This window comes from Lactuca sativa, chromosome 9 (assembly GCF_002870075.4).
Source record: "Lactuca sativa cultivar Salinas chromosome 9, Lsat_Salinas_v11, whole genome shotgun sequence".
NCBI lineage: Eukaryota > Viridiplantae > Streptophyta > Magnoliopsida > Asterales > Asteraceae > Lactuca > Lactuca sativa.
Window position 1 is genome coordinate 76,905,747 of NC_056631.2, and position 72,089 is coordinate 76,977,835.

At 37.8% G+C, this 72,089-nt stretch overlaps 2 protein-coding genes across 2 annotated transcripts; both read right to left on the minus strand.

The window, feature by feature from the left end:
* Nucleotides 1-34,911: 34,911 nt before the first annotated feature.
* On the minus strand, nucleotides 34,912-35,634 carry LOC111918032 (uncharacterized protein PAM68-like). The gene has a single exon (XM_023913689.2). The coding sequence runs from the start codon at nucleotides 35,617-35,619 to the stop codon at nucleotides 35,044-35,046; it is 576 nt and encodes a 191-aa protein (XP_023769457.1). The 5' UTR covers nucleotides 35,620-35,634; the 3' UTR covers nucleotides 34,912-35,043.
* A 144-nt stretch (nucleotides 35,635-35,778) lies between these two features.
* LOC111918031 (DUF21 domain-containing protein At5g52790) lies at nucleotides 35,779-48,095 on the minus strand. Its single transcript, XM_023913688.3, has 12 exons — nucleotides 47,783-48,095; nucleotides 47,613-47,689; nucleotides 45,360-45,443; nucleotides 45,110-45,223; nucleotides 44,770-44,856; nucleotides 44,532-44,671; nucleotides 44,283-44,444; nucleotides 38,806-38,957; nucleotides 38,555-38,718; nucleotides 38,410-38,456; nucleotides 36,041-36,296; nucleotides 35,779-35,944 (listed from the first exon to the last, which is right to left on the minus strand). Exons 1-12 carry the CDS (start codon nucleotides 47,961-47,963, stop codon nucleotides 35,897-35,899), a joined length of 1,512 nt encoding a protein of 503 aa, XP_023769456.1. The 5' UTR covers nucleotides 47,964-48,095; the 3' UTR covers nucleotides 35,779-35,896.
* Between the last annotated feature and the right edge of the window lie 23,994 nt (nucleotides 48,096-72,089).

Below are 72,089 nucleotides of genomic sequence, written 5' to 3' on the forward strand. Positions count from 1 at the left end.
TGAAATGTAGAAAAACAATGAGTTCTGAAAACATTCCGGTCACTGAAGTTACATGTACTCCAGCTTGTGAAACTACGATCAAATTTCTTCGGGAACAAATTGATTTATTAAAAAGAGAAATTGAGGACCTGAGATATGAAGGATATCAACTCAGGAAAGTACAGAAACCCCTGAAGGTTGAATTAGAAGCAAAAACCAAGGACTTTAGGAAACTTTAGGAAGAGTATAGCAACAAGTGTGAAAATTATGACTATATTAAGAGACAACTTGCTACTTTAACTGAAGAACTTGACACATTGAAAATTAAGTGTGGAAAAACAGATGTCAGTTTCAAAAATTATACTGCGTCAAGTCAGACAGTCGAGTCCTTATTTGAAACCCAATTAAAATTTAAAGATAATCAAAACAAGGGTCTAGGGTATGATAGTGTTCCTCCACCTTTCAATGATAACTACACATCCATCCCTATGAATCAGGAAGAAATTGCCAGGGAGGAACATCTTCAATATGGCAAACGAGCTGGATTTGTGTTAGGAGGAGTTATTAATGTTGAAAATACTAATGTTTCTACTTCACGTGCAGGTAAAGTAGCAGAAGATAAGAACAAGGAGAGTACTACTGAACAAACCAATGACTCTTTGAACTCAGAATATGTTGCTTCGAATTCTGTTACTCCTAACAAACCTGTCGTTGAGAAATATAGGCCTCTAATTCCAGCGCAACAGAGTGCCTATTGCAAGTGTGCATCTGGGATCAATAAGAGACAAGGCAAGGATACGCCACCAGGGGCAGGAAGAAACAACTTCACAGTGAAGAAAAAGACATGTTTTCACTGTGGAACACCTGGACATATTGCCAGAAATTGTCCTAATCGCGCATACGTTCCCTACAACGCACAAGGATGGCAAAACGCGCCAAGGGGGAAATACTTCAAAAGAAATCCTTCCAGGTCACATTCAGACCATGATGACAGGAATGCGCAGAAGGCCAAGCATCTAACTCCCAAGAACAAGACAGAAATGTCGGCCAAGAAGCCCAATCCAAGAGATGCTCCAGTGAAACCAAGACCGGTTATGTCAAAGTCATCTCGGCAGCCGACATCAAGTTCCAAAGCAAGTACTAAGCCACCCATCATATCGAAAAAGAAATGGGTTAAACCCAACTACAATGGGTTCCAAAGGCTCACTCTCCCAAATCTTCTAACGATTCTAATATTTCAACATCTTCTGTTTGTGATAAGCAGGACATGTCATGGGAGAGAGTATCGTGCAAGAATAAACAGGGTCGACCCAGTTTCAAAATGGACTGGGTTCGAAAGACCAACTAATCTCACTCTGTGTCGGAGCAGCTATGGAGGCATATCATCAGACTTCGGTTTGATGGTAGTGGCTGTTCCAGGCACATGATAGGGGACATCTCTCAACCGTACAACACTCAGAACATTGTTTGAGAGTATGTGTCCTTTGCGGGAAAGGAAGAAAGGAAGAGATCACTCATGGGGTTAGTGCTTAATGACATGAAGAATTTTCGGATCTGTTTTGAGATTACGCGTGCTGTTCTCAGACCTTCTAGATGCAAATTCAATCGGTGACTTACGGTTTGAATTTTCTTCTCTGTACTCCTGAGTTTTTCTTAAGATGATTCGCTTTAAAGACTAATTTTTGTTTTATGATAGTTTAAATTTGCGCATTTACTTTTGTTTCTCTCCTATGCACAAATTTAGGGGGAGAAATAAAAACAAAACAAAAATTAGAAAAGTTTCAAAAATCCAAAAACATTAGAAAATCAAAAAATTAAAAAATATATATGTTGGTTATGAAATGTGCTTGAGGGTGATGTTTTGGGAAATGAAATTAGCAAGTGATAACGGGAAATTTGAATCGGTGTAACGTACCTACGCTTTGTGTTCGATTAATCCGCACACTAGGGAGAGTTGAACCTAATGAATTTAAGGACTTGACAAACTTTGACCTAGTTAAATCCGTTTAACCTGATTTCACGACGCTCGGATAGGTTGAGCAGAGAGATATACATGGGAATCTACTGGTCACATTAAATAACCCGTATCTAGAACTGTGGATTCACTTTTCCTCGATGTGCGGATTCTGTCCATAATTCCGGTTGGATGGGGCGACTGGTAAATTCCGATAAATTAGGTTTGTAGAAAATCGCTTTCTTTCTTTCTGTCTGTTAGTCATATGTTGTCTCCTTTGCGTGACTTCCTATCTGACCTGGTACACAACATATGCAACTCTATTTCTCTGCAGGTTATATATATGAAATTCCTCTATCCGACCTGGTACACAGCATATGCAATCTTCTACTTCTCAACCCCTCTGAAACAATAAGTAATAGAATTCTGAATCTATCCTCTCTCTGAATGATTGTCTGCTCACACAGTGTAATGAGTACTCTAGAAGTTCTTGATGGATGGGGCATATCAGGAAGTGGGAAACACGTTCTAGTACACTTAAAATTGAACACATACAAATTGTATGTAGATCTCGCTGCTTGATTTAGGTGGACAACAATATCCCTGGTTGTAGTCAGTTAAATGGTCATAAGAAAAATCTATTTAAGAATTAGGGCCAATCATGATAATAAAGTTATAATTAGATATATGCATGTATCATGTCATTGGTAAATTGTCCAAAATTGTCACAAATTCTTCGTGTTTAAGTGGACCACAATACTGGTGATCGACCAGACAAAGACGTGAAGATAGAAGGTACCGACAAGCGGATAAAGGTTGTCTAAAAAAATACTTTGATCCCAAATCACTCTTAAAGTTAGATATCATTTTATTTTTGTCAAATTTGTTCATCGTTTCTTCTAATTTAAAAATTAGGGGGAGAATTAAAAAAAAATAATAAAAATAAAAAAAATTCAAAAATCAAAGAAAAATCAGAAAATTAAAAATCCAATAATAGTGTTATTTCTGTTTTGTTTCTTTTTTAAGTTTTCTTTTAGTTTTGTTTTGTCTCGAAAAGTGATTTCAAGTATAGATAAGACTCATGGAGTTTGTGTTGAAGATTTCTAAGCCAATGCTTCGTCCGTGAGCATCGAAGAATTCTCATTCGAAGGAGCAAGAAATGAAGATTATTCTTCCAAGATTTAATCCTTCAACACCAGAAGCAAGGTGAAGCTGAAATTGAAGATTATGTGACGGATTGCATTAAAGCCTCCTCAATCAGTCTGCTGTTATATTGTATCTGCTAAAGTGATTCAGAAAATTTGTTGTCTCTGAAGATTCTCAAGCTGAAAGCGTCATCTTTCAAGAATTAGTACAAAAAGCCTCCTCACCTAATGGGCGTTCAATGTCAAATTCTGCAGAAAAGCTCAAGTGCTCAAGATGAAGTCATTCATTGAAGATTCATCTTGAAGTCGTGAAGAATTTGAAGATTAAAGCTGAAGCCAAGCTCTCATTGAAGATTGACAAGAAGAGCCAGCTACTTTTTAGGGGGAGCTTGTTGGGTTAGTTAAGAAAAGAAGGCTATAAACCAAGGGGGAGATTGTTGGGTCAAAATATGGTTTATACTTTGCTTTTCTAGGCAAATGTATTTTTCTTAAAGTTAGATATCATTTTATTTTTGTTAAATTTGTTCATCGTTTCTTCTAATTTAAAAATTAGGGGGAGAATTAAAAAAAATAATAAAAATATAAAAATAAAAAAAATTCAAAAATCAAAGAAAAATCAGAAAATTAAAAATCCAAAAATAGTGTTATTTCTGTTTTGTTTATTTTTTAAGTTTTCTTTTAGTTTTGTTTTGTCTTGAAAAGTGATTTCATGTATAGATAAGACTCATGGAGTTTGTGTTGAAGATTTCTAAGCCAATGCTTCGTCCGTGAGCATCGAAGAATTCTCATTCGAAGGAGCAAGAAATAAAGATTATTCTTCCAACATTCAATCCTTCAACCCCAGAATCAAGGTGAAGCTGAAATTGAAGATTATGTGACGGATTGCATTGAAGCCTCCTCAATCAGTCTGCTGCTATATTGTATCTGCTAAAGTGATCCAGAAGATTTGCTCTCTCTGAAGTTCTCTCTGGAAATTCTCAAGCTGAAAGCGTCATCTTTCAAGAATCAGTACAAGAAGCCTCCTCACCCAGTGGGCGTTCAATGTCAAATTCTGCAGAAAAGCTCAAGTGCTCAAGATGAAGTCATTCATTGAAGATTCATCAAGTTCATCTTGAAGTCGTGAAGAATTTGAAGATTAAAGCTAAAGCCAAGCTCTCATTGAAGATTGATAAGAAGTGCCAGCTACTTTTTAGGGGGAGCTTGTTGGGTTAGTTAAGAAAAGAAAGCTATAAACCAAGGGGGAGATTGTTGGGTCAAAATATGGTTTATATTTTGCTTTTCTAGGCATATGTATTTTTCTGTAATATTTTTAGAGTTTACGATCATGTTTACGGTTGAGTTTACGGCCGTAAACACCTTACGGCCGTAAACCCATTTACGGCCCATGTTATCTGGCACATATTCTCCAAGTATAAATATAGGTGTTAGGGTGAGGAGTAAGATTCATGAACAGAAGAGAGTTTACGGCCTACAGAGAGAGAAACGTGTGTGTGTGAATCTTTTGTATCTGGAACTTTAATTCTAATCAATTCATAAAGAGATTCATATTATTTTTCTTCTTCTTCTCTTCTATTTGATCTGACATCATCCGTTTGATTGAGATTCCGCACCATCAAACGGATCTGATTGATACACAGGCAAATTAGGGACTTACTTTTTTTCCTTCAACATTTTCAATTTATTTTTTGGGTATGTCGTGAAATCGTAATGGAAAACCACAAGAGGAAGTAAGCAGGAAAACAGATTAAATAGCTCTGGCCAAATAAACCACCAGAAGACCTAAATTGAAAACAGACGAGACGACGATGAGGGATGTGCGATGTGCTCTGATTTTGTAGTCAATAATGCCATGGAACAGCAAACCCGATAAAAAGCCCATATTGGCACCAATGTCCTTGAACACGGAGATGATGTATAGAGCAGATTGATTGTAAACTCGACCAGATGAAATGCCAATATGCTGGTCACTATAGATATCTGCCTATTTATTTGTTGTTTTCCATTACTAATTTGTTTCCCTTTAAAGCAATATACCATATCTATGGAACATGCGTGCAATGATTCTGGATTATACTTCTTTGGCATCGGATGATTGGCGTGGTAAGGTTGCTCTCTTTTAAGTAAATAAGGGCATAATTGTAAATTTCTATTTTTTTCAATGGAAGCTCAAAAAAATTTCGTGGCAATATCACCTCTTTATTTTGAATGGATAAATCACCAGCTAAAGCCAAAGATACATTCAATTTTTATTAAGTAAAGAATATTAAATATGTAACCATTTTAGATATTCGATCTACAATATGTTTATGTATTCACGTATTACGTTCTTTACCTACAAAATGAATTTTTGATTAAAAACACTGTATCAAATTCACAAAGATATATTGTATCCATTAGCAATATAAGGAATTTAACATTTTTTCTTTTGAATTTTACTACAAATATAAAATTTACTTGGGAGGTTTAGATTTTTTTTTGATGGTTTAAATATAAACATATTAAAAAAAAGTCAATACATATCAACAGAAGGTAAACGGGCAATAAATTACGCCGCTAGCAGCATGTCCAAGTAAATGGTATAAACACATGTTGATTTTCTATGTACAATTTATTATCTTTTGTGACTTTGCATGTAACAGCTTTTAAAACAGCATGTCCCGCGTTGAAACCCCCAACACTCAAGCCTACAAGAGGAGATACCCATGTAAAGTCCATACAAGCGTGTTTCCCTCTAACCCATCAAAAAATCGAAATGTTAACCGATCTAAGGGTTGACATTCATTCTGTCGGGTCAGTCAAGAAATTCACAGGTGTCTCTTTCTTGGCGGAAACTATGATACACTTAAATATGTCAAACAAAACATCTCTAACCATATTGTGCCTATATTTAATACCCGAGAGTTCTTTACAATGAACTATATGCTCTCCAAAAGAGTCCAAACATGCCTTGCAGCACACCGGACAAAAGCATATGAGGTAGCCTCTGTTGCCGAGTACAAAAACAAACCACCAAACCGAATGGGTAGGGAAGCATTTTATCACTATATGTCGCCAAAGAAAGAGCCACTACAAAAATGTCCTCAATCGCCTTGCACAACCCTTTATCAAAGAACAACGTCACCTCCTCCATGTGAATGGGTTGATACATCCTCAACCCAAAGAAAAGTTTAGCAATACCCATATAAGATCGAAGCAAAAGGAGCTCACTCTGGGGGTCAGATAATTATGGAAGAAGGCATATCAAATTCACAACATTTTCAACTCTCTTTATGGCTAAGCTACTAATGAAATTAACATCTCTACTAACTGCTCCCCAAGAAGTTTCACCATCAATGGCGGCCTCCCGATGCCAACCGGGAATTGCCTCTTATGAAGCTTCTTACCATCACACGAGGGACAAAAGAGCTCTTTTTCTTGATATTCAATTGAAAGCCCAATTTTGGACCAATTACCTTAATGATGTCCAACGCTTCGGCTACCTCCTCAGAATCTCCAATAAGTGTGACATCATCAAGGTACCATACATGGAGAAGAATCTTGCAATAGTCTCTAATATTATACAAGAGCGGTGTAGTACAAGGGCAAAGAGAAGTGGTCCTAATGGGTCTCATTGACGAACCTCAGTAGTGGACCAAATGTGTGTGTCTCCTAGATACAACCTTACTACTTAATCATATAGGAATTCTACCTACAAGGATATAAAAGAGCACCTCAATTTGACCTCACGAAGTAATGCAAATTTGTACACATGGTTAAAGGAATTGGAGAAGTCCACGGTAAGCATGGAAAGATACTTGTCACCGTGACGCTCACTCAACACCCTGTTGGCGCTATCTAATATGACCTCAGCGCCATCCGACACCCCGACCCCGAACTAAAAATCATTGAGATACTTCGTCATGTCTTTACCAACACCTTTCACAGCCAACTTAGAAACCAAACGTCTCCATATAGTGCCTATTGCAATAGGTTGTATTCTTTTTCAGGTTTTAAGAGTAGTGTAAAAGGAGCAGAGACAACAAATTCTACCAAACTCGAAGGGAATCTTTCCCCTGGGAATAGATTAACCACATATGAAATATTACGTAGGAGGTCTTTGGCTATAGTTGGACCTTATCCACAAAGAGCATCAAAAATGTGTTGAGCTTTCAACCTGTCTCTCCCACACAAGGTTCCTTTAGGGAATGATTTAATGCCCCCAAGGACATTGCCAATATCCACTACAGGGGGAGGTTCTAAAAATATGGTATTCGACATGGATGGTGGTGAATTGTATGGATACTTATCCTCCAATGCCTTCGTAGTATCACCCCCATATTGAGCAACCCCCTAGGAACATAATACTTTAACTGATGTTGTGAAGTTCCCATCTGCAACCTTACAGAGACATTGTTTAACGTTGGTGTTACCCACTATTCTTTCCTCCTGAATGTAGTCTTCTTTTTTGCCTTGTTGTTCCATCATTGCGTTGTCAACCAAGTTTAAAAAAGCTTGGCTATACCATCTTATGTACCCCAAGTAGCCAATGCACTTAGGATATTATGATGTTGCAAGGACTTCCTGTTCCTACACCTACCTTATTGCCTATTCTTGGGCCTGAACAACCGAAGAGTGCACCTAAGAATAATTAACAATGTATCCCACGCTTCAATGGACCCGAGATGAGCAAAGACCTTGGAAAATGATTGCTTTCAAATCTGAGAGAAAGCCATACGACAGTTATGAGGGATGCTTTTGACTGTGGTGATAGGTAGCTTAAACATATGATCAAGGATATGAGCATCCAACACCAACACTTCATTAAGGTCGGCCTCCAGTTCGTTGGGTGATAGATTTTAAATACCAACAATATGTATGATCATGTCATCAACCCTGTCATTAAATTTAACAAGACCATCTGAGTGGTGACACATGTGACTCAGGGCATGTAGACTCATGCAATCCCCACATATTCATTGACCAAATGCCTTCAATGATGTTGTCACTGACATAAACAATCTATGGTCTACAGAAATAGTCTCTCGCAACACAGCTCTACGCTCATCCGTACGGAGGTGCAAGCTTTTTAGATGAGAAATCACACAAGAAATCCCATTACCTCCTACTTCACCGTTCGGACAATAATGAAACCTTCGAAAAAGACATGGCCATGTTCCCCTCGTAAATGTATGAGAAGAAGTCATAAACACACTAACAAAAGCCATTAAAGCCTCAAGGTGAGGCTCGAAATTAGAATGAGAAACTCAAAGTAAAATGTAAGCACAACTGGAGATTTGTAAGAAGCTTTCATGGTTCATGAAAAAAAAAGACTTTCTTTTTATTTTCTCTTTTTGAATGGTAGTCGACAAGAAAATGAAAGATAAAACAACTTTATTTTAATGCTTTTAAATATTCTACCATACAAGTAAACCTCACACCCGAATTGTCGGAACTAGACTTCGCCTAATAACAAAACAATTAGCCCTAATTAATAATCATGGTCCTCAAATCAACTCACAATTCCAAATCCCACACTAAGCCCTTTAAGGGGGAAAATTACCATTTTGCCCCTCCCATAGTCCAAAACCCTAATTCTTGACCAAAGGTCAAAAGTCAGCAAAAGTCAACTACCCAACCTGTACGTTGGGTGTACTCTTTCTTACGCAGGGTGTACAACTCAATCATCGACCAGTCAGGAACGGGCATGGCTAAGCAGCCAGGAGTACGCCCGGCGTACTCTGCCTGATCCCCATTGATCAACTTTTATGACTTAATTCGTTAAGACACCTATCCCAACTTCAGATCTGACCATTATAACATGTCTTAACCCATAAAGTCATAGAATTTAAGCCTTTGCATGGATAAAAAGAACCCAATACACAACTCTAACTTTCATCCCACTCTAAGTCACTTAACTCATGCATGGGCCAAAGGAAATGATCAAGCAACCATTTTTATGAATCTACAAGACCTAGAACACATGAAAGGACTGCTACAATGCTCTAGAGTGCACCATACTTAAAAAGGTCCAAGCTTTGGGACAGAAAGCTCATAAAAAACTCATATATGGAGATCTAAAAGGAAACACATCAAGGTATAAACATTATACCGTCAGAAGATGCACAAGGTGAAGTAGTTTCTGGATCTACAAGCCTGCAAGCAACACCACCTTCTTCATCAACAAATGAGCACCAAAATCACTAATAAGCTCCAAACTCTCACACATAAAGCTTAGACTCAAAATTAGGGTTTATGAGGGAAGGGTGGCTGATAAGAAATCTCCAAGGGAGGCATAAGGTGGATTAAATAGGGAGAAAACCCTTAAAGTTAGGGTTTATAGGTTGAGCTAATACACCCGACGCACCACATGTACGCCCAGCGTACTAGCATGGCTTCCGCGATCCGGGTTCTCACAAGTACACTGCGCGTACCACACGTACACCCAACGTACTGGCTGAATTGAAATTCTTTAAAGAACAAGGGACCAAATGCGCAAACTTTAAATAGGCTAAGGGCTAAAATGAAAATACATGAAAATCGGTGTTACAATTCTCCCCCACTAGAATAAGACTTCGCCCTCGAAGTCATCCTAGGGAAACAGATCACGATAGTGCTCGTGCATCTCAGACTCGATCTCCCACGTCCACTTCGAGCCTTTCCGGTGTTGCCAATGAACTTTTACCAAGTTCAATACCTTGTTCCTCAAGGTCTTCACTCTTCTATGTAGAATTGCCACAGGCTTCTCGATGTAATTCAGACGATCATTGACTTGAATATCCTCTAAAGTAACCACAACCGTCTCATTATATATACACTTCCTTAACTAGGAAACATGGAAGGTATCATGAATTTGTCTCAACTCCTCCGGTAACTCCAACCAGTAAGCCACTTTCCCCACAAGGGCCAATACACTGAACGGGCCAATAAACCTGGGGCCCAGCTTGCCCCGCTTCCTGAAGCGGATAACGCCCTTCTAGGGTGACACCTTTAGAAGTACTAAATCCCCCACCTGGAATTATAGCTTAGAGCATCGCTGATCTGCACAATTCTTATGGCGGATCTGGGCCGTCAGCAATCTCTGTCTGACTTGCTGTATAAGCTCGGTCATCTTGAGCACTATCTCCATGCTCTCCATGACTCTCTGGATGACCTCACCCTAGCAGATAGGAGTCTGACATCTCCTCCCATATAAAAGCTCAAAGGGAGGAATGCGGATACTGGCATGATGGCTATTGTTATAAGAAAACTCAGCCAACGGGAGATAGGAGTCCCAGCTCCAACCAAAGTCACTGATATAAGCACACAACATATCCTCGAGGGTCTGGACAGTCTGCTTGCTCTGCCCGTCAGTTTGCAGATGATATGTAGTACTGAATGTAACCGGATACCCAACTCTTCGTGAAACCTCTTCTAAAACCTGGAAGTGAAACAAACATCCCGATCCGACACAATCAAAGTCGACACCCCATACTGATCCACCACCTCTTGGACATAAATCTTAGCCATCTTCTCTGCAGAAGAGCCCTCGCTAATGGCTAGAAAGTGAGCATTCTTCCTCAAACAATCCACTATCACCCAGATAGAATCAAAACCCCTCGTAGTCCTTGGAAAATTTGTAATAAAATCCATGGTGGTTTGCTCCCAATTCCATAGTGGAACCTCTAAGGGCTGCACCTTTCCGTTAGGGCGTTGGTGCTCGGCCTTGACCTTCCGGCAGGTCAAACATCACTCCACAAACCAGACCACATCTATCTTCATACGTGTCCACCAGTAACTATACTTCAGATATATATACATCTTGGTAACCCATAGATGAATGGAAAATCTCGACTTGTGGGCCTCATCCATCAATATCCGTCGAGCCCCACCTACATAAGGTACCCAAACCCGCCCATGAAGAGTCAAAATCCCTCAGTTGTTGATATCAAAAAATGAAATCCGCCCGATCGCCCGCTCACTTTTCTGATCTTCTTCCTTTATGGCCTCCGACTTCGCTTCTTTGATAATCTCCAAAACTGGGGTCATCATAGTCATCCTCATACACACATCCTGAATCAAGGCACTAACCACTCTATGACTTAAGGCGTCGGCTACCACATTGGTCTTTCCTGGATGGTACAAAATCTCACAGTCGTAATCTTTCACTACATCCAACCACCTCTTTTGCCTCATGTTTAGGTTAGGATGATCCATAAGATATTTCAGGATCTTATGGTCCATGTAAATAGTGCACCGAACACCATACAGATAGTGGCGCCAAATATTAAGAGTAAAAACCACCGTCCCTAACTCCAAATCATGAGTAGGATACCTCGCTTCATGAGGCTTCAGATGCCTCGAAGCGTATGTAATCACATGCCCCCTCTGCATCAGCACAACACCCAACCCTAAAATGGATGCATCATAGTAGACCACAAAATCATTAACTCCCTTAGGGAGGGCAAGTACCGGTGCCTCACACAGTCTCTAGCGAAGAGTCTCGAATGATGCCTGCTGCTTAGGCCTCCAACTAAACACAACATCCTTCCTCATCAACTTAGTGAGAGGAATAACAATCTTGGAGAAGTCTCGAATGAATCTCCGGTAATATCCTGCCAAACTGAGGAAGCTCTGAATCTCAGATGGTGATCTCGACACATCCCACTCCATCACCGCCTCTATCTTGGCTGGATCGACCTAGGTACCATTCTGGTTGATGAGGTGTCCCAGAAACTACACCTCGCGCAACCATAAGTCACATTAGGAGAAATTTGAATAGAGCCTTACCATCCTCAAAACTCCAAGAATCTCACACAAATGCTCCTCGTGCTGCTCTCTGGTCTTCGAATAGACCAGAATGTTAACAATGAAGACGATCACCAATTGATCCAACATGGTCCTGTACACCCGGTTCATGATCTCCATAAAAACCGTCATTGCGTTGGTAATCCCAAAAGGCATCACCACAAACTCGTGATGCCTATAATGAGTTTGGAAGGCCGTCTTCTGAATATCCTCCTCTCGTACCCTCATCTAATGGTAGCCAGACCTCAAATCAATCTTGAAAAACCAAGATGCTCCCTGCAACTGATCGAAGAGATTGTTGATCCTTGGCAATGGATAACAGTTATTCACCGTTAGCTTGTTCAACTCCTGGTAATCAATACACATCTGGTATAAACCATCCTTCTTCCTGACAAAAAGGATCGATGCTCCCCACGGAGAGCTGCTCGGCCGAATAAACCTTTTTCCTAACAACTCCTATAGCTGAAAGGATAACTCTTGCATCTCAGTAGATTCAAGATGATATGGTTCCTTGGCAATTGACGCCGCACCCGGGATCAGATCGATTTGAAACTTTACTTGCCTCGCAAGAGGCACACCAGGTAACTCCTCGGGAAAAACATAGGGAAAACCACGTACAACAGGAACATCAAGGATGGAAATAAATCCCTTCTCCTTAATCTGAGTATCTACTAGATATTCTAGGTGACCCATACACCCATGCTGCAAACTTTTCCTTGCCATGGTGGCAAAACAAAAGGCTGATCCTGACCTATTACGTTCACCGTAGATGGCCAACACTCCCCCACTAGGGTCTCGAACCATCACCAGCTGATGTTCACAGTCAATCAGAGCCCATAACTAGCTCAACTAATCCATGCCTACATTCACACAGACATCTCTCATCGCGATAGGGATAAGATCTATCGGTTAACCAACACCAAAAATCTCTAACACACAACCCTAGTAGATGTTAGTAGCGGTGACCAGATGCTCATCATGTATAGAGAATCTCAAGGGCCTGCTCAAGGCATCCTGCACAATACTAAAACCGTGACAAAAGATGATGACACAAAAGACCAACCCACACATGAGTCAAACAACACAAGCGTAGGTACATAATTCACAATAAAAGTACGTACATAAATAATAACATAAGCAACAAAATAAATCAGTAGAATAACAAAGGATACATACCAACCATGACGTCTGGAGTTGTTCAGGACTCCTCTGCTATCAACTGAAATGCTCTCCCTCGAGCCCCCAGTGTCTCAGCCTTCGGTAATACACAGGGTCATTGGGGCCAGATTCTGAATTGCCTTAGATGCAAGTTCAGGATACTTGGCCCTCATATGACCTATTTGGTTGCAATTAAAGCAAACACGAAATCCATTAGGGCAATCCCTGGCCAAAGGCCCCTCCTTGCCACATAGGTAGCAAATCGTCCCTGACTGATAGGGTCCCTCATGCCCCTTGCCGCATTTACTGCAAGTGAGGCCCTTCTGGTCTCCAGTTCTCGAGTCGGCGGGCTTGGGCCGCTTAGTCGCTGGATATGATTGTACTGGCCTCTTATCTCTCACATGGGTCTCCCTCTCCTCTCTAGCTTGGGTCTCCAGCTCGATCTCCCTCCTCCTGGTATTGTTCTGCAGCTCATCTAATGTCCGATATGAAGTGTTCGCCACAAAGTCATGGATATCCCTCCTCAGAATACACATATACTGACTCACACATGTCTGCTCTGTAGACACGTGCTTAGGAAAAAACAAGGCTCTCTCATGAAAAATCCTGGTGATATCAATGACCGTCTTTGTCTTCGGCTTGATGGACATGAACTCCTGGGCCAACTTCTCTCTCTCTCTATCTATTTATTTATCTTTCTCCTTCTCTCTCTCAACCACTGGAACAAAATCATCTCTGAACATCCCAATAAATCTCTCCCAGGTCACTACATAATGCTCTGTGAGGGTATAATCAGCTATCACAAACTTTCACCAGTCACTCGCTCCCAAGCACATTAGGTTCAGAGCGAACGAACCCTCAGATTCTGCAGAAAAGATCAAGTGAAAAAACATCCCTCCACATCATAAATCTATCTCATAGCAACAATCGAATCCTGGGTCCCATCAAATTCGGGTAGCTTTGTGTTATTGAACTCCCAGTACCACAACGAATCACCCCCACTACGGTCTCGCAACAGCAACAGCTGCAGTGGCTGTAGTAGCAACAGCCTTAGTTACGATGGCATAATGCACGTCAAAAGTCTCAATCAGCATGGTCTTGATAGACCCAAACATCTTTGGAATAGCCCATCTAATTATTGCGGCCACCTCAGCAACAACAATCCTACGGATCTCATCATCACTGGCACTCGGCCTCTTGGGGTCGCTAAAGCCTAAACCTCGGGCAACCACCATACTAAAACACACAAGAAAACCATCATAATTAGGCTGAAGCTCATACACAAATACCCACACACTCCTACAAGCTCCTTAGTTCCTTAAGATTCCTTCTTGAGTCGTATACGAATCCAATGATTTAAGTAGTACGGGCCCAATACTACCTTCCACACCACCCCGCATCTGTCTTAAGTCTTCCACTAGAGACCCTAAATCACAAGGATTCTATTGCCCCCATATCAGCTATACATTCGCCCTACTGGTTCCTTAGAACCATGACTAAGCATCTAGACACTAACTCTAGACTACTCCCCAACACTGCTTTTCCCCACAAGATCTCTGTTATCCTCGTTATTTGCTTCGTGCATGCCAATTGTACACAATATGAGACTCGATAGACATTCGAATAAATGATTCTACCTCAAATCCAGAACCAAACGAGGAATAGGAAAAGGCTAAATCAAGCATTCTAATGCTATAAAATCCTAACTATATACAATTATACATCATACACCCAAGTAAATAGCAATGACAGATTTAATCTCATAAGAATGAACTCCTAGGCAAAAGGCATCACAAATCAGGCAACACTATCACACGATTCGTGCAGGATCCTTAGCCTACCACTAACTAACATGTAATTCTATAAGCTCATAAAATATTAGCTCTACACTACTCATAATATAAATTAAGGTATATTAGAAAACTACCGCTCGAGCTATGGTAGATTGTACACACTGCTTCACTGGATTTTTCTTCTGTAAAAATTTTCAATTGTTTGAAAAGTTTTGATGAAAATGTTTAGATCCTTAGTTTGAGTTTTGAATTACCCTAGAATTCATCCAAATCCTTCAAACCAGGGCTCTAATACCAAATTGTAAGCACGAAGCTTAGTGATTTCCCCAAGATGCCACGCACAACACAACATAAATGAACATTTATGGGTTATCAGCAACCCTTGGCACTATCAGTAGTCCCAGTGGGCAACAGCACACCCTATGGGTTATCGGCAACCCTGGAGACAATCCGCAGTCTCAGTCACACATAAACGACATCATACAAAATAGTAGTTAGACCCAAATTGTAACATCTCGTTTAAAATAAAATAAACTAAGTAAATAAATAAATAAACCCTAAAACCCGAGATGTATTTTTATATTTTTATTTTATTTTAGCCCTAAATTCGTAATAATTTATCAGAGTGTTAGCCATAAGGAGTTAAATGTTATAATTTCTAGAGTTTAGGGACTATTTTGTAACAATTACACTTGAAATGTAAAGAATTTCGTGGAGTATGGGTTGCTTGGTAATTAGTGGATTTATTTGAAAATGAATTGAGAAGGAGATGCTAAAAGTGTAAGAAAAGGGCTAATGTTTGAAGAGAGACGGGACTTAAACTCGTTCCTCCTCCAACCTCTTGCTACTCAGTTACCCACATAAACCCTAACTCTAGGATTGTTTTGTAGCTGCCATCTTACTCTTGACATCTACAACCGCTGCCATCACCTTTCATGCTGCCTTAAACCACTGAGCGACCACCAACGTTGACTTTCTCACCCCCCCCCCCACGACGAAGAGTTTGAGGCCGAAGAGGAGTGGTGGGTAGCCTTCAAGTGTTGTTGATTCACCGACTACTATTCGTTGCGGACACAGCCCAGCTCCTTCGCCGAACACCGTCGCTACCAGTTTTATCGATGGGAACGAGGACCAATGAGCTGAACATCAAGATTAAAGGAAGCGGGAGCAAACCAGGAACTCATGGCTGCTGAACCATTCTCTGGTGAGGGAAAGATGTAACCCCCTCTCTCTTCTCAATTCTTTTCTGAAATGTCGTAGTCGTTCGACCATCGTCACCATGCAGCTGTCAACCTATCGCTCTCCGACCACCGCTTGCCACCATGAGGGTGGTTGTGTTGTGTGTTTTTTCTCATGTGTGTGTGCGTTTTAATGTATTTCATTATGTGGATGTTGTTTGGCTGGATGAACCGAAGAGAAACCCACCATGGCAGTCGACCTTGGTGGTTGCTGTCATTCTGTCGCCACTAGCCACCACTTTGGGATGGTTGTGTGCGTATGTGTGTGTTTCATTAACGTTTTTTGTGTACCGGAATGCTTTTGATAGTTTTTTGGCCTAAAATTATAACTACGAACATTAAAAAGTGGTGGTTGTCGCCTTCTGCCGCCATGGACCATCGCCGACCACCACTACTCGAGGTGGCAGTGGGTGGTGTCCAACTTATTACACATTAAATTACCTAAGAATCTAACCTTAGATCTAGTGGCACATGTTTGGGTTAGAAAACCTAATTAGGGTTTAGAAACTAATTTCAAGAAAACCCTAGTTTTGTAGTTTTGTCGAGACCCGCGTTGAACTGCTAATTGAATTTTAAATTTACTCAATAATGCCTTATGGTTAACTTAATGCAGTCTTGGACTTAATGAATTAAGTACTTAAGGGTTTAAGTGTGGAACACTAACCCTAGTTATGATTTTATGTGGGAAACCTTAGAATCAGGAAGCCCTATTTTAGACAATGATCGGGGCGTGTTTTTGGGCTATTGCTTGGATTTTTATTATACCCGAGAATGACTAGGTCAAACCTTAATCAGTCCTACCCTTACGTGGTTAAGTCCTTAGTGGGTTAAGTGTCCTTACTTAACCCTAATCGCCATTTAATGTAGAACCCTACTCGTCATTTAATGTAGAACCCTAATCGTTATTTCATGTGAGGTAGTTACTGTTGCACGTGACTATGACATGTGATCGGGTATTGACCCTAGTATCTTCTTGTTAGTGATTGAAAGTGATTTGAAGTTGGGAGAGTTTTTCATTACTATGGTGGTTACCTACACGCATATCGAGGTGAGTTTTGCCTCATTGTATTGTGGTTCGAAGGCACTAATGTCAGCCCACTATTTTTGGTTATCTGTTAGTAGAGGGGTGCCTTAGGGACTGTATATAGTCATGTAGGATAGCTTGAGGACTCTTGATCTTATCTCTCTTACATGTTCCTTGTTTGGTTGTGGTTGAGTAGGATCACCTGTCCGAGTGACTATCTCACTCTGAGTATATATAACCATGCCTTCCTTGGATTGTTGATATTTAGTTTGTTGCTATGTTGTAGTGATCTATAAGATATGTGTCCTGGTTTCGAGTATGTTGATATGTTGTAGTGATCTGTTAGATTTGTATCCTGGTATGGAGTATATTGCTTTGTTGTAATAAGTTGTAAAACTATATGTTATTTGTCCTTGTTGGTTATCATCTATGGGGTGCCCTTAGAGACAGTTTGTGGTCATGTAGGATGCCTGAAAACTCTTGGTCTAGGCTTTCTTGCATGTTCCTGTTGGATTAGTGTCTAAGTCCATAACTATTTTGGTATGTACTTGACCCGATGGTGCATGGTCCTTTTGGGTTGCCTTCACCAAAGCAACTTGATAGGATGAATTATGGAGAGAAAGGATTAAATATGATTTATTAATATATTATGAGAATAATATATTAAAGGAAAAATCATATTGTTTAATTAATATTAGTCAAGAATTAATAAGAATTAAGTTTGTGGCTAAAAGACATTAATTAAACTTAAGGGACTAGAACTATCAATTGTGTGATAGTTGAATATTGGGCTAATGGACTCCATATTAAAGGGGTGGATGAATTCTATGGGGAAACCCATTAGAAATCGTCCAAAGGCCTTTAAGAAAGGGGTTCATGGGTTGATTAGGGCCTAAGCATCCAAATTAGGGTTTCCTTGTTAGATAACCCTAATAGCCTCACTATTTAAGGAACCCTTATAACTTGTTGTCTAGGGTTTCCACACGTTTTGGGCAGCCTCCTTCTCTTCTCTTCTTCATCCTCTTGCTCTTGGTGTTTGTGAACCATTAGAGGAGTGACATTTGTGACTCTAAGCTTTCTAAAGTCAATACAAGAAGGATTTGAGATTGTTATTGCTATATAACAATGAAGGTATGATCTAAACCCTAACTCATATGTTATATTGATTAGATCTAGGGTTTTAAGTCTTGGATTAAAAGCATGTAAAATAGAGAAACCTAGATTCAAGCTTTAGGGTTTGCATGAGCACATAGGATGTCTTTTGGCCAAAACTCACCAGTGGTATCAGAGCCTAGATTGGTTTCTATTGTATTGATGCATATTTGATCCAAATCAGCACTGACAATCGAAATTTTTGAGTTTTGAGTGTTTGACTCGCCGAGTCACTCGGTGCACTCGCCGAGTCAGGTGTACTCGCCGAGTCCAAGTCCAGACTCGACGAGTTGAAACGTCTGACAGCTAATTTTCACGATTTTCTTCCTATTTTAGCTTTGGATAATTACCATAAACATATTTTTGTTATAAAATCCGAATTTTATCAATATTTGGTGATTATCCTTACCTAAATAGAAGATAATTGTCAAAATTTAGATAATCACTTGTTTTATTATATAAAATTTGATTATTTGTAATTTAGATTTGAATTATCTTGTGAAAAGCTTCAATTTTTCCCCTTTAGGTTTTATAGTTTAAATTTGAACTTAATAGTTTTGTTTTGAAATTTAAATAGTTAAAACCCTAATGTTTTGAATAGTTTCAAAACTTGCCCTCAAGTTTCGGAATTTAAATTTTGATTGAAAAGTTTGATTTTGAAATATTTAAATTCTAAGCCCTAATGTTTTGAAATGTTTCAAAACTTGCCCTCAAGTTTTGGAATTTAAAAGTTGATTAAAAGTTTAATTTAGAAATGTTAAATTCTAAAACCCTAGTATAGTTTTGAAAAGTTCAAATCACACCCTTATGGTTTTATTAATTAATTAAGGTGTATAATTAAAAGAGATTTAATAAATCCATATAGTTTTGGTGTACAATTTAATTAAATTAAAAGTGTAATTTATTAAATTAGACCACCTAGTATTTTAAAAGTGTAAAATACACCATATACTATATATAACATTAAAAGTCTAACATTATATGTATGAGTAAAAGTCAGTCTTACCGTTAGTAGACCTCATTCACGAAGCTGGTCTATAAGGGGTGTTTAAGGAAATTGCCTATAAAATGGCGATTGAATGGGTATCCACTCTTACCCAGCGCACTCTTGACTAGTGGAGGGTCGTTAGCCGAACGGGTAGGATAGGACAGAAACCTTCCACTATAAGTATAATGAAGTATAAAAGTAACTAAATGCTTTCATAAAATTCCCAATCTTAGTTACTTTAGGCAAAAGTGAATTGATGCAATTCCATGAAATTACACTTTGTGCCCTTGCGAAGACGTTAATGGAGCGTGTGTGGTTAACCGGCACACTAAATGGTTCTAAGCAACGGTAGCAAAGGGTGACTCAATGTTTGTCATAGTTCGGTGGAGCGTGTGTGGTTAACCGGCACATCGAATAGGTGCAATTAGGGTTACGGCATCCCTCTCCCGAGTTGTAGAATATTGTGTTGGGTCCTAGCCTTAGTATATCATTTGGGTGATTTACTAAGGACTCAATAAATCAACTAACTTGAATTTGTTTTCTCCCGTTTTGTAGATGTCAAAGTACGACAACTATGGTCTTCCCAAATCCTGTGGAACAACCATTTCACATAAAGATGATATTCCACGACTCGATCGAGGAACAAGAAATCATGCTTCACTTCCTCCACCTCCTCAAATTATTCTCCCTAAACCACAAGATCGAAGAATTGAAAGGTTCAATGTCACTAAAGCCCTATTGGAAATGAAACATGAAGATGGTAAACCAGTGTGTGCCCACATTCTAGGAATGAAATCACACACCGATAGGTTGATAATGTTGGGTGCGTCATTCCCTGATAACTTGGTTGTGGACTGGGTTCTAAAGTCACTCCTTGAATCATATAATGAGTTCAAAAGAAAGTATTATATGATGGATCATGACGCAAGCCTCATTGACCTAACTTACATGCTCATTGCTGCTGAATCAAAAATGATTTGGCAAAGCAATGGAGCATATTTGTTGGGAAAGTCAACCGACCATGCTTCCGAGGACGTTCTAGGAGAACCGGCCTACGTTTGTTGCCAAGAGAAAGGGCATTGGATACAAGTCTGCCCTAAGAGCCTGAAGAGTCCAGAAGATGGGAGAGTCAAAGAGTATGGTTGTACTTCAGGTATAATCCATTATCTAACTTCATTAAGTTCCTATTCGTTGATTCTTAAATACATGATGTGATAAGATTGCATTTGAATATTTTGCAGGATCAGTGAAAAGAGAGGAAGCTTGATGAAAGAGCAAAATGAGTCTAATCAAGAAGAAATGGATCTCGATCGCATGGATTCGAAGATTAGACTTTGAGCTTAGATAGTTATGATAGAGTTGTTAGGAATATTTGATTACATAGTTTTTCAGTTGATTTTGCATTGTAAGGACAAATGTTTTCCGCTGCTTTTATGAATAAAAATAAATTTTGGTTTGACTCATTTATTTATTTATTTCCTTGCAATAAAATCGTTATGAAAAATTGATGCTTGCATATTTCTACAACAAATGGATGTGATTCTTAATTATGTTATTTAGGTCAAGAATTTACCAAATAGGGAAAGTTTCTCGTCGCCCAAGTTTCAATTGGATAGAGACTCGGAATCATACAACAAGTGTTGCATGATGAATGAGAAGTTTCATATTTGGAAATTAGACTAATTCGTTGACAAAGTGTCAAGTGAAGGAATAGGAGATCAAGTACACAAGGTTGTGTGTTGATCAAGTCCACCGCAAGAGTAACAAAGATATTCGTCATGATTTACTAAGGTTAAGTGAATATGATTACACTTATGAGATTAAGTGCAATTCTTAGTTGATTGAAAAAGATTTAAATCAATACCAGAACGAATGAGAAGAATCAAGTAGGCAGAAAGATAAAAGTTTCTCCATTCTATGAAGAAGGGAGAGTACCTTTTATTATGTTTTATGATAGATCTTAATGATTAAGAACCATATCTCAATTGATCCTCTAAGTGAGTCTTAGTGCAATGGTATGTCTAAGAAGAGGAATCAAGAATTGAAGAAATGGTTAAATCAAGAAGTCAATCATACTTCGTTCCAAAACAAGTCTTAAAGTTAAGATTGTGACATTGAGTGACAAATATTAGGAAGGTTGATAACATTCATCAAATGTGAAAAGTTGTGATGTCTTGGATAAGACAAAGACTAACTAGGACCAATTTTATGAAATGTTTTGTCTTGATAAAAACTACACTAACTCTTGAATATTTGTTTGTCAAGAAATGTTTTATTGACAAGAGAATCTTATATGTCAAGGAGTCAGTGGGAGTCTTAATGATCTTGAAAAGTTTCAAGAACTAATCAAGAATAAACCTTATCGATAATCACTAGCACACGACTTGAGGTTTACAACCTATCGTGTTGACACTATCTTGTTTCTATGCAATTCCAATTGAGTTAATTATGCATGTGAGTTCTACGAGTTCTCATTTGAACGCATAAAAAGGCAAGCACCTTAATCAATGAAAAGTACATTGATAGGAATGGGTGAGCTGCTTAACTACTTGGAAGACATGGTGGGCAGCCATGTTACCATAAGGCAAAAGATCAAGATTGAAAAAGTTCGGTCCATATGAGTTTGAATTTGTCGTAAACTTTGTTTTTTTTTTTTTTTGACAAATTCATATGGATAGGAACACATACACCATTAAAATCTAAGTGTCATAAGATTTTCTCCTTCATGAAAATGGTTGTGAGAAAAATGCTTTCACTAAGAGAGATTTTAAGAAGATAACGATTGTAAATTGTATTCTCAAATTTGATTATGGTTACGGTATCCCTTTCCATGATTCGAATTGTGAGATTTGGCAAATAGTCTGAATTGTTTAAGACACACATATGAGCTATCTTAGAAAAAGTTGTATGAGATTAAGAAGCCTAGATAAAAGATTATCAAAGCATTAAGTATTAAAAATATGAACTTAAGAAATTCAATAGGTATTGTTTTTCTGTAAGTTAAGCTGTTTTCTAAATACATGTCAAAGCTAGTGGGAGCATAAGTGTTATGTTTATAATAATCATCATGATAGTGGGAGCATAAATGTTATGATTGTATGATTATTAAGGCAAGTATTGCAAGTTAGCAATATTAATTATAGAAAACAAGAGTCATACTTTGCAAAGTAGTAAGGATGTAAAGTTGTTTTGCTATAATTAAGGGAGAGAGTATTATGCTTCGTTTCAAAATCTAAAGCTTAGATTAAGAAATTTTAATAAATTTAGTCAAGGATACATAGTGTGTTCTTAAATTTCGATTATGATTACGACATTCCTCTTCTTAATTCGAATCATAAGAACGTGACACATAAAATATTATGGCAGAAGATAGATAAAGTATTAAATCTTCATGTAAGACATTATGCATCGTGTCCCATACGCTTCGGGTATAGGATTGATTGCAAATGCTATAATATTTGACCATTCTAAAATTTTCCAAATGTCTAGCGCATTTAGAGGGAAAAGGACAAGAATCGGTTTTGACTAAGATAATTAAACAACTATCAAAGGACGATCCAAAGCTTGCTGAGGACGGGTCGCTTGTGAGTAGTTGGAAGTATGATATTGGATGGAGCATATCGACATTATTATGAATGGATAAGATTCTATTAAGAATGAGTTGTCATATGGTAAGTATGGAAAGGTTTCCATATTGGGAGTTGGATATTAAGAATCTATGTCTAGATTAGAAACTTTTATGCAAGAAGGATGTTCAAAGGAATGTACTTTAGGTGAGAGACATCACGTCTATGGAATTGTATCGTAACAATCACAAATAGAGAGCTTTGTAATTCATTGGCAATAGTCATTGTGACCTTAGTGCAGTGACATTACAAAAGAATCATTGCATAAAATGTTAGAATCTAACATATTTCATAAGTAGCAAGAATTTGATATTCTTACACTTGTGATAAAGATTGGGAGTTGTGAAATGAGTGTGATTGGAAATGTGTTAATTTTATCTATTTCACAAAGTAAGGACAATAGGTTAGCATTGTGTGCATGCTAAGAGCATGGGACAAGTGTAATTATAATTCAAGTAAGAAGTTGATTACCCGAAACAACAAATAATGAGTAATTGATATGGTGATAAATAAAAGGTGTTTTATTTATACTCAAAGGTTTGAGGCCATATGGGATTAGTATTATTCTTGTGTTTCACCTTGCATATTTTGACTTCCTGAATAATTTAATTAGGTTCAGAACAGTCAAATTATTCAAACGGGCCACAGTCGTTCATATGTTGGAAGTAGGTATGAATGAAGACTGTTGTGAATTGGTGTGTGGATTGTCTAAAGTGTATTAGACATAAGCAATTGTTTGCTGCAACGTTCATGAGTGCTTATGAATATGATTTGAGCATTGGATTAAACCCACGCTCACTTGGATCACTTCATGGATTTTATCACGAGTGATTGGTGAGACGATAACATCTTATATTCTTGAAACCGAGATGTGTGAGTTGTATCTTGCGAGTCGGTTGCACATTGATAATATGTAAACGCACCAGTAACTTGGTGTTATAAAACATATTATTGTGTGTGATTTGGTGAGTAAGTGCAAGCGAGCATTGAGTCAAAGTTTATCCGTTCCTTTTATCCAAAGTAGGATAAAAGCGATATATGTGGGCCCCCTAGATGATTTAGTGATGGCACCTAAGTGCTTGGCCAAGCCGGGACTAAATTGGTGTGTTCAATTGTAGTCTGTTGTCAGTCGCTCATAAATCTGAATTCGGGAAACAGCACATAGACAGAGAGAATGATTTAGATCCATGTCTCAGTCTATACGATAATATCTAGAATGGAGGAATATATGATCCCTTATCTAAAGGACACGCGTATCTGATAAGATCAGAGTTGACAACAGCTTTAGAAAGCTACGATTGCAGATCAGGATCTGAAGTTATATGCGGAATAGTTATTAGACTTATCCAAGTGGGAGACTGTTGGATTAGTGTCTAAGTCCATAACTATTTTGGTATGTACTCGACCTGATGGTGCATGGTCCTCTTGGGTTGCCTTCACCAAAGCAACTTGATAGGATGAATTATGGAGAGAAAGGATTAAATATGATTTATTAATATATTATGAGAATAATATATTAAAGGAAAAATCATATTGTTTAATTAATATTAGTCAAGAATTAATAAGAATTAAGTTTGTGGCTAAAAGACATTAACTAAACTTAAGGGACTAGAACTGTCAATTGTGTGATAGTTGAATATTGGGCTAATGGACTCCATATTAAAGGGGTGGACGAATTCTATGGGGAAACCCATTAGAAATCGTCCAAAGGCCTTTAAGAAAGGGGTTCATGGGTTGCTTAGGGCCTAAGCATCCAAATTAGGGTTTCCTTGTTAGATAACCCTAATAGCCTCACTATTTAAGGAACCCTTAAGCCCCAAAAACGTGTTGAACTTGTTGTATAGGGTTTCCACATGTTTTGGGCAGCCTCCTTCTCTTCTCTTCTTCATCCTCTTGCTGTTGGTGTTTGTGAACCATTATAGGAGTGACATTTGTCACTCTAAGCTTTCTAAAGTCAATACAAGAAGGATTTGAGATTGTTATTGCTATATAACAATCAATGTATGATCTAAACCCAAATTCATATGTTATATTGATTAGATCTAGGGTTTTAAGTCTTGGATTAAAAGCATGTACAATAGAGAAACCTAGATTCAAGCTTTAGGGTTTGCATGAGCACATAGGATGTCTTTTGGCCAAAACCCATCAGTTCCTTGTTTGGTTGTGGCTCTAGAGTACGATCATCTGTTCGGGTGGCTATCTCACATCTGGTTTGTTATGGTTACACATTTCATGGAGTTTAGCTGGTAATGGGACTGTATGTTGTGAAAGGACTAGTAGGCAGTAGCGAACTGTATGATATATATATATATATATATATATATATATATATATATATTGCATGTAATATGTGCCTACTTGATCCGTGATTGTTTACATGTTGACATGTTATGTTTGGTTTGCATTGAGGCGGTCCTACTTTGTGTTGTAGGACAAGACACCTGGTGCAGTCCGGCTGTAAGCCGTAGGCATGGTGGCTTGGGATGAGCGGTTAGGTTGAGGTGGTAAGGCCAATGAACCCAATATAGTTTGGCATTCTAGTCTGAAGACTGATTGGGCCCGTTGCTTGTTTATCTGTCTGGTTATGTGTGGTATTTTGGGAGAAACTCACTATGCTTTATGCTTATCCAGTTGTTTATAATTTCAAGTATCATCGGTGTCTATGTGAAGGCGAAAGTAGGACTATACACACTCTTCAGCAACATTTAGGATTCCACATTTTCTATAGTACTCTGATTTTTATTAAATATAATTTGGAATAAAAGGTTTTCTTAATAATGGATATATAAATTGGAAATTTTTACCTAAATAAAAATGAAAAGTTTTGGGTTGTGAAAAATGGGACGTTACAAGTTCGTATCAGAGCCCCGTTTTGAGTGAATTAGAGGAACACTTGTGTAAATCCAGTCTCAAACTAGGATCCACGAATTTTGTAAAATGTTTTTTGAAAGAAATAAGTTATAATAAATGGGTTGGGCTAAGGACATGGGCTCGGTCTCTTTTCATGTTCTTGTTTAATTGTTGTCTTGGGATCGGGAACGTGGACCTTGACTTAACTTTGGCTTTTTCAGGAAGATACAGTTTGTACAGTCAGCTAAAGCCCGCACATGAGAGTAGTTCCCAAAATACCCATATTGTTATGTTTGCTGAGTTTTGATTTTGTTGATATATGAATTGTTAGAAAAGCATGCTAGTGGATAAGGTTCTTTTTTAAATTGTTGGATAGTGATGTCTGATTTCTGTGATGCCTTATGATATGGGGAGTTTCTTACCTTATATATATATATATATATATATATATATATATATATATATATATATATATATATATATATGTATATATATATATATATACTTTAGATTGTGTGATTGCTATGTGTATGTTGATTGGTTGTATATGATCAAGATTGAATAGCCTTAGAATGATCCACTTGGCCTTACTTCTTGTTCGTTGTTTGGTTGTGGATTTAGGGTAGAGTTGATTACTCGACGGTCTATCTGACCCCGTATTATGTACAACAAGCATGCAAAAAAGCAACAGGTGGTGCGTGAGCAAGGATAATCCTAGGAAGAGTGCCTAGGAAGTTAGTCGTAGCTCATAGGAGAAGTGGGTGTTAGAATACCTAGGAGTGGTCTAGTGCAGTGACTTAGGACCTTGGGACAAATTCTGAATCGACTACGCATAGGTGTGGGAAGTAGTATGGGCCCTTACTACTGAAAGCACAAGATTCGTATGAGATTCAGGAAGAATTTCAAGGCTACTAAGGAACTAATAGAAGTAGGGTCGGGTGGGTTAAGCATTGTGTTGTGATGTCTAATCTTTTCTTAGTATATTTTCAGTATAGCGGCTAGTAGAGGTTTAGGAGAAGGTGTGGGAAACACTAGGAGAGCAGGTCTGAGTGAGGAGGAGATTCGTAGGATCATTGCTGCAGAAGCGGTCAAAGCGATTGGGGAGGTGACTCTGGAGTTGCTCAGGATGGTCAAGACCACCATTACTGAGTTTTTTGATGATCGTTATGCTACACTTTATGAGGTTTTGTTGTTGCTATAGCTACTACGCTTGTTTATATCGTTAGGGCTCGAGGAGAGAGAGTTTTCCAGTACCGGGACTTCGATAATACGAAGCCCTTGGAGTTTGATGGGGTCTCAGACCCAATTATGGCGATGAGATGGTTGTCTGATGTGGAGGGTTGTTTCTTCACGTGTTCTTGTCCGAATGACCAGAAGGTCAAGTGCAACATGAAGCTTCTCTGGTTGGGGGCGAAGGATTAGTGGATAATGGTGACTAGTTCTTATACTCATGAGCAGAGGGCTCCAATGACTTGGGAACAGTTCTTAGAGATGATACGTTCAAGGTATGTTCCCCTGGTAGAGAGGGGGAGACTGGCCTAAGAGTACCTGGATATGAGACAGACGCCCGAGTCGGTAACAGAGATCACCAAGATGTTCACTGAGAGGGCTTTGTTCAGTCCTGAGTTCGCTGCTTCAGAGCAGGCTTAGACGAATCGGTATTTGAGTATGCTCAAGACAGACATTCGGCAGTTCGTGTCCACCCAGCGCTATGGTTCCTTCGCTAAGCTTCAGGATGTCGTGAGAGACGAGAGATTGAGATAGAGACCAGGGCAAGGGAGCAGTGTCAGGTTCCAGATTACTCCCAGCCTGCAGCAAAGAGGTTCAAGTCCATCGGCCAGATTTCAGGATTAGTTGGAGGGAGGCACAGATCTTTTGTATATCACAAGTGTGGCAAGGAGGACCATTTTAGTAGAGATTGCAGGTGGAGTGCATGATTTTGTTTCCATTACGGTCAGGAAGGCCACATTAGAGCTCATTGTCCTTTTCTCAATAAGGTGCTAGATGCTACACCCTTAGCTTGGCGGTTACCCAAAAGTCGTCATGGGACCGCCGGGGTCTCAAGGACTGAGATTTGAGTTGGCAGTTCTTCTATTTAGCAATTATGGTGGTATTGGTATTCATCTGTAATTTATGTTTATGATTCAAAGTTCAGTTGTAATTTTTGGATGATCAGTTGAATTGAATTATCTTATTCAGCCCTGTTAAATTGATTCTTTTTATGAATGAATTAATCAACGTTGCCCTCAATTATATGTGTATTCGAATGTATGAATGTTGTGTGCATTCAGATCCTTCTGTGTAACAAGATATTAGTGGTTGGAACCAAGTGGTAGAGTTCGAGTTAGTCTGGGTATCAGAGGACTATGAAGTTCTTAGTTTCTAGCATATTTCAAGTGAGGGAGAATGGAACCTCACAACAGAAAGACTTTGTGCCAAGGTTCGGTTCTCAGTCGGATTTCTCTAAGTCCCAGACTTCTGCGCAACTGTTAAATCTTCTGGGTTCGCAACAAGATCATCGTCAGCTGTTGGATTTCCCCTTCAATTTGTATTAGTCTTCGTTGTGATAGCATATGTAGGGTGTACTTGTGTAACACCCTGAGTTCAGAAGAGAAAAGTTCAGGGTGCTTAGTGTAAATATGGAAGACCGACTCGGCGAGTCAATGGGTAGACTCGGCGATTCGGGTCGCAAATCTGGTCATGTGTTAAGTGACCAACTCGGCGAGTCGGAGGAGTGACTCGGCGAGTTGGTGCTGGGTGGAGAGAACCCTAATTTTCGGGGTTGTGCCCTATATAAAGGACATTATAACCCACCCTCAGCCTCTTTGTTACCTTCCAATACCCAGAAAACCCTTATATCGTGTATGACCTCCATTGATGAAGAATTAGATCTTGGAAAGAGAAATTAAGAAGAAGAAGGTTGAAGAGAAAGAGGCTAGCATCTGGATATCATTGTAGATCAGGGATCTACTCCTCCTTTGGATCATTTCTGAGGTAACAATCTGTTACCTTGAGTTTCCTTCTTCTAGATTTATTCTTGGTTGCTATTTTGGGGATTATGGCTTGGGTGGAATAAATTTCGAGTTTAGAAGCTAGATCTGAAGTTGTAACTTCATATCCAAGCTTGTAATGATCCTTTTTGTTGTAAAGGTGTTGTCCTAGAGTGGTTGGTGAAGTCCCTTTGCCTTAAGCCTTAGCCCTAGAGTATTTTGGGCTTATTTCCCCATGGTTTCACGTAAAGTTCGCACCTTTACGTGTGGGGAAGGTTGTAGGAGGTTGGATCTATGGATTGGAGTCACTGCATGGCTGGAAAGCCACTGTATGGATTAAGAACTAGAGGTTCTCGGTGAGTCACATGGGTGTACTCGGTGAGTTGGATGAAGAAAGGCAGGAACTCGACAAGTTGGAAGAACAACTCGGCGAGTCTGTTGAAGATTGTCTTGGACTCGGCGAGTCTGTTCTTGGACTCGGCGAGTCTAGTCGCGAAGTCCTAACCGTTTTGGTTGAGCTGTGAATCGGCGAGTCGAGGGACGACTCAGTGAGTTGAGCAGGAGGTGACTCAGAGTTCATGGGACTCAGCGAGTCTTGGGGCGACTCGGCGAGTTGGGTCGCGATATGGGAGTTTCAGAGCATAGGGACTCAACGAGTCAGCGGGATGACTCGGCGAGTAGAGTCAGTCAGGAAGTTTGACTTGACTGAGGACTTTGACTTTGACCAAGAGTTGACCAGTTGACTTCCAGGGGTAATTTGGTAATTATTGGTATTTATTGAGTCCAGTCTTTTGGTATTATCAGTGGTGGAGTTCGTGTTAGAGGTTGGAGCAGCGTGATCTTATCTTTTCAGTCAGCAGTTGCGAGGTGAGTTATCCTCACTATATCAACAGGGTCTAAGGCACCAAGGCCGACCCTTTATCGGATTGTAATCCGGGTATTGTTGTTATGTTATTTCTTTGCTATGTTTGTATCCTGGTATATAGGATGATATATGTTAGAGACCTGGTTAAGGTTGGTATCCTGGTATATAGGATGATGTTATGCTAGTGACCAGTTAGGTCGGTATCCTTGTTAGGATGAGGTTATGTTATGTGATCTACTATATCGGTTTGATTGGATGTGGATTGTTATATAATTATATGTTTATGTGCACATGGTTGTCGGATTGGGGTTGGGTTAAGGCGGGTCCTGCTTTGTGCTGTAGGCCAACATACCCAGGGCGGACCGGTTATCCCGAAGGCCCAACGAGCGGTCCGGATAGGCTGTAGGCCCCAAGAGGGCGGACCAGACGTGCCGAGGCTCGGGGAGTGGACCAGGCCGACTGAAGGCCCGGTGCGGGCTGACCAGTCATACTGTAGACTCAGAGAGTGGACCAGGTGGATTGAAGGCCCGGTGCGGGCGGACCAATCACATTGTAGACTCGATGTATATGGCTAGACTCGGAGGGTGGACCATGTGGACTGTAGGCCGGTGTGGCTGACCAGTCACACAGTAGACCCGGAGTGCATAGCTGTTCTGCGTTCTGTTGTGAAATGGCATGTTATGTGTATGGTATATGTGGTTGGTAGTTTGGGGGTATCTCACTAAGCTTTCGAGCTTACTGTTGTGGTTTAAATGTTTCAGGTACTTCAGGAGACCATGGCAAGGCAAAGGCATGATCGTACCGCTCCTCGGGTTTTATGTGTTTATGATGTGGTTTCTAGGAAATACTCTGATAATAAATGTATTGAAAACCTTTTAGTAATAACTTAATGAAATTGGGTTGTTTTTGAAAATTTTAAATTGGTTGGAATTTTTAGAGCGTTACAAGTTGGTATCAGAGCCTTGGTTTGAGTGAATTGGAGGAACATTGGGCAGGAACTCGGCGAGTTGGAAGAACAACTCGGCGAGTTGATTGAAGATAGCCTTGGACTCGGCGAGTCTGTTCTTGGACTCGGTGAGTCTGGTCGTAAGGTCCTAACCTTCTTCTGGTTGAGCCATGAATCGGTGAGTCAAGGGAGGACTCGGTGGGTTGAGTGCGAGGGGACTCAGAGTTGTTGGACTCGGCGAGTTGAGTCGCGGATTGGGGAAGTTCTGAGTATGGGGACTCGACGAGTCATCACGTTGACTCGGCGAGTAGAGTCAGTCAGGAGATTGACTTTGACCAAGGGTTGACCAGTTGACTTCCAGGGGCATTTTGGTAATTGTTGGCTTTTGTTTTGAGTTCAGTGTTGGTGTCGGCTAGTGCTGGAGATCGTGTCAGTGGTCGGAGCATCTTGGTCTTATCTTTTCAGTCGGCAGTTGCGAGGTGAGTTATCCTCACTATATCGACAGGGTCTACGGCACCAAGGCCAACGGATTGTAATCCGGGTATCATTGTTATGTTATTGCTTTGCTATGTTTGCATCCTGGCAGTTAGGATGGTATATGTTAGAGACCTGGCTAAGGTCGGTATCCTGGTATATAGGATGATGTTATGCTAGTGACCGGTTAGGTCGGTATCCTGGTTAGGATGATGTTATGGTATGTGATCTGCTAGATCGGTTTGATTGGATGTGAATTGTTATATGATTGAATGTTTATGTGCACATGGTTGTTGGACTAGGGTTGGGTTGAGGCGGGTCATGCTTTGTGTTGTAGGCCAACATACCCAGGGCAGACCAGTTATCCCGAAGGCCCAACGAGCGGTCCAGATAGGTTGTAGGCCCCAAGAGGGCGGACCAGACGTGCTGAGGCTCGGAGAGTGAACCAGGCCGACTGAAGGCCCAGTACGGGCGGACCAGCCATACTGTAGACTCAGAAAGTGGACAAGGTGGATTGAAAGCCCGGTGCGGGCGGACCAATCACACTGTAGACTCGATGGCTAGACTCGGAGGGTGGACCGGGTGGACTGAAGGCCGGTGCGGCGGACCAGTCACACAGTAGACCCGAAGTGCGTGGCTGTTCTGTGTTCTGTTATGATATGGCATGTTGTGCGTGTATGGTATATGTGGTTGGTATTTTGGGGGTATCTCACTAAGCTTTCGGGCTTATAGTTGTGGTTTAATGTTTTTCAGGTTCTTCAGGAGACCGTGGCAAGGCAAAGGCGTGATCGTACCGCTCCTCATGATTTTGTTTTATGATATGGTTCTGGGAAGACTCTGATAGTATTGAAAACATTTTTGTAATAACTTTATGAAACTGGGTTGTTTTCGAAAAGTTTAAATTGGTTGAAATTTTTAGAGTGTTACAGTATTTTGGGAGAAACTCATTAATCTTTATGCTTATCCATTTGTTTTTTATTTCAAGTATCATCGGTGCCATTCCAGTTTGATGACTAATCATGCAAGAAATGAACCTAAATCATAAATTACGGAGTAATCTACAACTTTGGTCCTTGTATTTTGGTTAAATTTTATTTTTAGTTTAATTTTTTGAAAAGTTGACAAGACGTATCCATGTGGTTTAAAAGAAAAACAAAAAGATAAAAGTAAGAGTAAAATGGTATTTTTTTTAAGTGGATTAGGGATATGCAGTGCAATTTCATTAAACTACAGGGATGCTTTTTGTTAAATTTTAAAAAATTAGACTAAAATTTTGAATCTGACCAAACCACAGGGACTAAAAATGTAATTTACTCTAAATTATGCGAAGAAAAAAAGAACTTGAAACCAAGTTGGCTCATCTGCCCAGCCAAATGGACCACATTTATGTAATTTTGTCTAAACGAAATTCTATTTTAATTTTTTATTTCATAAAGATATACATCTTTTTTTTCTACTTCTTCCGTATTTTTAGTTTAATTTATATTTTACATATTTTTTATATTTTTTTAATTCAGATTATTTATTTAAGTATAATGGTAGATGAGTATTTTAGCCCCCTCCTCCCTCCACCATGTCTTGGTATTTTTTGCTTTCCAGACTTTATTGTTAATTTATGTTTACTACTCACACGTTTATTGTTAGATTATATTCTTGTACTTGTTTTACTAATCCCACTGACATACTTTTTCCTTGTTTTCTTCATGTGTAGATTGCCAGATTTGTTCAATTGTGTTATGATTTACCCTTAGATTTGTCTTATTACTCACTTCGACTTACTGCCCCGTGTTTGCAATGGGAGAATTTACAATTTTACATGTATACAAATAGTGTGCATGGACACCCCTTGGTTTTAGAAAACCTTTTAAGAAGTTTCAGCATGTTAGAGAGCTTCCTATATATATATATATATATATATATATATATATATATATATATATATATATATATATATATATATATATATATATATATATATATATATATATATATATATATATATATATATATATATATATATATATATTGGAAGGCCTTAAAACTTCCAACAAATATCCAATTTGTCCATGAAGGACTTTGTTTAGTTCTTGATATGCTCTGCATCATATTTGTTTGGGATTAAGGAAATAAGCCATATTTAAGGAAACTAAACCTAAATTTAAAAAGATCGGTTAACATTAGCAAGCTATTTTATTTGATCCATAGATTAACTACTCGTACCATTACAAACTTGATGTATATTATTCGGTTCTAGATATGTAATTTCAGAATCTCATCAATTGTTTTATGAAATAACACAGTAATACTTGATTCTATGGATTGTGTGTCACCAAGCAAGTCTTTTTACTCAATTAAAATAGATGGACTACGGTAAATTGTAGGGATGAGCATTAGAACCGCCGGAACCGGAACCGGACCGGAACCGGAACCGGAATTGGTAATAGGTCCGGTTACTGGTTCTCCATTTTTATGAAAACCGGTCCCGGTTCTAAGAACCGGAACCGGTTTGACATTTTTTTCATTTTTAAAAATGCGCATAACTCGCTCATATGAAGTTGAAATTATTTGATTTTTTTTTCCGACATGTAATTTGGAGTTTGTAATTCATTTTTGACGGTACAAACATATGTTTTGGTTAGATATTGAATCAGACACATGCCCCGAAAGAAAGCATATCGATGTTGCGTTTTTTTATTTCAGCATTATTTTTTTGTTTTTTTGAATATGTCCCATTTTTTAAATGTGTATAACTCATTCATATGACGTCGGAATCACTTAATTTTTTTCTAGCATGTAATTTGATGTTTGTAGTTCATTTTAGACTATAAAAACATATATTTTGGTTAGATATTGAATCAGTTATAGACCCCGGAAGACAACATATCAATGCTGCGTTTTTTCTATTTAAACATTTTTTATTTTTTTGGAATCTGTCCCCGCTTTTAAAATGCGCATAACTCACTCATATGAAATCGGAATTAGTTGATTCTTTTTTTCAACATGTAATTTAGTATTTGTACTTCAATTTAGAATGTAAAAAGTCATAATTTGGTTAAATATTGAATCATTTACAAGCTCCAGAAGATAGCATATAATCTATAGTATTTCAACCGGTTCTACTTTGAAAAATAACCGAAAAACCGGGACCGGAACCGGAACCGGCGCTAGAACCGGCGGTCCGGTTCCCGGTTCTTATAATATACGAAAACCGGTTCCGGTTCCGAACCGGTCCGGTTCCAAAGCTCATCCCTAGTAAATTGTATCCTAAACATGACAATAGATAAAGTCTTAAAAATTATATTTTGGATTTATGTAGTGATGCAAAACTGAAAAACTTGACTAAGAATATAAACTTGACAAAGACAGTGGTCGAAACAAACAAACATTCAATATATTGAATGGTATATATCTTTTACTAACACTTTTCAACCAATCTATTTTGTTACCTCAATTAAATTAAGTTGGACAAAATCGTAAGCTTGAATATTGGATTCACCACTTTTGTTTGGCTCTTTTACAGGTTCTCGTTGATACGTCTTTCGAAGGTCATCTACATGATGCAATTGCTCTTCGCGGTATGAATATCAACATCTATCTTCCCCACTCATTTCGGTGGGATATTCTCCGGATTTGTTGCTAGTATATTTTAAATTTTAAAACACAAGAGTATTTTTTTTTCTTTCAACTCATATTTCATTATTATTATGGTTTTATATCATAAACATTTTATTATTTTGAATGGAATATAATTAATTACAAATACTTTAACAGCTATTAGTATTGCATTGAGTTAGATTGTGATGTTAATATATTATAAAAAAATATATATTAAAAATGTTACTTGTCATTATATGCATAGATAATTAAAAAAATATAGTTTTCTTGTACAAGATTTGGTTGGATAACACTATAGTCTATCAATCCTTTGTGGCCCATAACAAACCTCATCTAAAAACTGGAACCATATGATCTAACAAACCCTCGAAAATATTTGGATTCTTTAAAAAAATCACATATGATCTAATAGATACGAGGTGTGCTATAATTCAAAACAACACAATTACAACTTACATCGTATAACACAAAACTTGATATACCTCAAACGTTGTCACCATCATCTTCTTCCCACATCCGAACCCAATTCTCCTTAGCTTCTTCAAACCCAAGAATTGAACCTTTCTTTTCAGAATCCCAACTAGTCGACAAAGTCCCATACGCAATCCCAAGTGTCGAAGCTCCAAATGTAATAAAAGTCGTCAAAAACGGTAACCAACGTGGGATTTGCCATAAATTTTGTTCTTTTATCACGCTAAACACTTGAAGCAAACCTAACCCAGTCACCAAAGGCACCCCAACATTGAACAAAATCCTAGTTATAATTCTTCCCATCACCACATCTTCTATTTTATCATCTGCTTCTTCTTTCTTCTTCTTATTTTCTTCTTTCATCATAAGTTTCTGTTTTTGTATGGTTTCCCCATTGAACCCTTTTGCTTTTGCATAAATCCTCCATGTTTTTGTGGGGATTTGTGATGGGATTTTGTTGGATATTGAAGTTTTAGGTTGCCATTGAAGAGATGGTGAAGTTGTAATGTATGGATGTATTACTTCCACACTGAACAGAGTTTTCATGGCTAGTTCTTTTTCCTCCAAGTTTTTCTTTATTTTATACATGAATTTATGTTTTTATTTCCTCATTTATTAGTATATCTTATCCAGAAAAATGAATGGTGGATGTTAGATTATTTTTTGTCTTTTTTAAAATTTAATTTTTCAAGATATTCACATTTTTATCTACTTTTCGGTGGGGACACGCTGCAATTTAAATATTTATCCCTAAACAAGATCAGTTTATTAGCATCCACATAAAGTTAACAGAAGAAGAAAAAACAAAGCTCCTCGAAGCTTATACACTTATTTCTGAGGTGATAAAGTGTAAGAGATTGAAGAACTACTTATTACTAGGTTTATCGAGCTTCTCATATGATTTCCTTGAGACCTGCATGCATGCCACGTGTAATGTCCATAAGATCATATCATATCATAGTAATTAATACATAAAAGAGTTATATATAATACATAAACTTTGACTTACCTTATATGAAGATGGTGAGCTGCTGACGTGGCCCATAGGAGAATTTGGTGTAGACTTTGTCGGAGAAGTATATGATGTTGGTTTTTTGAAGGGTGACTGGATAAATGGTGAAATAGGTGAAGTTATTGCAGAAGTTTGATGGTGTGAAGAAATTGGTGATGCTTGAAGTGGAGATGACACCAAAGTTTTCCAATCATAATTAGATGCTGATGTTGCCCCCGATCTTAACGTGGATGGAAGCATGTTTATTTTCATTCTGAATATAAAAGAAAGAAACGAGGAGAAACAATAACATTAATTGGAGTATTATGCAACTAGGTTTAAGACCAGTGTATCACACGGGTTTATTAAAAATAAAAATTTAATATGAATATAAACATTAAATATTTTATAAAATAATGTTTTTCTATAAAAATGTAATCTTTTAGAACATTTATGAAAGAAATCAAATCGTTTGAATCATTTATGAGAATTTATTATTAAATTAATAAAATGATAACCTTATATCATACTATATTATAAAGGAAACATTTTTTCTTTCACCACATTCATTTGAAACTCTCATGCATTTTTTTCTTTCACCACATTCATTTGAAACTTCCATGACTTTTCAATTTTTTTCTAATAATAATTATAAGTTGGTTAATAAGGTTAAATAAATATCAAATCTAAAGTGTAATCATATATAAACTAAATTTCAATATTAAAAGAATATTTTTACTTCTATTTATAAAGTTATGTTTTTTTAACTTTTAACATATTATACTTAATTTATTAGTTTAATATATTGTTGGATGTAAACCATTATCATTTTAAAGCTACAACTTTTGAATAATTTGTATAAAATACTTAAATTATAAATTTAAATATAATATTATATGATCAACTTAAATATAAATTTTAGTTTAACTTAAACAACCAAAAGAATATTTTGTAAATAGTTAAAAGTGATAAATTGTAATGTCTTTCTAATAACGATTATAAGTTGGTTAATAAGGTTAAATAAATATCAAACTTAAAGTGTAATCATAAATAAACTAAATTTCAATATTAAAGTAATATCTTTACTTATACTTATAAAGTTATGTCTTTAACTTTTAACATATTATATTTAATATGTTGTTGTATGTAAACCATTATCAGTTTAAAGCTACAACATTTGAACAATTTGGACAAAATACTTAAATTGTTTAAATATAATATTACAGTGTCGACTTAAATATAAATTTCAGTCTACTTAAAAAACTCAATGAATATTTTGTAAATAGTTAAATGTGATAAATTATAGTGCTAAATGCAAAAAATAAATTATAATCTCAATTTAACTAAATATTTCATAAAGATATTTTTATAATCGTTAAAAGCTCTTAAATAAGTAGCTTAAAATAACTTACAATAACAATAGTTAAAAATAAGTCTATATAAATGATTATATTGTTACCCTTAAAATCAAAAAACAATGTTTGATGTTTTAAATAATTATAATGATAGAAATTAAAGCGTTAAGCAAATAAATTTTAAAAAATTAACTAAAAACAACAACAACTATAAATAACATTAAACCATATATTATATTTAATTTTATTAATGAGTAACTCGCGGGTAGAAATCATTCAAACGGTTGAGATTATACAGTTATAATAGATGTATATATTATCATATAATTCAAAATAATCAATAGATTATATCAATTTAGTATACGAATTTTTATATCAAATTTAACAACAACTTTATTGTTATATTTAAAAAACATATATTTGTAAAGATTTCAACTATATAGATATTTATGCGCAACGCGCAGGCATTCGACTAGTATATATATATAACCCATTAGAATTTTTTGGAAATTTATTTTAAGAAAAAATTGAAATCCCTAAAAATGACAAGTGGAAAATAACAATTTTTAAAATCCTAGAAAATGACATGTGTCAAAATTGAGGAAAAATTGACAAGTGTCAAAAGTATTTTCATTTATTAGATAGGATGTGTTTCTACAATATTGTTATTGAATAATTTGTCCCATATTTGATAGATTATAAAGGTGGGATGGGCTTCACTTCTATAAAAGGAGCCAAGGTAAGGTTTTGGTATCAAAGTGATCACATTAAATACATTTTAAGTATTTTTTTGTTCTTCTTTTATTCTCTTGTTAATTTTAGAGTGTAATGAAAAGTATGAAGTAAATATTTGGAAAGTATGGGTGTAATAGGTTTGAGATATTTGTTTGCTAAATTGTAATAATTTACCATAGTGAATCTTTCCCTAATATTTTTAGAGACTTATGTTTTTTCCACTACTAGGACTATTCTCATGCCTTAATGTAATGTTTTTAAAGTTATTTATAATAAAGTATTGATCAAAAGACTTACATGTTGTCTACATCGACATATTCGTTCCTTTCATCGAGAATAGGTTCCTTCACATTTAAAATGATACGGGACACATGAAATTCGTTAAATATTTAAACAAATGTGATAAAGGTAATTATTTCAATGGTATAGTATAATAGCGAACCTGTAGAAGTTCTTCAAGAACATCTTCCATTGTTATAAGACCAATAATTTCTTCATCTGGATTAGGGAATGAGTCTAGAACACTTGAAATATTTTGATCTGGTGCGGGATTTTGAGATGTAGGATCACTTGAAGATCTGTAAATGCTCAGTTTTGTATTTTGACCTATGACACGATTCAGAAATTATTATTAGTTAGTTACTATATATATAATAACTTAATAATTTCGTGTCTTATATAAAGTTAAGAGACCTTTTTTCTCTACTTTAATCTGAGTTAACAGCTGGCCAGAGGAATTGTTATGTGTATTGAGAGCAATTTTACTTCTTACAACAACTGCCATGTGGCTTTGTCCTTTCTGGAACAAATTTAGCATCTCATACAGCGGTAAACATTCATGAATCCTGTCAAATAAGTGTAAAGTGGATATAATTTATACATGAGAAAATCTTTAAAACTAGACGGGCCTTAATGGGCTGCCATTTCGAGGATATAGGTTATGATTTGGCCATGGGTCAATCACATAAACATAAGGTATTTAAGGTTTAAAAAACAAAATTATATTCATAAGGAAATCGCAAATGGACTTCGATTTGAGGAGTTTCAACCGCAAGCAACGTATTTGGAGGTTAGGAAAATAAGTAATGTAAAATTCTGATCTTTTAATTTATGTACATTGAATGTAATCATATCACTATATTTGTAGGTTGTTGTCATCATACCATTGTTCTACCATTATTCTTCATTAATCATTTATCAAAAGAGTAGATCCTTAATTTTATGTAATTATTAGGTACATATTAATATTTAAACTAATGTATATATTTTGTAATGTAGAAAAATTGTTGTTGGAATGATGCAATAACTTCTAAAATGAAGACCTTGGGAAACTAAGGCGAAGGAACGATATACACAGTGTTGTAAAATTCATTGAGTTGGCCGATTACACGGCCCGTTACCGATGCGAGTTACAGAATCTGAGTACCCCCAATCGACCCCTTACTGAAGCGAGCAGTGTTGTAAAACTCGGTCAACTCGATGATTAATATGTATAATATACTTAATGATTTATTATTTAACACACACATACACACACATGCAATTAGTATTGCATGTATATCTTAAATTTTCAATAATTATTCACGAAGTGAGACCATTGTATGTTTTTCATGTTGTGTATGCACATGTATCTAATTTTGTTATATATTTCAATCAACTGATAATTTTAACTTATGATTTTGACATATATATATATATATATATATATATATATATATATATATATATAACTTTCTTAAAAATATTTCTACATGAATTATCGAATTTGAATATTCGCTGCTCGATAGTCGGCCGAACAGGTATCGAGTAGCGAATTCTACAACCTTGGATATAGACAATATATCTACAACATTCATGCGCTCAACAAAATAAATAAATAAATAAACAAACAAACAAAGAGACAAAATAATGCCTAGTCATAGATCATTAAAAGTGTGGATATCCTAGAATGCAAAATGGAATTTTGAAGAGTTTAAGAAGAAATCAGATCAAAACAAAATATGGGAAACTTGAACAACAACGTGCAAGCAGTTACTTTTAATAACGTTTTGACAGACCATGTCAAAACTTTTACTAGTCAGTGATAGAGTATCGTATATTCAATATTGATTTGTTTTCTAATTGTTTTGATTTTTATTAATTGTGTTTTCATTTATTAGTACGGTGTAATTGATAACTAGATTTTTTATTATATATTATTACGAAATTTGCTACAAAATTTTGGCTACAAAATTTGCTTAGAAAATATGCTTACGGAATTTGCTATTGAAATATGCATATGAAATTTGCAATATGCTATGGAAATATAGTTATGTAATATGCTATGGAAATATGCCTAAGAAATTGGTTACGGGATTATTCCGATAGAATTTGCTATGAAAATAAGTACACAGAATTTGCTACAGAAATATGCCTAGAGAAATATGGCTATGGAATTTGCTAGAATAATATAGCTATAGAATTTGTTATTGTATCTGTCTACGGAATTTGGTACAAAATATATTTGCTATGTATTAATTCCGTAGCAAAAACAATTTGTTATGAGAAAAATTACTATGGAATTTGGTTGTTGAATTTTATAGCAAATTCTGTAGCTATTCATGTTTAGCTAAAGAATTTTAGGTTTTGTTATAAAAGGGCCACCAATTTCACTGGTCAACGTCGAATTACTATTTGATGTGAAATGGTTTGTTTTTCTTATTTTTACATTGTTTTTTTTTTTCAAAAATCTCTCAGTATTGTGGATCTCCATTCACGTACTACGAAACTTTTTTTTTCTATGATAATGATTTTCAAATATCCCCATAACAACAACAACAACAAAAAACCTACAAAACCAAATTGATAAAAAAAAAGTTATGATTTTCTCAAGAATATATGAAGAACAATGTTACGATCGGTCTTGTTATCATAAACTTGGTTGGCGTAAATATACTTGGATGAGTCTGGATGGGTCAAATTTAGCAAGCTTGACCGGTATCTTGTCTCCAACAAGTTTCTTCAAACTTGGCCAAATTTTAGCAAATTGGCACTTCCACACGCTTACATGGTTCTATTAGATACTAACTCTCCGGACTTCAGACCACTTCCATTTCGGTTTTTCTCGTCTTGGCTCTTAGACGATGGTCTCACTAATGTCGTGAAGGATTCTTGGAACACCCCATGTTCCAGGTTGACTATGTTCTCAAAAATTGAGAGGATTTCCTAAAAGTTGAGAGTTCTTAAAAATGACATAAAATTTGGACGGGTTCTCATTTACAACAAGAAAGAGGAAGAACTTTAAATGCTTAGAACAAAAATTGTTGCGTTGGACGTGATCGCCAAAGTTGTTGTTCTGGATGATGCTTCCCTTAAAGAACTCTTAGATACAATGTTACAAATCGAGGCGATACATATGTATAAGATGCTTGGCATTAGACAAAAGGCAAGGTGCAAGTGGGTTCTAGAGGATGATGAGAATTCAAGTTTTTTTCCATGGAATCGTAAATATGAACAGAAAGAGATCACACATAAATGGTTTAAACATTAACGGGATATGGAGAATTGACCCGAAACAAATAAAAGATGAGGTTTTTAACTTTTTCAAGAAAAAGTTCAAAGAAACAACCACTTGTAGACCAAGGTTTATGAGTTCGAAATTCAAGAAACTTTCAGATCATGCTCGACTTTATTTGGAATTGAGTTTAACGAGTGATGAAATTATAGAAGACGTGTGGGATTGTGGCAACGATAAATGTCTTGGTCCAAATGATGGTTTTTCATTTAAGTTCATTAAGATTAAAAGGATATTATTGGGGGTGATGTGGTTGAAGCGATGAAGCGGTGAAGCACTTTGAACATCACAAAGTCTTAAATTTGGGAAGCAATGCCTCCTTTATATCTCTTATCCCAAAAACAAATGACCCACTCAATCTTACAAAGTATAGACTAATAAACCTTATTTGGTGTATCACCAAGATCATCTCTAAATCCCTTGCCGCTCGTCTTAAAGAGGTTATTGGCACAGTCATCAGTGATCAGAAATTGACGTACGTTAGCGATAGAACATCATGGATGCCCCCTTGGTGGTGAACAAAATCATATCATGGGCTAAAAAGAGAAGGAAAAATTACTATTGTTCAAAGTTGACTTTGATAAGGCGTTTGACTCTATAAGATGGAGTTACTTGGAGGATGTCATGAAGAAATTGGGATTTTGTGACACGTGGAGAACTTGGGTTCAAGCAATTCTTTCTTCCTCTAAGGTCTCTATTCTTGTCAATGGATCACCCACAGAAGAGTTCTTTTTAGAGAAAGGAGTGAGACAAGGAGATCTCGTATCCCCGTTTCTTTACATAATTGATGCTAAGGGTCTTAAGGTGGCTTTAGTAGAGGCGAATAACAAAGGTCTTTTCGAGGGGATGGAAATGCCTAAAGATGGACCAACTTTCTCCTTGTTTCAATTTGCGAACGATGCGATTTTCTTGGGAAAATGATCGAAGTAGAATATGAGAAACCTTAGGAGAATCCTCACTTGTTTCCATCTTGATTCCGGTCTCAAGGTCAACCTTCAAAAGAGCAAAATAATAGGTATCGATGTTTCCATATATGAGGTGTCTTCCATGGCTCAATTGGTAGGTGATATTCCATTCTCCTATCTTGGTATGCCGGTAGGTGGAAATTCTAGAGTTTCGACGTGGGTTCCTCTTATTGATAAGTTTAACAAGAAACTCTCCATGTGGAAAGCTAGATCTTTTTCTATGGGAGGTCGTTTGACTCTAATTAAGTCTCTGCTTGGCGACCTTGGTATATACCTATTCTAGCTTTATATGATCCCTAAAAAAGTTAACTCAAAGCTAGAAAGTAATCGCAATGGCTTCTTTTGGGAGACCTCATCAAAGCATAAAAACATCACGTGGGTAGCTTGGCCTAAAATAATGAGCTCTAACAATTTAGGAGGGTTGGCGATTCGAAGCTTATGTGCACTTAGGGGGTGTTTGGCTTGTCTTTTTTAGAAGCAAAAGTTTTTTTTGTAAAAGTTACAAAAAGTCAGGTTTTCCTAACTTTTCCAAAAAGTTGGTTTTTCTTCTATCTAAAATCCAAAAATAGCTTTTAAAATGTTTCTACCAAACATCTTTTACCTTTTATCTTTTCCAAAAATGACTTGGCTCTCAAAAAGACAAGACAAACACCCCCTTAACCTCGCTCTTTTAACAAAATGGTGGTGGCGCTTTAGAGATGTTACAAACTCTATTTGGAAAAAGGTGATTAGGTGCATATAAGGTGAAGACGGGAGACCGGGAATGATGAGATCATTAGCTAACAAAAGATTTGTTTCGACTAGAATATCTCACGTTAGGATCGAATTGGAACCTTTCAACATTGACCTTAATTCACTCTTCTATAGAAGTAACGATAGCAGGGGAAATTCAAACATTGGAAGGTGGTGTTGGAGTCTTGATGGGGGTGAAGATTACACTATGTCTTCCCTCCGGAGGGAAGTAGCAAGAGATTCTTGGACTCCTCTCACTTGCCCACTATATGGACTAAGATAGTCCCTCAAAAGATTAACATATTCATTTGGTGCGCGAGACTTGGTAAGCTACCGACGAGATCCAATTTAGTACAGAGGGGGTGTGTATTCCAAAGACCATGTGCCCCATGTGTAATGCATTCGAAGAGAACGAAGACCACCTCTTCAAGGAGTGTTCAACAGTTAAGGAGTTACGTGCACATTTGACTATTTGGTGGAAGGATGGACCTCTTAGTAAAGACAATTTGAACGAAATTATGGGCGTTAATACAAACCTCGCAAACAGCAATAGAGGAATAGATATTACAGATGCAGCCTCCAGGGCATATTTATCGGGGCATATTTATGGATAATTTGGACTTAAAAGAATGGTTTGATTTTTAACAACAAAATGAAAAGACTGATTGTTCTTGCTTACGATATCAAAGCATTGGCTTTCTTATATGTCTTAGAAATATATAGAGCTAAATAGGGGAGGATAATGTTATGGGACTTGTGGGTTTATAACCCATTGTATTATACCTTGTAATTCCTTTTTATATCTTTTTAATAAAGTCTTGCTTTAAAAAAAATAAAAGTACATAAACATCAGTGTTTTTTTCTAGTAGAACAAATTTCGCAGCAAATAACAATATGGTTTAGGCCATCACAAATTGTACCTTGGGATTTTCCGGATACTGAGATTCTTAATTTGAACTTCATCTTCAGCTCGAAATTTGATTAAACTTTTTACCAAAATAAGGCCAATTATATTTTCTGGTCTTCCTAGATACACAGGAACACGGCTATGCCCTTTGTTTAATAACAAACTCATAGTGTCCCTGAGAAATTAAAATATGTTAACTTTATATATAAATGAATAAAAAAACAATTATTCAAAAAAGAAATTATTATATATATATGTATACTCGTTGAGTTTAGAGTAGAGCTCGAGGGAAAATATTTCGGATATTGGTGTCATGGCATCTTTGACCGTTTTCTGTGCTAAATCAAGAGCTCCGGTTATAATTGTAATTTCATCATGTGTTAATTCTCCGCCTTTTCCCGCCTGAATATTAGAATAATTGCAGTATATAGTTTTGATTTAGTTAATTAATTTATCTTATGTTATATATTCGAATTTAATTGGATATATATAAATCGTACCTCATTTCCATGCATATCGACCAATGTTTTAAGCTCTGCGCGTCGTAAAAGCATGGAATGTCCTTTACCAAGGATCAAGTCTAAAAGCTGAAAATATTTAATAAAAATAAAACCTTACTTTACATTATAGGTTTTCATGCATGCATGCATGCAACTAATTCCGATTTATTATATTATATATATATTTATGTTGATCACTTAAAACTTATATCTCTATTGTCCAATTTGTATCTATGTGTACAATTTGGTTCTTGTGTTTATTTTCGCATATTTTGTTGCCTATAATACTCGATTAATTTCTTGAAGCATGCGTATAATTATAAGAGGTGAAAGAAAATACCTTGCTGACAGGATAGGCTATGGGGAAGACAACTATGACAAGAAACCGAACTATGAACGAGAGCTTTGCACCAATAGCTAGTCCATATCGTGAGCACACGGCTTGGGGTATAATCTAGTGATAAAAGCAACATAATGGCATTATAATTAGACACCTACATAATAATAATAATAATAATAATAATAATAATAATAACTACAACAACAACAACAATGACGTAAGCGAAATTTTTAAAATCATCATAAATTACCTCACCAAAAGCAACCACAAGAGTTACAGATATCAATATCGCAGTCCAAGGCAGGAGAATCGAGTCAAGGAAAATTGGCAAAGCCTTATGTACCAAAAAAAAAAGACTTAGTTAATTTATGATCGATTTTGAAGGTATGAAAAAATAGCTCACAACTCTGTGACAATTGTTACCTATATCTATCTTTTTTTTTAACGGCAATACAAATATATATTAAACTACTTCTAAATTATTTCACTTATATTTACAGTAGGACTTGAACCCTCAACGAGGAATGACAACATCAGATACCGCTGGGCTAGTAGCCCTTTGGTATCTAAAGAGTATATAAACAAAACACACACGCATATTATCTGAGCACCAAGGAATCCTTATATAGTACTTGCTAACTAGATAAGGTATAGTCATAGAAATCACAACTCACAACATAGATCAAGATGATCGGATAATTAAATACAACAGGTCATTTTTTTTACTTAGGTCATCTCCAATGGGAGTTTAATGGAGAGTTTAATCTCATTAAACTCAAAATATCCATTGTGGGAAAATGACTAGGATTCAATGGAATGGAGAGTTCAATCCTCATTGAACTCTACATTCTCTCTCCTCACACACACACACACACACACACACACACACACATATATATATATATATATATATATATATATATATATATATATTCAAATGTTTCTCACATCTATTTTGTGCTACAATACACCAATAAGAATTTAGTAAACATTAAATATATATTAAATGATATCCATACTTATAATTATTTTTTATGAAACTAATTAAATTTGTTATTAATATCAACAATAATATTCTTTCAGAATGAATTCGTATCTAGAAGAATAAGAGCGTATTCTAGTAGAACGAGAGTATATTCTACTAGAATACACTTTCATTATTCATATTTCATACAACTTTATTGTATTTTAAGTGAGTGAGTCCTGAAAGAACGTTATTGCTAACAAAAAAACCTTGATACGATTTTATTTTGAAAAAATGTTATTGCTGACATTAATGACGAATTTAATTAGTTTCCATAAAAAAAAATATAATTATGGATATCATTTAATATACATACAATTATGGAAATCATTTAATATCTATTTTTATTTAATTAAATAATTATTTAGTTTTATTAAATTCCTATTGGTGCATTCTAAAACACAATAAATATAAGAAACAAATTAACCTAGCCATATATATATATATATATATATATATATATATATATATATATATATATATATTATTTTTTGTTTTAAATTTTTAATTAATGTTAATTTTAATTGTAGCTTTTAATTTTTAATTTCATGTCAATTAATTTTTTTTAAAATAACAATAAATAAAAAAAAATGATAAATGATGTGACAATCCATTAAATTGTATAGAGTTTAATTGAGTGTAGATTTTAATGGGTAAAATTGTATAGTAAATGGAATGTATATGTGTCAACCCATTAAACTCATATGAGTTCAATGCATTGGAGATGGTCTTAGACCAATCACCTATTACTTGGTTTCACAAAAGCAAGAGATAGTTGCCCTATCCTCATGTAAGACGGAGTACATATATGGCTACTAGTGGAGTGAGTTGTCAAACAGTCTCGCTTCATGATCTTCTTGAACAAAATCAGATCTCGTGTACAAGAAATGGTACTCAAGATTGACAATACATCTACACTTGCATTAGTAAAAAATCCAGCTTTTCATCGCCAAAGCAAACATGTCAAGTCTTGCGCGAAAGAGTCGGAAAAAAAATAGTGGTTTAGCATATTAGCAGGAAGGAGCAACGAGCTCACAGTCTAACAAAAGCACTTGCAAAGGTGAAGTTTGGTGAAATGAGAAATCTGTTGGGCTTAAAAGATCTATTAACTTTTATGCTGAAATTAGGGGATAATAATGGTAAATACCGAATATGCCCTTACACGATGAGGTGTAGAAGGGTTGGTACTAATCCAAGATTGAGTAGGATTCCTTAGATGTTGCTTGGAGCTCAACTAATATGTGTGTGTGTCGTGTATATATAGCATCTAGATATTGAGTTAGGATATCAAATAATAAAGAGATGTAGGGAACGATTGTAATAGAGTTTTGAGCTATTTTCTTTATTATAATAAGAGATGGAGTTTTGAGCTATTTTCTATATTATAATAATAGATGTTCCCATTTTATATGTGTGTTGTATCAATTACTTTCAACATGAAAATCTTGAATTATAATGAAATTGAAGTAAATACCATACCTCCATGGCTATGGCATTGCATATGAGAAGCGTACATAGGAGTAGGTGTTGATTCTTGACTATGGGCATAATCTTTTCTGTAAAACCATAACATGGGAAAAGTTATATAATTAAGAATCAAATCTTGTAAATGATGAATGTAAAAAACAAAAATAATTAAGCAATTATACCTGCATTCTTGCGATCATTAGGTTGACCAGCCTTGATGAGCACCTCAAGGTCAAGCAGGCTAAGGGACATTAAACCTAGGGTTAAACCAGACATGAGTCCAGCAAAAATAACCAAGGCAATTGATGAAGCTAAATACACCCAAAACATAGTTTCACAACATGGCACATCATTTGCAGCCATTTAATTTTTGCTGCTTGCTTTTACTGATCTTTTGATTCGAGATTATACTAGTGAAATCAACAGGTTATGTATGAAACGAGAATCATAGGATTAGGGTTTATATAGACACGAAAGGCCTTATTATAATTATTCTGGCCATTCAGGGAATAGAAAGTCGGTAAGGGAAAGAAATAGCAGCATTAAAAAACTAAGGAACATAGAAAAACAAAAATCTAGGGCACAAAAAGACGTTATTCAGTAAAAAGCAAATAGTTCATTCTCTCAACCACTCCATTAAGATTTCACCATTTTTATAAGTGCGAAAAGCTCACTGGTTGTGCGGCAGTTGGAGAGTGATCGACAAAAGTACATAAATTTTTAAGATAATTTATAATCTAATTACAATTCCGTGTTTATATCGTGTTTAGCATTCCTGTATTTGTTTTTTTTTAACAAATCAACTTGTGTTGGCAAGTAGAAATGAATTTGGAACAAGTGCAAGTATATACAGTCGTCGACGACTTTAATATCAAAATTGAGATGTTTGATCCGTGAAAACTGAGATGAAATCAACGAAAGGATCGAAATATGAACAAAATTTATGATGTAAGATTAAGAACTGTACCTAGGGTTAGGCTTAGCGAAGGGCGCGGTAAGACTATTTGTTGCCATTTGAAGCTCCATTGCTGAAGGTTCGTGATAGTGATTTCAATATCTCGTCCGAAATGCGCAATGCGCGCGCATTTCAATTCCAATACGTTTTAACTTTTAAGTGGATCCTAGTTTTAATTGGTAGATCATGTTCTACGTCACCTAGCATTTCCAATACTTGTATTTTCTTCGTTAAATTAAAAAATAATTAATAATGACAAAATTTAGAGTTATACACTAAGATAGCTATTTATTGCTCATTTTTTGGCATTGATTATCCGACAGGTCAAGCACCTCTCGACATACCAGAATATCACTCTCTTCATGCACGACCAACAGTAATTAAGTCTCAAATATCGATACATCTTGGTGACTCCAGGGTGTATCGAAAATATGGACTTGCATGCCTCCTTCAGCACAGTCTGTCTGATCCCACCAAAGTCTGGCACGCAAACTCGACCACACCAGGTCAATAATCCACGACTGTCGGTAGAAAACCTGTCAATATCGCCCATGATTCTACCCTGAACCCACAACCAAACAAGGAACAGGAAATAAGGCTAAACCAAACATTATCATGCTATAAAATCTTAGTTATGTACGACTATGAGACATACACTAAGCAACTACAGTAATGATGTCAATTTCATACAAAAAGTCATCTTAAGCTATCAGGCATCATACAAGAAATTCTATCATTCAATTCCTGAAGATCCCTAGCATATCACGTGTTTGTAGTGTTATCATATCATAATAAATAACAGTGTGGTAATTTGGGGTATACTTTCTTGCTCCGGTTGATCGTACACATCGCATCCTTTCTTGGTTACTTTTGAAACCCATTTTTAAAACCTTTTCTAGTTCCTTAGTTTGAGTTTGGATTCACACGAATGTTCATCAAATTCTCTCAAATCAGGGCTCTGATACCAGCTTGTAACATCCCAAAATTCAGAGTAAAATTTTTAATTTTTCAAAAACAACCCAATGACCATGATTGTTTACAAAACATTGTTTCCAAAGTAATAATAATCAATAATCAGAGTATCAATAAATCCAAATAACATAAAATCCGAAGGATGTGCACGATCACGCCTTCGTCTTGCCACGATCATCTGAAGTACCTGAAACAATAAACTGAAACTATAAGTCAAAGCTTAGTGAGTTCGCCCAAAGTACCACCACACAAACATATAACCAAACAAATATCGGGTCCACAACCTCTTGGTTGGATTACCCCCGGCCCACAACCTTTCGGTTGGTTTGCCAATACATACTGGGTCCACAATCTTCCGGTTGGATTACCCCCGGCCCACAACCTTTTGATTAGATTGCCTCGGTCTGTTGAATGACAACACAAAGTTGTACAGCCTCAACCCCACCATATCATGTTGACATATACATTACAAATAAGATATATCCAGTAACAGATAATCATATAACCAGTCATCAAACAAACAGGTAGATCCACAGATCACTACCACATAGCAACATCCTATATACCAGGATACAAATCTAACAAATCAATACGGCATAACAACATCCTATATACCAGGATACACAATCTAGTGGGTCGGCATTGGTGTCTTCGACCCACGAGTATAGTGAGGAAAACTCACCTCTCAGTCTGAAAAGATCGTTGAATAGGACACCGCTCCGACTATCAGCTCTACCGGTCACCTATTAATTGAAACATGACCAAACTTAACTTATAATCAAAATACCCATAATACCCTTAGGTCAAACTTGGTCAAACCCTAGTCAAAGTCAAAAGTCAAAGGTCAATCCGAGTCAACTCAGCTTAGTACCATGGGCGTACTCAGCATGTACACGGGGCATACTCGAGCTTGACCAGAAATGGAATGTTGACTGCGTACACGCAACGTACCATTTGGTACGCCCATCATACACAAATGCCTCTTATCCCTTATATTACGATCTTAATCCTTTAAGATCTTTTGTCTAAATTCTAGATGTAGTCCTCAAATGTTGTCCTTAACCACAAAGTTTCCAACTTTATGGTCTTGCATGGCTATTAAGTGCTCAATACCAAAAATGCTAACTTCTTAACTCGTTAAGACATCCCAGTTCATGCATGGAAGGGAACTAATGACCAAGATCACATTTTTATGCTTCTAAACACTCCAAAACATCTGAAAGGACAAGTTATATGAATTATAGTAACCCGTACTCATAATACCAAGCTTATGGGACCAAAGGAACACAAATTCATGGCTAAACAAGATCTAATCAATACTTCATCAAGATCACCAAAACACACAAAAAAGGCTCAAAGATGCTCTCAAACTAATTAGGGTATGCAAAGGGTCAAAATAGGGCTGGAGGCTGATGAAAGATAGAAGCCTTGAGAGTTAAGGATGTTTAAATAGGGAACCCTAAAAATTAAGGTTTGTGATTCTACCACGTATGCATGTCTCACCCAAAAATTACAAAAATGCCATTGGGGATCAAAATGCAACAATTCTCACACATAAGGTTTGGGATTCTGACACTGGACCTTGACCAAAGTGTGACAACCCGATATTTCGATTCTATGTAATGACTTAAAAAGCCAAGTATTGTAACCACTTTTGAAAATAATGAAATTAACTTTGAAAATAAAAATGTACAAAAGTCTCTATTTGGTTACCTACTATGTTAGATATCATTAAACCGTGATCGTACATAAAAAGAACGTCCAAATCTGACTTCGTATAAAGAAGTTATGATTTTTCCAAGTTCGGCATAACGATAGACGGCTAAAAACTCGAAACAGAGATCGAACGACTTTTGGCCGGAATGACCTAAATGAGAATCGAAGGTATCGACAATGGTTTTTCAATGGTAAAAAGTCTGGCAAAAACAGACATCGGATAAAGAAGTTATGAATTTCTAACGAACTTTTCTTACCCCGACCTTCTAATAAATAAATAATAAAAAATGATTTCAAAATTTGCCGACTGAGTCTAAACAAAAGTTGTAGAACGTAGTCTCACCTACGCGTAGATATAAAGAACGTCGAAAACGGAGTTCGTATGAAGAAGATATGAATTTTCGAAATTTACTAAATAATAAAAATATAAATATAAATCAACTTTCGGTATTATCCGAAGGAGGAGTCACCGGACCAATCCGAGTTACGCCCAGCGTACTCGAGGACTAGGCCTCGGATCATCCACGTCGCCCCCCTATGCGAGGCTATGCCCCGTCCCATCCGAGCTCCGAGGCAGTCGAGGATGCGGTCACGCATGATGCACGCGTAGGCCCAGTGTACCGAGGCGGTTCCCAACCCCTATAAAAGGGATGTGAGGGTTCCGGGAAAACTGCTCATTTCCTTTCATCTTTCTTGCGTTTTTGCCTTGTTTTACGTGCACGTGATATCTCGAAGCCCCGGTTTCCATACTCAAGCCTCGAAGGTTATTTGTGCTCCCGAGATTCCCGAGAATCCCGAGAAAATCCACTTTGTCGAGTCAAAGTTCTAATCGGTTTTCATCTCACCTTCTCCGATCTTTCAAGTGAGTTCATACTGTTGGAATAGTGTCTAAGGCTGCAACTATATTAGGCAAGTATTTGACCCGGTTGTGCATGGTCCTTTTGGATTGCCTTCACCATAACAACTTGACAGGATGATTTATAATGAGAGAAGAAATATTATTAATATATTATGAGAATAATATAAGGAATAATAATATTGTTGTTTGATTAATATAAGTCATAAATTAATTAGGAATTAATTTGGTGACTTAAAGAGATTAATTGAATAAAGGGGCATAAACTGTCAATTGTATGATAGTTGTACTTTGGGCTATGATTCCTTATGAATAAGGGAGTGGACGATTTTAGGGTTAGGATAGGCCTAGAAATCGTCCAAGGCTTATCAATAAGGAGATTGGATTGCTTAGGGCTTAAGTTATCCAATTAGGGTTTAAGGGTGAAACCCTAGGAGGCTCACTAGTATAAATAAACCCTTAGGGCTAAGGAAATCGGTACACTCTTGCTTTGAAGAAACCCTGGCCGATTTCTTGCCCTACTCTCTCTCTCTCTAATCATCCTCTTGCTAGTTGGTGTTTGTAAGCCATTAGAGGAGTGAAAATTGTGACTCTAAGCTCCAAGGACAAGAAGATTCAAGAAAGCAACTCAAGGTAATCTTCTAGAATTGTTTTTCATATATGATTTGAATGTTATTCATTAGATCTATCAATCAAAGTCTTGGATATATATTGCATGTTCAATTAGAGAAACCTAGATCCAAGCATTAGGGTTTGCATGTGCACATAGGAATGTTCTTATGGCTCAAACCCATCAGTGGTATCAGAGCCTTGATTGGTTTCTATTGAATGGATGCATTGGTTGCTTGATTGTTGATTGAAAATTCATTTTTTGTCCTTCTGCCTGATGAACTCGGCGAGTACCATAGTGGACTCGGCGATTAGGCCTCAACTCGGCGAGTCCATGGTGGTACTCAGCGAGTTCGAGCGTCAGAAGGAGCTATTTTTGGGTTTTCTTGCTGTTTATCTTATGGAAACTTGCATTTATATTTATGGGTCAATATAAATCCGATTTTAACATATATTTGAGTTTATCCTTGACCTAATTAAAGATATTTATCAATTAATTGAATAATAATTTCCTTATGTGATAATTGATTAATTATTTAATTGAATTGGTAAATTGTTTTGCAAGAAACATTTAAATAAATCAAATATAGATAATTATGAGACTAAATGGTTAATTTGAATCATTTGTTATTTGATCCCTTATGCTTTGAAAAAGTTTAAACTTGTCCTCAAGTTTTGAAATTTATGTTTTGTAATTAAAGGTTTAATTTAGACAATTTAAATTTCAAATCCTAGAATTTTACAAGTTTAAAATTCAACCCTATACTCTATATGATTACAAGCTTTATATATATATATATATATATATATATATATATATATATATATATATACATATATATATATATATATATATATATATATATATATATATATATATATATATATATGTATAATTAAAATGCTAGTCTTACCGTTAGTAGGCCTTATTCACGAAGTCGGTCTATAAGGTGGGTATAAGGTTGCGGCCTATAAAATGGCGCTTAATGGGTGTACACTCACACCTACCGCTTGCTTGATCGGTGGAGGGTCGTTAGCCGAACGGGTAGGATAGGGCAACCTCTCTCTCTCCTCATTAATAAGTATAATGAACACATAAAGTAACTAAACTATTTTCTAAAATTCCCAATCTTAGTTACTTTAGGAAAAGTGAATTGATGCAATCTCATGAAATTACACTTTGCACCCTTGCTAAGAAGTTAGTGGAGCGTGTGTGATTTACCGGCACACTAATTGGTTCTAAGAATAGGTGGCAAAGGGTGATTCATTGTTTATCATAGTTCGGTGGAGCGTGTGTGGTTTACCGGCACATCGAATAGGTGATTGTTACAATGAAGGCACCGTGTAGATTTGCATGGTTATTCACACCCACTTTGTGATCCTCGGTATCCCAGTCACAAACGAGAGGGGCATATCGAGATTTAAACATGCCATTGAAAAGTTCAATGAATCTCATCGAAACCTAGGAATTCTCAATATATTTAGAACTTAAAGTTATGTTTTGTGATGGAGAATTAGTGAATCGTCATTCACTTACCTTCAAATTGTTTGCATGTTAGATTACGGCATCCCTTTTCTAATATGTAAATATTGTTGTTGGATCCTAGCCCTAATTCTTCTTATTGGGTGATAATTAGGGATTCAAATTCTAATCAATCTTTGTCCTTTCTATTTGTAGATGTCGAACGCGAACAACGTTGCTGCTAGTTCATTCACATTGATGAGCCTTTGCCAAAAGGTGAATTTCGATGGAACGAACTTTAGCGAATGGATAAGATACATTCACACGATTGCTCACTACGAGGACAAGGAGTATGTCCTCGACGAGATCTGATCCCACATCGGCTGGGAAGGAGAACTAAGCATTCCTTATAAGGGGTGTGGATACCTTCCCTAACACAACGCGTTTTAAATCCGTGAGGGCGACAGATCCCATAAGAACTCTGCAGTTAAGCGTGCTCGGGCGGGAGTAGTACCAGGATGGGTGACCCCCAGGGAAGTCCTCGTGCCGAGTGGCCCAAAGCGGACAATATTGTGATACGTGCCAGAAGGGGATGTTACAAATGGTATCAGAGCTAGGGCATGGGTCGATATGTTCGACGAGGACGTCGAACCCTATAATGGGGGGTGAAAGTGGGTAAGATCTGATCCCACATCCGCTGGGAAGGAGAACTAAGCATTCCTTATAAGGGGTGTGGATACCTTCCCTATCACAACGCGTTTTAAAGCCGTGAGGGCAGCAGATCCCATAAGAACTCTACAGTTAAGCGTGCTCGGGCGGGAGTAGTACCAAGATGGGTGACCCCCTGGGAAGTCCTCGTGCCGAGTGGCCCAAAGCGGACAATATTATGATGCGTGCCAGAGGGGGGTGTTACAAATGGTATCAGAGCTAGGGCACGGGTCGATGTGTTCGATGGGGACGTCGAACCCTATAATGGGGGGTGAAAGTGGGTTAGATCTGATCCCACATCGGCTGGGAAGGAGAACTAAGCATTCCTTATAAGGGGTGTGGATACCTTCCCTATCACAACGCGTTTTAAAGCAGTGAGGGCAGCAGATCCCATAAGAACTCTACAGTTAAGCGTGCTCGGGCGAGAGTAGTACCAGGATGGGTGACCCCCTGGGAAGTCCTCGTGCTGAGTGGCCCAAAGCGGACAATATTGTGATACATGCTAGAGGGGATGTTACATACTTCGGATGAAATGATTGCTTTTGAGACTCATGAACGTGATGCGACGAAGGTTCATTGCATCATGATAGCCACAATGAACGCTGAATTCCAAAAGTCCTATGAGGACATGTATCCGTACGAAATGCATCAAGACTTATTGGAGAGATACCATCAAAACGCGAGGCAGGAACGTTACGAGATCTTCACTAACATGATCTCCGCTAAAATGGGACATGGAGAATCTCTAACTGTACACCTGCAAAAGATGCAAAGGTATGTCGATCGTCTTCGCAAGTTGAATGTCGACTTTAGGGAAGATTTGGCTATCGACATGGTGCTTCATTCTTTGCCTCCGTGTTACAACCAATTTAGGATGACCTACCACATGAACAAGGAAGAGGTCACTATAAGTAAACTCCAAGGTCTCCTAAGGGTTGCTGAGAGCAACCTCAAGGACAAGTCTGTTGCACCAACTCTCAATCCACCCGCTGCTCCTGTTTTGGCAATTGGGCAAGGAAGGGGCAAGAAGAGGAAGGCTCCGTCTAAGAGCCACCGCAAGGGAAAGTCCCAAGATGGTTCCTCTTCTAGTGGGACCAAAGTTGATCCTGCTAAGCCCAACCCTAACCCAAAGGAGGCAGAGTGCCACCATTGCCATAAAATAAGGCATTGGAAGAGAAGCTGCCCAGAATACCTGCAAGCCATCAGGGAAGGAAAGATCAAGCCGTCTTTCGCAGGTATTTACACAATTAAATCTAATGATTCATCTCATGTTATTTCTTGGGTCCTCGATATCGGGTGTGGTTACCACATTTGTTCTGAATTGCAGGGGCTAAGAAAGAAATAGGGATGTGGAGCGTGGAAGAATAAATCTAATCATGGGGAACAGAAGATCATCGCCTGTGACCAAGATTGGAGTGTATTCTCTAGTGCCTAGTAATGGATTATGTTTAGATTTGAATAATTGTTGCTACTCGCCAGAAATGGCAAGAAACATCATTTCGTTTCATGGTTTGTTTAGACAAGGATTTAGATTTTCTTTTAATAATGAGAATGGTTCAATTTATGCTTATCTAAATGGTGTCTTATATTTTGAAGCAATGTCATGTAATGGAATTTATGAAACTGTTATGATTGTAGATAACTTAGGAAATGATGTTTTATGCATGGATTCTTCCAATAGTATGGATAGAGCATCCTTATGGCATTGTCGTCTTGGACATGTCAACAAGAAGCGCATAGCCCAACTCCAAAACGATGGAGTGTTGGAGTCATTCGACCTTAGGGAAGATGACACATGCGAATCTTGTTTACTTGGAAAGATGACCAAGTCACCCTTCACTAGCACATGTGAAAGGGGTGAGGGTTTATTGGACCTCATACATACCGATGTGTGTGGACCCTTTAGATCAACCACAAAGGATGGGGACCGCTTCTATGTGACTTTCACCGATGATTATAGTAGATATGGGTATATTTACTTAATCAAGCACAAGTCAGAAACGTTTGAAAAGTTCAAAGAATTCAAAAATGAAGTGGAGAATCAATTGGGCAGGAAAATCAAGATGCTTCGATCCGATCGAGGAGGAGAGTACCTAAGTCTTGAATTCCACGACTATCTCAAAGAATGTGGAATAGTTTCGCAATTGACGCCACCTAGGACACCGCAGTTAAATGGTGTGGCAGAAAGGCGTAATCGAACCTTGTTAGACATGGTTCATTCTATGATGAGTCGTGCTTCACTACTTATCTCATTCTGGGGGTATGCCTTAGAGACTGCCGCCCATATCCTTAACCGAGTCCCTACTAAGAAGGTTGCCAAAACACCTCACGAGATGTGGACAGGGAAAGCTCCCTCGTTAGCACATATCAAGGTTTGGGGTTGCGAGGCCTTCGTAAGACGAGATACTCACGACAAGCTCGAACCTCGTGGTGAGCGGTGTATTTTCATCGGCTACCCGCAGAAATCCTTTGGATATCTCTTCTGTAGACCGAGTGACAATGTTGTCTTCGTTGCGAGGAGAGGGGTTTTCCGAGAGCGAGAACTCATAAGCCAAGGAGACAGTGGGAGGCAGATCGAGCTTGAAGAGATTCAAGAGTCGATTGATGAAGGAACCTCTACCGCTGGCACTCAACCCGAGGAGGAAACTCCGGTTGAACCGATTGACGAGTCCTTACCTCTTAGACGTTCCGAAAGAGTTAGAGTTCAACCCCAGTTTTATGGTTTTCATATTACTACCGAAGGGTACACGTATATTAGTGATGGTACACTAATAAATCTAGATGAACCTAATAGCTATAAGGAAGCCATGGCAGGCCCGGAGCCTGCAAAATGGAAGGAGGCAATGGACAGCGAGATCCAATCCATGTATGACAACCAAGTTTGGAATTTGATTGATAATGTGCCCGGACGTAAGTCCGTTGGGTGCAAATGGATCTTCAAGAAGAAGACCAACGTGGATGAAAATGTACACACATATAAGGCGCGATTGGTTGCGAAGGGCTTTACTCAAACTCCCGGAGTTGACTATGATGAGACCTTCTCACCAGTTGTGAAAATAAAGTCTATTAGGGTGATGCTAGCCATTGCTGCATTTCATGATTATGAGATATGTCAGATGGATTTCAAGACCGCTTTTCTTAATGGAAAGTTGGTTGAGGATGTTTACATGGCTCAGCCAGAGGGGTTTGTTGATACGAAGCATCCGAATAGAGTATGTAAGCTTGAGAAGTCCATTTATGGACTTAAGCAAGCGTCTCGCAGATGGAATCTTTGCTTCGATGAGAAAGTTAAAGAGTTTGGATTTGTACGAAGCAAAGATGAATCATGTGTATATGTCAAAGCCAGTGGGAGTATAGTTAGCTTCCTCGTTTTGTATGTCGATGACATACTACTCATAGGAAACGACGTCTCGACACTGCAGGAGGTTAAGTCCTGGCTCGGGAAGTGCTTCGCTATGAAGGACCTCGGAGAGGCTTCCTATATTTTGGGAATAAGGATAGTGAGAGAACGAAGTAAAAGACTAATAGGACTTAGTCAGAACACTTACTTGGAAAAGGTACTAAAACGTTTTAGTATGGAAAATTCGAAGAAGGGATAATTACCGATACAGAGTAATGCCAAGTTGAGTAAGACTCAAAGTCCGAGTACCGAAGCCGAGATAGCAGAAATGAGCCGAGTACCATACGCTTCCGCAGTTGGCTCAATCATGTATGCTATGACTTGTACTCGCCCTGATGTAGCCTTTGCTTTGAGCATGGTCAGTAGATATCAAGGGAACCCTGGCAGAGCCCATTGGATTGCGGTCAAGAATATACTTAAGTACCTTCGGAGGACGAAGGAATGGTTTTTAGTCCTCGGGGGGAGTGATGACTTTAAGGTGCGAGGGTATAGTGACGCCAGCTTCCAGACCGACAGGGAAAACTACCGTTCGCAGTCGGGCTGGGTCTTTACCCTTAAGGGAGGAGCAGTAACTTGGAAAAGTTCCAAGCAGGAAACCGTAGCTGATTCAACATGCGAATCAGAGTACATTGCAGCAAGCGAAGCGTCAAAGGAGGCAATATGGTTGAAGAACTTCATTGGTGATCTTGGAGTTGTGCCTGCCATAAAGGAGCCTATGGAAATTTTCTGTGATAATGAAGGAGCGGTTGCCTTGACCAAGGAACCAAGGGATCATGGTAGATCTCGTCATATCGACAGAAAATATCATTTCATTAGACATCGAGTAGAAGAAGGACACCTCGTGGTTAGGAGGATATCATCAGATGATAACCCAACATATCCGCTTACGAAGGGACTGAGTAGGGTTAAGCATTTGCAGCATGCTAGGAGTATTGGACTGAGAGATGATATCAGATTAGATTAGATAGTTTTGAAACATGTAATAGATAAATGTAATTGACATTTGATGATTAAATAAAGGAGTATTATTTATGAGTAAAGTTACTGTCTTATGTTAATAGTTTAACTATTGTTTCACTTTGCATGTTTTGACTTCCAGAATAAATGAGTTTATTAAGAATAATCGAATTATTCAAACGGTCCACAATCGTTCATATGTTGGAAGTATGTATGAATGAAGATTGTCATGAATTGGTGTGTAGATTTTCTAAATGGTATTAGACATAGCAAAAGTTTGCTACAATGTTCATGAGTGCTTATGAACTAGTTTTGAGCATTGGAATAAACCCGCGCTTGCTGGAATCACCTTATGGAATATGATAAAAAGGGGTGATCGCAAGACGATAATATCATATGGTCTTAAAACCTAGATATATGGTTTGTTATTTGTTGATTACTTGTACATTGATAATGCGAAACTGCATTAGTAAATTGATGTTATAAAACGCATTGTTGTGTGTAGTTGATTAATGAATAAGTAAATGCATATAAGTCGAAGTTTATCTATTACTCTTATCCTAAGAAGGTAAAAGGGAAATCTCGGCCGCTCGATGATTTGATTTGAATTATGTGTCGGGCCCGGTCAGAACTAAATTGATGTGTTCAATTAAGTTCTATGTCGAATAAATCTGAGACCGAGAAACCAAATGCTGGACAAAGATGATTCCATAGAATTGTCCGCATGATATCTAAACAGAGGACTGTACGATCCCTTATCTAAAGGACATGACTGATAAGATCAGAGTTTGATAGCGTCTTTGAGAGCTACGATTGCTAACCGGATTATGCTTATATAGTTACTAGACTTATCCAAGTGGGAGACTGTTGGAATAGTGTCTAAGGTTGCAATTATATTAGGCAAGTATTTGACCCGGTTGTACATGGTCCTTTTGGGTTGCCTTCACCATAGCAACTTGACAGGATGATTTATAATGAGAGAAGAAATATTATTAATATATTATGAGAATAATATAAGGAATAATAATATTGTTGTTTGATTAATATAAGTCATAAATTAATTAGGAATTAATTTGGTGACTTAAAGAGATTAATTGAATAAAGGGGCATAAACTGTCAATTGTATGATAGTTGTATTTTGGGCTATGATTCCTTATGAATAAGGGAGTGGACGATTTTAGGGTTAGGATAGGCCTAGAAATCGTCCAACGCTTATCAATAAGGAGATTGGATTGCTTAGGGCTTAAGTTATCCAATTAGGGTTTAAGGGTGAAACCCTAGGAGACTCACTAGTATAAATAGACCCTTAGGGCTAAGGAAATCGGTACACTCTTGCTTTGAAGAAACCCTGGCCGATTTCTTGCCCTCCTCTCACTCTCTCTCTCTCTCTAATCATCCTCTTGCTAGTTGGTGTTTGTAAGCCATTAGAGGAGTGACAATTGTGACTCTAAGCTCCAAGGACAAGAAGATTCAAGAAAGCAACTCAAGGTAATCTTCTAGATCTGTTTTTCATATATGATTTGAATTTTATTCATTAGATCTATCAATCAAAGTCTTGGATATATATTGCATGTTTAATTAGAGAAACCTAGATCCAAGCATTAGGGTTTGCATGTGCACATAGGAATGTTCTTATGGCTCAAACCCATCACATACCCCTATAAACTACGCTTTTAAATGTTTGATCAATATTAGGGGGGAAATGAAAGTAAAACACGCGGTTATTATCATGTATAACTTAACGATTCACTATATAAACTTTTTAGCTAAGTAATCATATGTGATTCATAAACTACTACATGAGTATTCTCGTATGACATATATATTTTCAATAACACCTTGACTTGTGGAAGGTGTTGTGAATCTGGCTAAGCTCCTCAGGAAAATCGAACATGTAAGCTACCTTGCCAACCTTGGAAATCACTTGAAATGGCTCGATATACTAGGTCCCCAACTTTCCCCTCTTCATGAAGCGTATTACACCCTTCCAGGGTGATACGTTCAGCAAAACCATGTCGCTGACCTGGAACTCTAACTCAAATCGACGCCTGTCAGCATAACTCTTCGGTCGACTCTAAGTTGTCTGCAGTCTTAGCCTAATCTGCCAAATGAGCTTTGTCTTCTGAAGGACTACCTCAGTCCTTCCCATGACTCTATGACCAATCTTTCCCCAACAAACTGGGGTACGACACTTCCTCCCATAAATGAGCTCGAATGGTGGCACACCAATACTAGAGTGATAGTTGTTGATGTATGAAAACTCAGATAAGGGATGGTAGAAGTCCCAACTCCCACCAAAATCTATAACACAAGCTCCTAACATGTCCTCAAGTGTCTGAATGGTCCGCTCACTCTAATCATCAGTTTGTGGATGATAAACAGTGCTAAGATGCAACCTCGTACCCAGTTCCTCGTCGAACTTCTGCCAAAAACGAGAAGTGAACCAAATATCTCGATTAGATATAGTGGAAAATGGAATACCATGTCGAGCAACAATCTCGCATACATATAAATCGGCCAATTTCTTGGTCCATGAGCTCTCTCGAATGGCTAGAAAGTGGGCGCTCTTGGTCAGCCGGTCCAATATAAACCATATCACGTCGAATCCCTTAGCTGACTGAGGTAACTTGGTGATGAAATCCATATTAATATGGTCCTATTTCCACATGGAAACCTCCAATGGTTGCAACTTTCCATGCAACCTTTGGTGCTCAACCTTGACCATCTGACAGGTCAAGCACCTCTCGACATACCAGGCTATCTCTCTCCCTTCATGTACGGTCAACAATAACTAAGTCTCAAACCCCGATACATCTTGGTGGCTCCAGGGTGTATCGAAAACCCAGATTGTGTGCCTCCTCCAACACAGTCTTCCTGATCCCACCAAAGTTTGGCACGCAAACTCGACCACACCAGGTCAATAATCAATGACTTTTAGTAGAAAACCTGTCAATATTGTCCCTGGTTCGCTCCTACTTCCAGTTCTCTTTATTGACTCCCTCAGACTAAGCCTCCCTAATCAAATCCAACAATGGTGAATCAATTGAAATCCTCATACATGTGCTCTTAATAGTAGAACTAGCCATCTTGCGGCTCAAAGCAACATCGACCACATTCTCTTTCCCTGGGTGATATAGAATCTCACAGTCATAATCTTTGACTAGGTCAAGCCACCTACGTTGTCTCATGTTCAGATTCGTCTGATCCATGAGATATCTCAAACTTTTTTGATTCGTGTAGACAGTACACTGGACCCCATACAAATAATCTCGCTAAATCTTGAGAGCAAGCACCACACTCCCAACTCTAAATCAATGTGTCGGTTGTAACGCCCGCGTTTCCAGGCTAGGCATTATCATTGATGTAATAGTCTAGGTTAACCCTTGTAACTCTTTTTGAAGTATTAATGATGAAATATTTAAGTATTATGTGTTATGTGCTTAATTGTGTGACTTAATTTAATTAAGAATAAAAATAAGCGTCAAAATGAAATTTTAGATAAAGTCGATATCTATGGATAATGTTGTAGGGGTTGAAACGAGGTTTCCGAATATATAAAGAATGCCGAAATCCGAGTTATAACGAAGAAGTTATGACATGTCGAAGTTTCGCGACAGAACCGACACGACCCAGCGCGACGTAAATAGTGAATTTAAGGTATATAGATATCTATCCTTAGTGATCTAAATGAAAATTGAAGATCTCATCGATAGTAGTGCACCGAAGGAAAGACGGACGGAAATGGAGTTCAGATGAATGAGTTATGAATTTCGAACGAAGTTTTCCTGTCCCGGCCTACTAAAGATAATATATAAGTAATATACTTATAATATATTAAAAATAAAGTCAAAATTAGCCAATGGAGTCTAAACGAGAGTTGTAGAGCATAATCTCACCTTCGCGGCGATATAAAGAACGTCGAAAACGGAGTTCGTATGCAAAAGTTATGAATTTCTGAAGTTCGGGGCGCGAAACCCCAAAACTGTCAGAGACCACGACGTGGCAAGCAGTGCCACGACGTGGCAAATCTCCTGTCACCTCCGGAAGGCCCCCAGATGCAACTTGGGATGACGCATGCAGTGACGACCAATCCCACGACGTGGAAAAAGGTTGCCACGACGTGGCAAGGGCCAAATTTGCCCTATAAATAGATTTGAAGGGCCAGCCGTTTTGGGTTGCTATTTTCTCTCTTCTCTCTCCCGTTTTACCTCGATTTGCGTGTCAGAAGTACCCCGAAGCCCCGGTATCAACCCCAAGACCCGAAGCAAGTTCCGAAACCCGAAGATCCCGAGAAGAAAAGAGTTTCCGAGCCGAAGCTCTGCCCGCGAGAAGTTCGATTTTTGTGAAGATCTTCCAGATCTGCTGAGGATTACTACTACTATAAGCCGTAGTGCTGTCCCATCATCTTCTGATCAAGTGAGTGTGTGGTTACTTTATTCTAACGCATAATTATAAAGTATTTTATACGAAATACGTGTTATGTGTATATTTTGTGTTATATGTGTGAATGTATATTCACTCCCTTCTATCTCATGGATCTGATTTGTTTTCTATGAAATACGTGTTATGTGTGTGTGCCTCATCTGTTATGTGGAATATGTATTGATTAAAGCATGCTATACAGGTTTTTAAACTATGTATAAAAATGTATATTTTTATCTACTAATATGTTGGGTAGAACATGGGTAGATAGTTGGTGTGTAATAAACAGATGAGAGGCCTCGTTGTTGTTTGATTAGTCATCTAGCGGAGTTTAGATGACGACCACAGACTTTTATAGACAGTCTTGTGGAACACTAGCAGGTTCGCCACCTGTAGGTGTTAATGAACTTGGGTGTTCATTCGCTGTACTCCATCCCCCTCATGGTTGCCTTATTTGATTTATATTGCTGAGGAACCCCCGAAGCATGTGTTGTCGCCCCGATGAAATATTCTTAGACTAGGTCCCTTATGTTAGTTGTCTTAGGGACATAAAGTGAGAATAACGGGAATGGGTAATTGGGTTATTGTTGGTTGGTGGAAATTAAATATAATTATTTATTGTTGGTTGAAAATCCTATATGCTCACCAGGCTCCCAAGCCTGACCCACTCAGTTTTATTTGTATTACAGGAAGTGGCGCAAGAGCATGAGATGGATGAACCATCAAGTTGTTTTGTTTACAAGTCTGCATATGTATATATTTGTTGAATGACTTGTAGTGTTACCGTTTATGCTTATTGGTCTGTATCGGAACATGACACCCCGAGTTTTGATTATATAATGAAAATACATTTCTTTTATGAAATGCTTTGGTAAACATTGTTTTACCACGTTTTGTTTTTGGGAACAAATTCCGCAACTCTTTCAAATCAAAAGGATTTACTCTGAAATTATTTTAAAAGCATAAATGAAAATCGGTCTTTTCTGGCCGAGATTTTGGGGATGTCACAGTTGGTATCAGAGCATTAGTTTAAGCGAACTAGGAATTTGTAGGATTTCTAGACTTAAACTTAGAATGCTAAGTGGAATTTTGAGATGTGTGTCTGTTATGTTTTAGACACGAGCTCTAGTTTATTTTAGGAAAGTTGCCTAAAATACTTTATGTGCTAAATGTTATATGTTGCCATATATGATATTATTTGTTCGGATCTATGGTCTGTTGCCGACCGGATCTAGAAACTTTATGTGTGTAGGATTCTAAGCGTACGTCTACGATATTAGAACTAGCATGTAAACGTTTCAGAGTGATAAGGATGATTTGAATATCTATCTTGAATGAGGATCTAATTTCACCTTATTCGGTGTGTAGATCAAAAATGGTGAGAACAAGAAGTGGAGTTGGAAATGCTGATGAAAACAGAAATCAACCACCAGTGATTGAACAAATACCTGTCGTAGCAGCAGCACCTGAGCCGATAACCATGGCTGGTGTGCAAATGATGATTCAAACAATGTTGGATCCTCAGATGGATGAAACTAGACGGTTGCTTCAACAGAATCGTGAAGAACTGTCAATTCGTGTGGAAGAGCCTGAATTAAATGAAGGGCACTCGGAAGGTGGAAACTTCAGTGGGTTTGTTGGTCAAGCCAACCCACCGATAGTTAGGCAAAACAACCATGATGGAAGGAATGATGGAATGGGATGCAAGTACAAGGACTTTCTAACTTGCAAACCATCGACCTTCAATAGAAAGGAGGATCCGATTGGAGCTATGGATTGGATCTCCGAAATGGAGTTAGCTTTCATGACATGTGGCTGCAGAGGCAAGTTACAGACTATCTATGCAGTGCAACAATTCCGAGGTGGAGCCGTTCGTTGGTGGAACACTCTAGGGAAGACTTTGAGCCCTAATGAGCCACTGCAATTGACATGGGCATAATTCTTGGTGCAGTTCAAGTGCAAGTTCTGCTCGGCTCAAAATCTGTTGGAACTAGAGAACAAGTTTTTGACATTGACGAAAGGCAGCATGTCAGTTGATGAATACACCAATAACTTCACCGATAAGATGGAGTTTGCCTTGCGTATCGTCCCAGACGAGTTGACAAAGGTGGACCGGTATGCAAAGGGACTCCCATAGGAGTATGAGGTGCCAGTACGTCAGGCACATACTCTAGAGGCAGCTATCTGGGCTGCCAAGTCTGTTGAGAACATGATTAAGGGGAGAACCACCGACAAGGTTGAGGTTGGTGAGAAGAGAAAGTTTGAGGGAACATCTGGTTCCGGTAAGAAAAGAAAATTTTCGAAATCTGATTCGAAAGAGTTTGGTGGAGGAAAAGGAGGCGAAGCGAAGTGGTGTGATAAGTGTAAGAAAAAGCACTTTGGAAAATGTAGTGAGGATGTAACCTGCTACAAGTGCGGAAAAATTGGGCATTTTGCCAATGAGTGTCCGAACAACAAGAGGATGTGTTTTGGTTGTAATGAAGAGGGGCATATTTTGAAAGACTGTCCAAAGAAGAAGGAGGCAGCAAAGCCCAACATTCCACCAAAGCCGAAGGCGAGAGCCTTCCAGATGACACTCGAAGCTATGAAAGATGAAGCTGATGTCGCTTCAGGTACCTTTCTCGTAAACGAATTACCTGCTCAAATTTTGTTTGATTCTGGAGCCAACTACTCCTTTATTTCGCATGAGTTTGGTAGAAAACTAGCCTTGCCTGTTGGTAGACTAGATAATGTTTTATTAGTCGAAGTAGCTAGTGGCAAGATTGTACCTGTTAGCCATCGTATGAAAGACATCTTAATCGACCTTAATGGGAATAAGTTTCATGAGGAATTATTACCTATCGAACTTAATGGTTTCGACATCGTGTTGGGAATGGATTGGCTTAGCGCCAATGACGCCGAGATATTGTGCAAGAAGAAGATAGTTAAAGTAAACCCGCCTGGGAAAGATTCGTTTATGGTGTATGGGGACAAACGCAGAGTAAATTCTGAAATCATTTCCCTAATGAAAGCCAGGAAGTGTTTGACCAAGGGATGTACATCATATTTAGCATTCGTGATCGATGCTAAGAAGGAAAAGAAGGTGATACAGAGTATACCAGTGGTGTGTGATTATCCGGAAGTATTTCCCGAAGATCTTCCTGGATTACCACCTGATAGACAAGTGGAGTTCAAAATAGACTTGTTACCAGGGACCACGCCAATAGCAAAAGCACCTTACCGATTAGCACCGACGGAGATGAAGAAGCTAATGATGCAACTTCAGGAGTTATTGGACAAAGGTTTCATTAGACCTAGTTCATCACCCTGGGGAGTTCCGGTGTTATTTGTGAAGAAGAAAGATGGAAGTATGAGAATGTGTATCGATTACAGAGAGCTGAACAAGGCAACAATAAAGAATAGATATCTGTTGCCGAGGATTGATGACCTATTTGATCAATTGCAAGGTTCGAGCTATTTCTCGAAGATCGATCTTAGGTCAGGATATCATCAGCTAAAAGTAAGAGAGCAAGATATAGAGAATACTGCATTCAGAACTAGATATGGACACTACGAGTTCTTGGTTATGTCGTTTGGACTAACCAATGCTCCAGCAGCGTTCATGGATTTGATGAATAGGGTTTGTAATCCGTTCCTTGATAAATCAATGATAGTGTTCATAGATGACATTCTGATTTACTCGAAAAGCCAAGAGGAGCATGGCAGACACTTGCGAGAAGTGTTAGAAGTTTTGAAGAAGGAGAAGTTGTATGCGAAGTTCTCCAAATGTGATTTTTGGATTCGTGAAGTCCAATTCTTGGGTCACGTGGTCAACCAAGAAGGGATAATGGTCGATCCAGCAAAGATTGAGGCTGTAATAGAGTGGGAACAACCAAAAAGTCCCACGGAGATCCGAAGCTTTTTAGGATTAGCCGGATATTACCGAAGGTTTATCCAAGGCTTTTCTTCGATTGCTACTCCATTAACAGCTTTGACCCACAAAGGAGCTACTTATAATTGGAGTGATAAGCATAAAGAAACATTCGAGAAGCTAAAGAAGAAGCTATGCGAGGCACCGATACTTTCTCTACCCGATGGAGTTGAAGACTTCGCTGTTTATAACGATGCGTCTGGGGTTGGATTGGGTTGTGTTTTGACCCAAAGAGATAAGGTGATCGCATATGCGTCTCGACAGCTGAAAGAGCATGAAAAGAACTACCCGACTCACGATTTGGAGTTGGAAGCGGTAGTTTTCGCTCTGAAAATATGGAGGCATTACCTCTATGGCACGAAGTGCAAAATTTTTACTGATCATAAGAGTCTCCAATATCTCTTTAGTCATAAAGAATTGAATATGAGACAACGACGCTGGCTAGAATTACTCAAGGACTATGACTGTGAGATACTTTACCACCCCGGTAAAGCTAATGTTGTTGCTGATGCTCTCATTCGGAAAGTCAATCTTGAAAGGAAAAGGCCAAGAGTGTTGAGAATTGAAGTTGTCTCGACAATTGTGGAAAGTATAAAGAAAGCTCAAGAGGAAGCTTCCGAGAAGAATGACCGAAAGGAGGAACGTTTGGGCAAAATATTGGTGTTCGGTGTAAACAGTCATGGACTGAAGGTGTTCCAAGATCGGATTTGGATACCTAAGACAGGAGGAATCAGAGATCTTCTGATGGAAGAAGCTCACAAGACCATGTACTCGATTCATCCTGGTAGCACTAAAATGTATAGGGACCTGAAACCTTACTACTGGTGGCCGACGATGAAGCTTGATGTTGCAAAGTATGTGGCTGAGTGTGTGACTTGTGCGAGAGTAAAGACAAAACATCAGAAACCGTACGGGAGTTTAGAACCATTGCTTGTGCCTATGGGTAAGTGGGAAGACATTGCGATGGATTTTGTCACTAAGCTGCCCAGAACAACGAATGGTCACGACATGATTTGGATGGTCGTTGATCGATTCACTAAGAGTGCACATTTCATAGCAGCCAAGGAGAAATGGTCTATGGAGAAGCTTGCGAATTCTTACGTGAGGGAAATTGTGAGGCTTCACGGTGTTCCGTTAACGATTGTATCGGATCGTGATAGCCGTTTCACCTCAAGGTTTTGGAAAAGTCTACAAGAGGAAATGGGTACCAAGTTATGTTTAAGTACAGCTTACCATCCGCAGACTGATGGTCAGAGTGAAAGAATAATACAAACACTTGAAGATATGTTGAGAGCATGTACCTTGGAATTCCTAGGTAATTGGGATGAACATTTACCAGTGGTAGAGTTTTCCTACAATAATAGTTTCCACTCGAGCATTAAGATGGCACCTTATCAAGCTTTGTATGGACAGAAGTGTCGTACGCCGTCTTGTTGGCTTGAGGCTGGGGAAAAGCAGTTTATGGGTCCCGAGATGGTTCATCAAACTGCTGAAAAGTTGAAAATAATTAGGGAAAGAATGTTAGCAGCTCAGGATCGTCAAAAGAGCTATGCTGACAAGAAGCGAAGACCGATGACTTTTGAAATTGGAGATTCGGTTTTTGCTTAAAGTCTCGCCGTGGAAGGGGCTTATAAGATTTGGTAAAAGGGGAAAGTTGAGTCCAAGGTTTATTGGACCGTTTAAAGTTCTTCAGAGGATTGGGAACCAAGCTTACAAGCTTGAATTGCCCGAAGAACTGAATGGAATTCACAACACTTTTCATGTGTGTTATTTGAGGAAGTTCACGGGAGAAGTTCCCGATATAATTCCAATTTCTGAATTGAGAATTGATGAAAACAAGAGGTTAATTAAAGAACCAGAGGCAATTGTTGACCGAAAGACTAAGAAGCTTCGACTCAAGAAGGTCGAATTAGTGCTTGTCCGTTGGAAACATACGAATGGGTCAAATCTCACTTGGGAAATGGAGAGTGATATGTTGAGTCGTTATCCGCATTTGTTTGTTGATGTGTGATTCCGGGGACGGAATCATCCTAAGGGGGAGAGAATTGAAACGCCCGCATTTCCAGTCTAGGCATTATCATTGATGTAATAGTCTAGGTTAACCCTTGTAACTCTTTTTGAAGTATTAATGATGAAATATTTAAGTATTATGTGTTATGTGCTTAATTGTGTGACTTAATTTAATTAAGAATAAAAATAAGCGTCAAAATGAAATGTTAGATAAAGCTGATATCTATGGATAATGTTGTAGGGGTTGAAACGAGGTTTCCGAATATATAAATAATGCCGAAATCCGAGTTATAACGAAGAAGTTATGACATGTCGAAGTTTCGCGACAGAACCGACACGACCCAGCGCGACCCAGCGCGACGTAAATAGTGAATTTAAGGTAGATAGATATCTATCCTTAGTGATCTAAATGAGAATTTAAGATCTCATTGATAGTAGTGCAACGACGGAAAGACGGACGGAAACGGAGTTCAGATGAAGGAGTTATGAATTTCGAACGAAGTTTTCCTGTCCCGACCTACTAAAGATAATATATAAGTAATATACTTATAATATATTAAAAATAAAGTCAAAATTAGCCAATGGAGTCTAAACGAGAGTTGTAGAGCATAATCTCACCTTCACGGCGATATAAAGAACGTCGAAAACGGAGTTCGTATGCGAAAGTTATGAATTTCTGAAGTTCGGGGCGCGAAACCCCAAAACTGTCAGAGACCACGACGTGGCAAGCAGTGCCACGACGTGGCAAATCTCCTGTCACCTCCGGAAGGCCCCCAGATGCAACTTGGGATGACGCATGCAGTGACGACCAAGCCAACGACGTGGAAAAAGGTTGCCACGACGTGGCAAGGGCCAAATTTGCCCTATAAATAGATTTGAAGGGCCAGCCGTTTTGGGTTGCTATTTTCTCTCTTCTCTCTCCCGTTTTACCTCGATTTGCGTGTCAGAAGTACCCCGAAGCCCCGGTATCAACCCCGAGACCCGAAGCAAGTTCCGAAACCCGAAGATCCCGAGAAGAAAAGAGTTTCCGAGCCGAAGCTCTGCCCGCGAGAAGTTCGATTTTTGTGAAGATCTTCCAGATCTGCTGAGGATTACTACTACTATAAGCCGTAGTGCTGTCCCATCATCTTCTGATCAAGTGAGTGTGTGGTTACTTTATTCTAACGCATAATTATAAAGTATTTTATACGAAATACGTGTTATGTGTATATTTTGTGTTATATGTGTGAATGTATATTCACTCCCTTCTATCTCATGGATCTGATTTGTTTTCTATGAAATACGTGTTATGTGTGTGTGCCTCATCTGTTATGTGGAATATGTATTGATTAAAGCATGCTATACAGGTTTTTAAACTATGTATAAAAATGTATATTTTTATCTACTAATATGTTGGGTAGAACATGGGTAGATAGTTGGTGTGTAATAAACAGATGAGAGGCCTCGTTGTTGTTTGATTAGTCATCTAGCGGAGTTTAGATGACGACCACAGACTTTTATAGACAGTCTTGTGGAACACTAGCAGGTTCGCCACCTGTAGGTGTTAATGAACTTGGGTGTTCATTCGCTGTACTCCATCCCCCTCATGGTTGCCTTATTTGATTTATATTGCTGAGGAACCCCCGAAGCATGTGTTGTCGCCCCGATGAAATATTCTTAGACTAGGTCCCTTATGTTAGTTGTCTTAGGGACATAAAGTGAGAATAACGGGAATGGGTAATTGGGTTATTGTTGGTTGGTGGAAATTAAATATAATTATTTATTGTTGGTTGAAAACCCTATATGCTCACCAGGCTCCCAAGCCTGACCCTCTCAGTTTTATTTGTATTACAGGAAGTGGCGCAAGAGCATGAGATGGATGAACCATCAAGTTGTTTTGTTTACAATTCTGCATATGTATATATTTGTTGAATGACTTGTAATGTTATCGTTTATGCTTATTGGTCTGTATCGGAACATGACACCCCGAGTTTTGATTATATAATGAAAATACATTTCTTTTATGAAATGCTTTGGTAAACATTGTTTTACCACGTTTTGTTTTTGGGAACAAATTCCGCAACTCTTTCAAATCAAAAGGATTTACTCTGAAATTATTTTAAAAGCATAAATGAAAATCGGTCTTTTCTGGCCGAGATTTTGGGGATGTCACATCGGTTAACCACACACACTCTATTGATCTATGATTAAGATCAAGCTACTCTTTGCCACACACTGTCAGTCCTAGATTAGTGTGTCAGTTAACCACACACGCTCCACTAACGACTTAACAAGGTGCAAAGGGAAATTTCATGGGTTAGCACCAAATTCACATTTTTCCTAAGTAACCAAGATTGATAACTTATAAGTGTTTAATTACTTGGTATTTTCATTATACTTTTAATGAGAATTAATGTCCTATCCTACACATTCGGTTAACGACCCTCCACCAGTCAAGGAAGCGGTGGGTGAGAGTGGACACCCATTAAACTGTCATTTTATAGGCAATAACCTTATACCCCCTTTATAGACC

What these genes read in the sequence shown, in the direction of transcription:
- LOC111918032 (XM_023913689.2), bottom strand. Translation starts at nt 35,619, where the DNA reads ATGTATAAAATAAAGAAAAACTTGGAGGAAAAAGAACTAGCCATGAAA.
- LOC111918031 (XM_023913688.3), bottom strand. Translation starts at nt 47,963, where the DNA reads ATGGCTGCAAATGATGTGCCATGTTGTGAAACTATGTTTTGGGTGTAT. An exon ending in TAATGATCGCAAGAATGCAG is followed by an intron (nt 47,690 to 47,782) that starts GTATAATTGCTT and finishes ATGGTTTTACAG; the next exon opens with AAAAGATTATGCCCATAGTC. An exon ending in CTCTACTCTAAACTCAACGA is followed by an intron (nt 44,445 to 44,531) that starts GTATACATATAT and finishes TTAATTTCTCAG; the next exon opens with GGACACTATGAGTTTGTTAT.